The sequence below is a fragment of the Hibiscus syriacus genome, unplaced genomic scaffold, assembly GCF_006381635.1.
Source record: "Hibiscus syriacus cultivar Baekdansim isolate YM2019G1 unplaced genomic scaffold, ASM638163v2 tig00110474_pilon, whole genome shotgun sequence".
NCBI classification, from domain to species: domain Eukaryota; kingdom Viridiplantae; phylum Streptophyta; class Magnoliopsida; order Malvales; family Malvaceae; genus Hibiscus; species Hibiscus syriacus.
In genome coordinates, this window is record NW_024062753.1 from 1,573,705 (window position 1) to 1,644,215 (window position 70,511).

General features: G+C 34.2%; 8 protein-coding genes, 1 long non-coding RNA gene and 2 pseudogenes across 11 annotated transcripts; 5 read left to right on the forward strand and 6 right to left on the reverse strand.

The window, feature by feature from the left end:
- Positions 1 to 3,531: 3,531 nt before the first annotated feature.
- Positions 3,532 to 4,315, reverse strand: LOC120128138 (acid phosphatase 1-like). Its single transcript, XM_039145896.1, has 3 exons — positions 3,948 to 4,315; positions 3,671 to 3,883; positions 3,532 to 3,607 (listed from the first exon to the last, which is right to left on the reverse strand). The coding sequence occupies exons 1-3, from the start codon at positions 4,313 to 4,315 to the stop codon at positions 3,532 to 3,534; spliced, it is 657 nt and encodes a 218-aa protein (XP_039001827.1).
- A 6,591-nt stretch (positions 4,316 to 10,906) lies between these two features.
- On the forward strand, positions 10,907 to 13,565 carry LOC120128140 (annotated as a pseudogene).
- Positions 13,566 to 14,384: 819 nt separating this feature from the next.
- Positions 14,385 to 16,042, forward strand: LOC120128087. 2 transcript variants are annotated; one of them, XR_005516603.1, is made up of 5 exons: positions 14,385 to 14,530; positions 14,629 to 14,767; positions 15,227 to 15,352; positions 15,452 to 15,556; positions 15,642 to 16,042. It is a non-coding gene; the product is annotated as an uncharacterized LOC120128087 (long non-coding RNA). The 2 variants fall into 2 exon arrangements; XR_005516604.1 differs by having other exon boundaries at positions 14,483 to 14,495.
- Positions 16,043 to 17,969: 1,927 nt separating this feature from the next.
- On the reverse strand, positions 17,970 to 20,195 carry LOC120128086 (serine/threonine-protein kinase STN8, chloroplastic-like). Of its 2 annotated transcripts, XR_005516602.1 has the most exons (5): positions 19,610 to 20,195; positions 19,360 to 19,533; positions 18,670 to 19,074; positions 18,206 to 18,551; positions 17,970 to 18,126 (listed from the first exon to the last, which is right to left on the reverse strand). XR_005516602.1 is itself a non-coding variant. In XM_039145872.1 (4 exons), exons 1-4 carry the CDS (start codon positions 20,162 to 20,164, stop codon positions 18,276 to 18,278), a joined length of 1,410 nt encoding a protein of 469 aa, XP_039001803.1. In that variant the 5' UTR covers positions 20,165 to 20,195; the 3' UTR covers positions 17,970 to 18,275. The 2 variants fall into 2 exon arrangements, 1 of the variants encoding a protein (XP_039001803.1); XM_039145872.1 differs by having other exon boundaries at positions 17,970 to 18,551.
- Positions 20,196 to 21,497: 1,302 nt separating this feature from the next.
- Positions 21,498 to 22,068, forward strand: LOC120128141 (high mobility group B protein 6-like). Its single transcript, XM_039145897.1, has 3 exons — positions 21,498 to 21,762; positions 21,836 to 21,907; positions 21,988 to 22,068. The coding sequence occupies exons 1-3, from the start codon at positions 21,544 to 21,546 to the stop codon at positions 22,066 to 22,068; spliced, it is 372 nt and encodes a 123-aa protein (XP_039001828.1). The 5' UTR covers positions 21,498 to 21,543.
- Positions 22,069 to 22,297: 229 nt separating this feature from the next.
- Positions 22,298 to 23,650, reverse strand: LOC120128142 (annotated as a pseudogene).
- A 9,066-nt stretch (positions 23,651 to 32,716) lies between these two features.
- On the forward strand, positions 32,717 to 38,019 carry LOC120128085 (phospholipid-transporting ATPase 1-like). The gene is made up of 7 exons (XM_039145871.1): positions 32,717 to 34,181; positions 34,719 to 35,058; positions 35,220 to 36,012; positions 36,164 to 36,287; positions 36,406 to 36,625; positions 36,995 to 37,453; positions 37,541 to 38,019. The coding sequence occupies exons 1-7, from the start codon at positions 32,750 to 32,752 to the stop codon at positions 37,719 to 37,721; spliced, it is 3,549 nt and encodes a 1,182-aa protein (XP_039001802.1). The 5' UTR covers positions 32,717 to 32,749; the 3' UTR covers positions 37,722 to 38,019.
- Positions 38,020 to 40,592: 2,573 nt separating this feature from the next.
- On the forward strand, positions 40,593 to 43,137 carry LOC120127978 (probable WRKY transcription factor 70). The gene is made up of 3 exons (XM_039145767.1): positions 40,593 to 41,023; positions 41,347 to 41,451; positions 42,548 to 43,137. The coding sequence occupies exons 1-3, from the start codon at positions 40,692 to 40,694 to the stop codon at positions 42,984 to 42,986; spliced, it is 876 nt and encodes a 291-aa protein (XP_039001698.1). The 5' UTR covers positions 40,593 to 40,691; the 3' UTR covers positions 42,987 to 43,137.
- Positions 43,138 to 46,305: 3,168 nt separating this feature from the next.
- On the reverse strand, positions 46,306 to 48,413 carry LOC120127980 (protein FATTY ACID EXPORT 3, chloroplastic-like). The gene is made up of 8 exons (XM_039145769.1): positions 48,359 to 48,413; positions 48,056 to 48,314; positions 47,526 to 47,916; positions 47,269 to 47,436; positions 47,122 to 47,168; positions 46,982 to 47,019; positions 46,658 to 46,750; positions 46,306 to 46,434 (listed from the first exon to the last, which is right to left on the reverse strand). Exons 2-7 carry the CDS (start codon positions 48,293 to 48,295, stop codon positions 46,672 to 46,674), a joined length of 963 nt encoding a protein of 320 aa, XP_039001700.1. The 5' UTR covers positions 48,296 to 48,314; positions 48,359 to 48,413; the 3' UTR covers positions 46,306 to 46,434; positions 46,658 to 46,671.
- Positions 48,414 to 50,418: 2,005 nt separating this feature from the next.
- Positions 50,419 to 54,217, reverse strand: LOC120128143. The gene is made up of 3 exons (XM_039145898.1): positions 54,067 to 54,217; positions 51,234 to 51,358; positions 50,419 to 51,010 (listed from the first exon to the last, which is right to left on the reverse strand). Exons 1-3 carry the CDS (start codon positions 54,215 to 54,217, stop codon positions 50,552 to 50,554), a joined length of 735 nt encoding a protein of 244 aa, XP_039001829.1. The 3' UTR covers positions 50,419 to 50,551.
- On the reverse strand, positions 54,213 to 54,904 carry LOC120127987. Its single transcript, XM_039145774.1, has 2 exons — positions 54,677 to 54,904; positions 54,213 to 54,554 (listed from the first exon to the last, which is right to left on the reverse strand). The coding sequence occupies exons 1-2, from the start codon at positions 54,827 to 54,829 to the stop codon at positions 54,279 to 54,281; spliced, it is 429 nt and encodes a 142-aa protein (XP_039001705.1). The 5' UTR covers positions 54,830 to 54,904; the 3' UTR covers positions 54,213 to 54,278.
- Positions 54,905 to 70,511: the final 15,607 nt, after the last annotated feature.

The window sequence follows — 70,511 nt, forward strand, 5'->3', positions numbered from 1 at the left end:
TGCTTCCTTCCCCTTCCCGAAGCCGAAATTTCCTGCCTTGAATCATTCCAAATTTTGAATGACATTATGAATAAAAATAAATGTGTTTTAATTATTTCTCCCAACAAAATTAGTTTAATCCATTTGTCTTTTTTCACAGTTATCTATTTTATTATTAGTACAAAATAAATATAAGATAGCGTATATTCAAAGAACAATCTCAACCATTTGATATTGAACGTACTCTTGATATTTCTGGTGCCTGAATTTTATGCTTTTAAAGATTTTACTATAAAATTTTAAAATATTTTCATTTAAATATTTAATTTTAGTTTTGAATTCGACTATTAAATCATCAAGGATTAGATAACGTTATAGTTTAGTCTTGATGTGGAAGTAAAAAATTTATTCTTTTATTTCATCTTATCTTTTTTTATTCAACAAAGCTAGGTTTTTTCCATCTATTTTTAGTTGTTGTCAGAAAACGTCATTTATCGATGTCTTTTACGACCATTTTGACATTGATGAACTCGTTTCATTGTACTCTATCAAAATATCGGTTTAATTTGTCTCAAAATCATTTTAAAAACATAAAATTAAGCACATAAATTCACCGTTTTGAGGGGTTTAGAAACTTTCTCAGGTTTGAGGGCAGTGGCGGATCCACATATACGTGTTCACTATGAAATTCTAATTTTCTTCAATCAGTAATCTATTTTATTGATATTGTCGATCCTAAAATTTTATTTGTGTGCCCATTTAAAAGTTTAGTGTTGTTAACATTTATATGTCCACCATAAAAAATATTTCTGAATCCACCACTATTTAAAGGTTTGAGGTATTTCAAATGGTGAGATGCATTTATTTGAGAAGATACCAACACACCTTAAAACTAGCATAATTATAAGATTTTAGAGGAGATCAAAACAATAGAACGTTATACTTTTAGATATATTTTCATCAATTTTAAATGTGTTTTGTAGAAAAATCAATTTGAGGAGAAGATAGAGGAGTGAAATACAAATATTTTTATATTAAGGCCTAATACAAAAATAAGTGCCCTGCCTACGTATCAAAAAACGTTTTAGTGCCTAAAGAATTTTTCGTTAAAAATAGGTGTCTGACATTTTCTTTGTTACTATTTTCGTTAATACAAAAATAACACCGAAAAAAATTTATGTTAAGAGACACGTGTCAAGTTCTACTAATTTTGAAAAATTTTATTTAAAATAAAAAAACCTAATTTTTTCAAATCTTAAAAAACACCCAAAACTTTTAAAACTTTAATTTTAATCTCTTTGCCACAGTCGACCACCACCAACGTTGTCAATCAGTCGAACACCCAACGATGTGTGACCGGCCAACCACCCACAATGAAAACCCCATGCTTTTGTAACCGATAGAACACCAAATCCCCATAAATCTATAAATTCTTAAACATAAACCTTTAAAACCCTAAAACAAAATATTTCATTTATACTGTCTTTGGATGTTCGATCGAATACGAAAGTATGGGGGTTTTGGTCGTGGGTTGTTGGCCGGTCACACGTCGTCTAATGTTCGATCGATTAACGACATTGATGGCGAACAACGATGGCAACGAGATTAAAATTAAAGTTTAAAAAGTTTTGGGTTTTTTTTTAAGATTTGAACATTTTAAGTTTTTTATTTTATTTTTATTTTAAATAAAAAATCTCAAAATTACCAGAACGTGACACATATCACTTAACTGAGATTTTAATGGAGATTAACATCTGGGCACCTAAAATGGTAACGGAGAAAACGTTAGGCATCTATTTTTAGCGAAAAAATCTTTAGGCACTAAAATATTTTTTGAGGCATAGTTTAAGCACTTATTTTTGTATTAAGCCTTATATTAATATTGTGAATGACAATTAGTAACATACAACGATTAATCAACAACAACGACTGAAGGAGTTGACGATTTTCTGCAAGGAACAAATAGATACATAAACTAAAATTTAATGTTTATAATTTAACAACAAAATCAATATACAAACTAAAGATAACAAAAAAAAGATACAAATATATCATCACATCGTTAACGATTTAACCTCTCAGTGCCCTAATTGAATTTAAATCTAAAATTTAGTATTGAAATTGAAACACTTTAAAATTTAATGATAAAAATGATACACAACTTAAAATTTAATAATATTCTATATAATATACTCAAAACTAAATAACTCAATTTGTTTTGTATCAACTTTATAAGTGGTGTTTTATTAAATTTATTTTGATGGATGACGGCATGCACATAATTTGGTTTTAATTAATGTTCCATACTTCCATTAATGGGGATGTCTAAGGAATTGTGGTCAGGATTATGATCCATTAATGTAGCACATTATTGATGTTTAAGTGAAGGTAGAAGAGACAGGGGGCCATGGCCTCCTCAAAAATATTAAAAATAATATATATATATAGGGTAAATTATAAGTTTAGTACCTGACTTAATACTATGTTCTATTTTGGTATTGAAACTTTATTTTTTTTCAAAATCATACTTAATGTTTAGTTTAGATTTTATTTTGATAACGTAATGTTTAGTTTATTTTTTTTCAAAATCATACTTAATACTTAATGTTAGACATGTCATTTTTATTTTGTTTACAATGATTACATGGCACTACCTTATGGTGACACATCAACATCACTGTTAAGTTTTTAACAGCGGAGTAACAAAATAAAACCTAAACTAAACATTGGGTATAATTTTGAAAAAGAAGTTTATGTACCAAAATGAAACAAAAATAATAGTTTAGCTATTAAATATGTTGTTTACCCTATATATTTTATACACATATCATATATAAAAATTTATTAAATTATTAAGTTTAACCTTCTACAAAATTGTGTATAATAATTTATTAAATTTGATTGCTAAAAAACGCATATACTACTTTGAAATTTGAAAATCACTTAAATATCATTTGTTGAAAAGATTTAACATTTATTTTTTGTATTATTATTTTATTTTTAAATGAATGAAAAATCATTTTACTTTGTATTTTTTATTTCAACATATAATTTTTAATATTTTTTCTTGTTTGGTTGTTCGTCTTCTTCTAGCTGTTCATTTTGTTTGAATTGAGGACTTCATTCAATTTATCAAATATTCAACTTTTAATTTCATTTTAGTTGAATTGAATTTTTTAAAAGTATTTTTAATTTAATTTATAATTATAATTTTATTTTAAATATTTATATTTATTATGTGTATTCGTGAATTTTCATCTCTACAAACAAAATTTTAGATAACATTATTATAAATACATTTTGTTTCTTTGAATTTTTATATGAACAAATAAATTTTAGGGATTTATAAAATTTTCTTTTATTAGTATAGTATTTTAATATATTAACTTACACTAAAAAATATTAAAATATTTTAATTAATATAAAAAAATTAAATGACCCCCTCATAAAATAGAGCTGAGTTCCGCCACTGTAGAAATCTATACGAAATAAAACATAATAATATGTTTTAAATTAATATATACATTGAGAAAACAGTATTCCCCTGGTTGATTAAGGAACACAATACATAGGACTAGGGAGTTTGAATGTGCGATTGCCCGAACATTCCCCTTTGAAAGCTTCCGTCCTGGACATAGTCAAATTCAAATAAGCTTCCTGGAAATTCCCCAGAAATGAATCTTTATCTTACCTGAAAATCACCCTTTTATAGCCCATGAATCCTTGGCTATGCAAATTATCAATGGTGGCAGTGGCTAAGGTCTCTTCGTCTCTTCCGGTGATCAAGAACACCTTAAATCCGCTGTCCACCAGCTTCTGAAACAATCCCAGTAGAGCAGGGATTTCTGGACACTCGGCCTTCATTGCCCATGCCTTGAAACCCCAGGGGTCATAGGGCTCACACCTATGTATATACAAATAAGAGAAAGTACGGAATTTGTAAATTAAAATGAAGGTATTATTAGTGCCCATATTTCTTTCTTTTGTAGTAAAGTATATTTGGTACGCAGGTGTCGTCTACGTCAAGGATCCAAGCATCCATGGCATCCTCATCCACGGTAACTTCTGCAACGTAATTCTGTATTTGTTCCACGACATAGTTAACGTCCTGCTCGTATTGCCCGCCGGTCATGTAAGTTTCGATGTGGTGGAGGCAATGAGCCGGCACCGTGCGCCATCCGCGGACTTTGTTAGCCTCCACGGCTAGCTGCCAGGTCAAGCGCTCGTTTAATCTGTCAGTTGCCCTCCTCGTTCTCCAGAAGGGATAAGAGCCGATTGCCTTGGAAAATATTGCTAAGAAGAAAAATATGAATATCTCTCTCATCCACTTCACCATTGATGATACCACACAAAGCTCCTGCTTAAACAAAACGCAAAATCAAAAACTTTAGTTCCATCGAATAGTGATCATATCTTGGCAATAATAAAAAGACATAAAGATCATTATGAGAGTATTGCAAATGTAAGCACATGAACAACTCTCGAAGACAAAGATGGTGATAAGGGATTTGGAGAGGGTGGGTTTCTGGGGTTTTATATATATAGTCAATAAACAATTGTCATAAACAAGTAAACGGACATAATATACAGGTCTTCCTACAGTGCACAAATTAGCAGCAATGGCAGCCTGATCAGTGTGATGTTTGTAACACAAAATGATAAAAGCAAAACAAAATAAAACCATGGATCTGTAGCACAAGATGAATAAGTTGAGGCTTGGAATTTTACCTAATCAAAGTAAAAGAATGAGATGGAGGGTGGAGGGGAATGCAGAAAGCTCAAGAGAGAGGCGTTATAAATAATAAGGCGCTGGTGGAAAGCCAAAAACGTGGGTGGGTTTGTCGTCAGAGAGCATAAAGAAAGGGAGCAGTGAAATGGAATTTGATGATCGACAAGAATGAAGCGCCAGCGCCACCGTCGAGTAAGGTAAAAAAGTGGGGTTGGAGTCAGAGCCCATCCACTTTCACAAAGAACTCGACTCTGGCTCTGGGGAGCTGTGTATCATCATGCATGCCTTATTCTTTACTACTACGCCTCTCTTTAATCACGCATTTATATATATTAATAACATAAAATGTTTATATCTTAAAACAACTACACCGATATTGTGTCCATCTTCATTGAGTGCATTATCTGTGATTATTATACATTAAAAGTCAACAATGTGCGAACCATTCCATGTTCGGTGTACCGATTTCAAGCATTATTTCCAACACTCGTTAATTCTCATTTAATTAGGTGATGGAAATGAAATATTGACTTGTTAGGTCATAATATCAATTCCCCAATGGGATGGAGAGTGGACAAGTGATTGAATCTCCCAGTAATTTGATTGGTTTGTCGGGGAGAAAAGTGGTAGTTAATTAGATACATGAACAATTAACTAAAAAATGGATATGCGTTGGAAACACGTAGTAATTTGATGTAAAATAAATCAAAATAATATAAAACTAAAGTTGACCCTACTGGTAGTTGTAGTAATAAAGCAAAGCAATGGAATAAAGGTGAGAAGGATTAAAGTCAAGCATATTGGATTGGATGAATGAGATAACAATAATGGAAGATGAGATAATAGAAGAAATTTATTTACATATATCCAACAAAATTATACTAATCGCATAGGGAGGATCTGACGTGAAGCGGTTAAAATACGGTGTGACTGGTTAAATAGGTGATTGGTTATATGTTTTCGCCGAAAATGTTATTTATGTTGTTAATAATAATGGTAATAAATGGAAATGTTATCATTGTATGTAAAATGGGTCAAAAAAATAGACTTTAATAATTTAGGTTAATTACTTAAAATATTATCAATCGTAATAACATAATAGGTTGCATCTATTTAACGTAATAGATTGTGTCTGTTTAAAGCTGATGAAGTCTTAGAAATATGAAAATAACTAAATAGTTTAATTACTTATTTTATTATTAATATTATCAACATATTATGTAGCGCCTAAAATGTTACTAAAATTTAAGTTGATAGGGCCTTAGAAATCTCACTATAACAAAATAAGTTAATTACTTATTTTGTTATAAATATTATCAACATATTAGGTTGTGCTTAATATGCTACCAAACTTTAAGCTGATAGGGCATTCGAAATCTCACGACAACAAAATATGTTAAATACGTATTTTGTTATAAATAAATAACATACTAGATTGCACCCAATAATATTATTGTGAATAAAGAAGTAGGTTGCTATCTGAAATATTAAAGTTGCATTTAATAAATCAGTATCGATTTAACATATTACGTATCTTTGGATGGAAATTATTTTTAAAATAAATATTGATACTATTATGATCTGATGGTCGATACTTTAGCAAATATTGATATTGTTTTCTATGAAGTTCAATATTTTAAATATCCAAACTCTTAAACTCCGTATCGATACTTAGTGTAGATGTATGGAAATTATTAATACCGATACTTAGTGTATATGTATCGATACGTATTCATGAAAATTATTAATATCCTGCATCGATACTTTAGAATTTTAGATTTTTGATGATTGTTATCGAGACTTTAAATGAAATTAAGTTGTCCCTTATTCTCATATGTAATGGGATAAGGGGGAGGTAAGATAGTAGGCTGCCCCCAACGTCATGTTGAGAGCAGCTTCCGTGAAAGACCTCCAAATTATGAAATGCCCTCCGTGGGACTCGATCCCACGACCTTAAGGTTAAGAACCTTGTGCTCTACCAACTGAGCTAGATGGTCATTTCTGTTATCGAGACTTTAACATTTGAAAATTTTGATAAATGTTAAAATATCGATAATTGATATATGATGTATCGATATTTTTGAAAAAGTTGATGAACTCCACCCCTCACATCAACCTACAAATATCGATACTTTTGAATTAAAAAAATATTTCAAACAGTTAAGTTGTAAATATTTTACCGTTTACATTATTATTATACCTTTAAACAAACCGGTAAGTAGTTTAGCGTAATAGGTAACAGTTATTTTATTTTAACCGGTTAAATTGTAAATATTTTACTGTTCACATTAATATTATACAATTAAATAAATGATAGGTAGTTTACCGTAATAGGTAGCGCTTATTTTATTTTAACGTGTTACATTATTATTATACCTTTAAACAAACCAGTGGGTAGTTTAACGTAATAGGTAGCGCCTATTTTATTTCACAGTTTACATTATTATTATACCTTTAAACGAACCGGTAGGTAGTTTAACGTAATAGGTATCACCTATTTTATTTTAACCGGTTAAGTAGTAGATATTTTACCGGTTACATTAATATTATACATTTAAACAAACCGATAGGTAGTTTAACATAATATGTAGCGTTTATTTTATTTTAACCGGTTAAGTTGTGAATATTTCACCGGTTACATTAATATTATACATTTCAACAAACCGATAGGTAGTTTAACGTAATATGTAGCGTCTATTTTATTTTAACCGGTTACATTATTATTATTATACATTTAAACAAACAGGTAGCTAGTTTAACTTAATATGTTGCGCTTATTTTATTTCACCGTTTACAATATAATTATAACTTTAAATAAATTAATAGCTAGTTTAACGTAATAAGTTGCGCTTATTTTATTTTAACCGGTTAAATTGTAAATATTTTAACGTTTACATTATTATTATACCTTTAAACAAACCGGTAGCTAGTTTAACGTAATAGGTATCGTCTATTTTATTTTACCGTTTACATTATTATTATACCTTTAAACAAATCGGTAGTTAGTTTAACGTAATAGGTTGAGCCTATTTTATTTCACCGTTTACATTATTATTATACCTTTAAACAAACTAGTAGTTAGTTTAACGTAATAGGTTGCGCTTATTTTATTTTAACAGGTTATGTTGTAATTATTATTACACTATCGATATTTTTATAACAACATTTTAATGAAAATTTTCAAATAAGTAACTTTCGATCTTTAACTTGAACAATTTTTTCAAATAAGCAAGTATCAATATTTTAATTTTCATCAACTTTCTCCAATGTTAAAGCATGAAACATAATAGAAAAAGTATCAATATTTTTTCCATTTAACAAATGTTAAAGTATAGACTATCATATCGTAGTATCGATATTTATTTTAAAAAAGTTTGTTACTTTGCAACATTCTCATTTTCTATCTATTTTTTAAATTCGAAAATATTGATATTTGTGGAGAAATATTGAAACTTTATGGCATTCTCATTTTTCATTTTTTTAAATTTGAAAGTATCGATATTTGTAGAAAAATATTGATATTTTGCGGTCTTATCATTTTTCATATCTTTTTAATTCGAAAGTATTTATACTTGCAAAAAAATATCGATACTTACCGATCAGATAAGCTTACTAGTTACACCATTATAATTAATATATTATGTATAAGTCAATGTTTTCAATTACATTAAACTAATTTTACTAAAGTTCTTTTCAAATTTTGGATTTTACTATTTTTTAATCTTATATATTAATCTACCTCTTCTTAGGGCTGTTTGTTTACTTCAGAATGATTAAGCACTGAATAATTCAAATGCTGAATGATTCAGAGACTCTGTATGAATTAGCTCTGAATGTGACATGTTGTTTGATAATGGTTCTGAATCATTCAGAATATACTTCTGTGCTGAATCATTCAGCACTGTTTTGTTGTATCAGCCAGCACTGAATCATTCAGAGGTGCGAAACAAATACGCTGAATATTAAACAATTTAACATTCAACGCTAAATAATTCTATTAAGAGACAAACAAACATCCCTTAGACAATCCCATTGCATCTCCCACCAAATGATTTCCAAAATTAAAGTCAACCACCGAATCTCTACCAATTGATACACACTATATGTCAGTTCTGCACCAATAAATATAGATGGGCTCTTTTATTCACTTAAAATTAAAAATTAATTCATAACAAACGTATTTGTATTAGAAATATCTTTTTATAAAATTATATTAAAAATTTAAAATTATAAAATTAAATCATTAATCAAAATATAAAACATTATACACATTATATAAAAATTTAAAATTTTTAGAAGTACTACCATCACTTAATATCCACTCGAACTATCCTTGAAATTAATACTTTTCATTTAATGGTCACTGAAAATATAATAATGAAGATCATCCCAGAATTTTTGAAGATTTTTCATCTGGAAGTTTCCATAAGTATGAGTTTGAATATAAGTTTACATATTTTATAGTGAATTATATCAAGGACTTTGATTTTGAATAAGGGGAAGAGTGTCATGATCGTACAATGGTCAATCTGATTTTGATGTCAACTAACGTCTTTTGTCACTTCAGATTTGTTTCAATTGTCATGAGTTTGTGTGACTTGTAAATTTATGGTTATTTTATGTAAACTATACACAATGAAGGATTTAAAATATTTTTTAAGTGTGTGTATATATATATATATATATATTAATAATTTAAATTTTATTTATATAATGAATTTTAAATTTTAAGGATTGTAATTAATAAAATAAATAAATAATAGGTAAAGTACATTAATGGTCCTCTTACTATAGAATGTTGCTTTGTTGAGTCTATGACTATTAAAAGTCATAAAATGGTCCCTCAACTATAAGAAATTGATTTGTTGAGTCATTCGACTATTAAAAGTTACAAAACAGTCACTCGGCTATTCATTATGTTCCAAACTCGTTATTTTTTGTTAAAAAATTAACGAAAATTTGAGTTGGATGTTAACTTGTTGTTTGAGATGTGATAAAATATGTTCTCATAATCTCAAATGACTATCATGTCTCATTCATAATGTTAATGTAAGTTCAAACAACCATTAATTTTTTAATGAATGTGGAGCATAATGAATAGTCATGTGACCATTTTATAACTTTTAATAGTTGAGGATTCAACAAAGCAACTATCTATAGTCGGATGACAATTTTTTAACTTTTAATAGTCGAATGACTTAACAGAACAGTTTTCTATAATCGAGGGACCATTTGTATATATAACCCTAAAAATTTTCAGATTTTAGAGTAAATATATGACCATTGTAATTAAACAACTAGTGGATGACTATTCATGCAGTTCTATCATGCACTTCTTTTTCTTATCCACATCAATATACATATACATACACACATATAGTGTATTAATTTCGACTCAAAGGGTTGATTATTGATTAAAATATAAAGATTCATATGAAATTTAAGAAGATTGGAATAAAAATACTTTAAACTTGAAAAAAAGATAAAAATTTAAATTCTTTTTAAAATGGGTTAAACTTGAACTCCAACATTTAAGACTTAAATGTTATTTAACCTGACTCGTTTTATATTTATAATTTGTTTATTATCTTAATTTAATATATTATATAAATTATATCATGTAAAAATTAAATTTATAATATTAATAATATTATATGGAAGTATTAAAATGAATATTAAATTTCTTTATGTATAAAAATAAAAATAATTTTAGCAAAATAGACATTATTATTATTATTCAAGTTAAAAAAATAAAAAATAAACTATTTTTTGTATCGTGAAATAAGCAACATGATGTAATTTTGTTGTGAGACTGAGATGATTGGTTGTATACCATATGATAATAAAACAATATATCGTTAAAAAATATTTGATTGTTGATTTTCGAAACAAAATGTGATGTGAATAAGGGTAATTTGCCATCTTGTTATTGATTATTTTTTAATTTATTTCATATTTAATAGATTAGTTACTCAATTAGATAAAATAACAGAAAAAAAAAAACGAAAAATGAAACAACTAAACACATATAGTGACCGACGGATGGGGAATTGGGAGTAAACGTCTTTGCTTAGCGTTAGTTGTTTGGCGGTTGATCTGGAGCTGTTTATACCACTCTTCTCTTCCTCTTTCTTTTTAGATGGAAGGAATGTTGCATTTAATTTCATTAATTGAGACAGGCAATTGCTAAGCATAATGATGAATAAGGGTAATCCAAGGGAGTCTCAACCTCTGACCATGGAAAACAACAATAATACTAACATTTCGGCGGCGTCAAATCATCACCGTCGTCGTCTAAGTTTGAACGGTTGCGACAATAATTTAGATCTCCTCTCAAAGAACACCGGCAGCCTCTCCTTAGCCTCCCCCGATGGTACTGACATTTTACTTTTTTTGCTTCTCCGTTTGCTTTCTTACCATCATTAGATCAGTTTGTGGGTTAGAAGCGTGCAGTTGTTAGTAAGTTTGATGTTCGGATTTTGGTTTTGAATTTTCAGTAAAACCGGGAAGACTATCACTTGGATCAGCAAACGTTAAGGATGGGCCTGATGATCTACTTTCATCTGCAGATGGAGGAAAGCATGACTACGACTGGTATGCCATTGCTACAATTACTAGTCATGTGTTTCTTTGTTGAATATTTAGACCCTAAGTTCTAATATGTAAACTTTAGTTGCTTTAGTGATCGAATGAATCATTTGGACACATTTTCTGGGCAATTTCTCACTCAATTGAGAATCAGTATTTGAAAATCTGTGTCTCTAGTTATAATAACTTCTTCTCTCATTAGGCTTCTGACTCCTCCTGGAACTCCATTTGTTCGTTCATCTGAGGGATCTAAATCTCAGTCTGCAAAGGTGTCGCTCGCTCCAAGAAGGAATTTCAAAGTTGGAACAGTTTCAACCACAAAGGCTTCAAGGGTATGCATATCTTTAGAGATAAATGTATATGCCTCAGCCCCACGAAGTTTTCAAAAACTAATTTATGTCTAATCTCTCTCTGTTTCAGTTTTCAGTTTCACAATCTGAGAGCTTAAAACCCACCAGACGCAGTCCAGTAACTCGGCCTTCTGTTTCTTCATGTAGTAACTATTCCTCAAATAGGGGCAATTCAATTCTCAATACAAGCTCGGCTTCTGTATCATCATACGCTAGACCATCCTCTCCTATTACTTGCTCGCCTTCTACAGCAAGACCTTCAACCCCATCTCCGTGCCCATCATCACGTTGCTTAACCCTTCCAAAGTTCGTTCCTCTCCAAATGGCTCTTACATTGACAAGAACAGACCCTCACAAAGTTCAAGGGCGTCAACTCCAACTTCCAGGCCACGAATCCATGCAAACTTGAACTTAACAAATGTTCGTTCAAATTCTCGCCCAACAACTCCGACACGTTGGAATTCTCTATCTTCTGAATCCAGTGCTTCACCTTCTGCTAGGCGCATTGTTTTAAATGGCCACAGTGCAGCTCCAGCATCCCGAACAAGCTCCCCAGGTCCAAAAGTCCGGCCCTTACAACATCCAGTTGGGCTCCCTGACTTTCTACTCGACACACCAGCAAACCTTAGAACAACTTTTCCTGATAGGCCAATCTCTGCTGGAAGGTCTCGGACTGGTAGTTTTTTCACCATGAAGGCAAACCAAGACGCTACAAATATGCAAGAAGACATTCATCACCATTTGTGACAAGGGGAAGACTCGCAGAACCCCATGGAAGAACTCATGTTCATTCCAATGGGCATGCATCTGACATACCTGAGTCACGGAAGAACACACCTGTGTCCGATTTAGCTACGCGGAAACATTTAAAGTTTTCAACAACTACTGCAGATAGCCCGGGATCTGGGAGGACCATCTCAAAAAAATCACCGGATATGGCTATTAGGCAAATGGTATGCCAACCCCCTTACTTTTTTTATTGAATGATTCTGTTAATTCCTATGAAGATCTGCCTGTTCCAAATGTTAGCCATTTGATGTGTTCTAGAACCTTTTCTTTTCTTAAGCATGTGCTAAGCAATTTAAATGTGGCCAAGGGGTAGGAATAGTATCATACAAGTAGATAGTAATTGTTGGTTTTCTCCTCAAATCAAATATTTTTTTTTATAGATAACTTCTATATGATCCAAAAGTTTTATAAGAAGTTGTCACTTGTCAGTGTCTCGAATTTGAATCTGGATTTCTGGTTAATAGCTGGGAGTTACAATCGTATGTTTAACAGTTGGAATTGTTTGTGACCTTTCCGATAGATGATTCTGCCCTAGTGAAAGACTGAATCATGTATGTTAATAAAAAGTGTTCTTACTTCCCTGGGATATATGTACTCTATGATGTATAATAATCTTAACACCATCCATAATCTCCAATGCAGGACGTGAGAAATGGAACAGGGAACACTCGGTCCTTTACAAGCACAACTCTGTTTCCTCAGAGCATTCAATCTGGTTCTGCTAAACCCCAATCTCATCGTTCCTTAAGTGCTCCAGACTCGGAATATTGCAACAGAGGCCCTAGTAGGTTAAAAAACGGAGACTTGTCTGAGAATGGAAATAGTATTACCAGAGCTGCAGAGAATGGAAGTAATTCCCATGACAGGAGATGCTCTACCAAATTAAACGAGTTGGACATAGATGAGATTAGCCGATATGATGTTATATTGCTAAAAGAGGACTTGAAGAATACGAACTGGTTGCATAGTATCGATGATACATCTGAACGATTTTCCATCTCTGATAGTGGATTTGTGCCTCTGCCTGAACCTTTTGGCCTGTTATAATATCTTTTGCTTAATTCCCCATCTATTTTGATGCCTATAATCTTGTCTCTTATAAATAAATATTGGGTTATTCTGCAAGAGTGTAGAAATCTGTAGCAGGTGTTTATACAAAAATAATAATATTGGATATGTAATTAATTGGTCTTGTATTGCTCATTTGATTGCCTGCAAATAGCCAAACATAGTTTTAGCGTGTTTGTTGTTGTCGTCATCGCCATGGAGGGAATCGGAACCTTTGAATAGCTAAATTTGTTTTGATTTTTAAGGATAAGGTGGTTTGAGCAAAACCAAGACATCCACATAGGCTTGAATTGATTAAAAGGCCTGTGGCGACTGACGATGTTGACTGCTCCCCAGATCATGTGGCTGTGGCTGTGGAGGGGCCACACTTCTCGCTGCAGACCATGATTGGGGTGTAGGTGGATCCAGAGATTAGATTCTTATCATCCCGGTTCTCTCTATTCTGTTATGTTTAAAATAAAGAACTCGTTTTCTATTATACCTATTAGTCTTTTTTTAACAGGTTGTTTCTAAATGACGTGTAACTAAGAACCAATCAGAACGTAGCATCTGTGAATGCTGCAAATTGTGGATAATATAATTTTAAAAGAGTATTAAAAAAACCTGATTTGCATGTAGTTTTCACAATATTTTCTTTATTTATTTTGAAATTTTGCTTTCTAAAATCATTTATATATTTTTTAACTTTAAAATATAATACCAAATTGTCACGTCATCATCTATTTAACGTAAAAAAATTAATAAGGTCAACGAAATACAAATTCGGGGGTAGAAAAAAAATCCAAGGATCAATATGAAATAAAAGTGTTAGTTCAGAGGCCAAATATATATTTAAGCCATAATCAAAAAGTAATATAGCTTCGTTGCTGAATTATTGAGTGGGGACATGACCGTCAGATTCTGATATCTGTGGAAGAATAATAAGCTTCGGAAGCCCTAATTGCAAAATTGCTCTCTCTGTGTCTTAGTTTGAAGCTTCAAGGGATTTGCTGGTGGAGAGGAGGATAGGGATCTCTCTGCCTTCAAAGTTTGATCCTTGAATTCAAAGCTTTTTCTTTTCTAACGTGTTCTTCCCTTCTCTCTTTTTAGCTTTGTTTTCGTTTCTTGTTTTATCTCTCTCTCCAGGCTCCTGTCCATTTAGAAAGAATTTTGTCTTGTCCTCTGTTCTGCTGCGTTCTTTGCTGTTCGAGCGTCATGGCTTCAAAGCGGATTTTGAAGGAACTCAAGGATTTGCAGAAAGATCCACCAACTTCTTGCAGTGCTGGTAACATTTCATCTTCTACCGCCTAACGTCAATATATCTTTACCAACAATAACATACTTTGATCTCATTGTTTGTGTTGCTTACCCTACCTTTTTCATTTATTTAACTGCGTACTTAGTTTTAGCTTATGAATAAATCGATTAAAAATTTAAAACCCTAAAGCTCCAAACTTGACTCCATGTATTTGCTTTAGCTCGTTTGCCCTTATATACGTTCCGGCTGCTTATTGCTGAAAATGAAGGTTTTCATCATGAAAAATGAGCAAATCCCTTCCTTAGGCCTTGATCTTCATGTGGTCTTTATGCCTTCCAACTTGATTTTGATTTAATCGGCAAGCTTTTCGGTTCCTATACTAGAATTATGATCTGATTCAGACTGTTCATTATTATTATCTGAACTTAGACTTGTGCATCAATGGATGTCATTTTGGTAAACTTTGGATGTTTTTTTTGGTAATAGGTCCTGTAGCTGAAGACATGTTTCATTGGCAAGCAACAATCATGGGCCCTTCGATAGCCCTTATGCTGGAGGTGTATTTTTAGTTACGATTCATTTTCCTCCGGACTACCTTTCAAGCCTCCTAAGGTAATTTACTTCACCCGCGATGTTTTACTCTAGTGTTGATGATTGTTCGTGTGACACACTATACGCTCTTTTCATGTACAATGCTGTTCTGTTGTATAGGTTGCATTTAGGACCAAGGTCTTCCATCCAAACATCAACAGCAACGGGAGCATTTGTCTTGATATCCTAAAAGAACAATGGAGCCCTGCACTAACCATTTCCAAGGTCTGTCCTTACTCCTGCTAATATCATGGTTAAAATAGTATAATGTATAAACATTGTCAACAAAACTAACACTGGTGCAAAACAGGTTCTGCTCTCAATCTGTTCATTGCTGACTGATCCAAACCCCGACGACCCACTTGTTCCAGAGATTTCTCACATGTACAAGACTGATCGGTCCAAGTATGAAGCGACTGCACGCAGCTGGACCCAGAAGTACGCTATGGGATGACAGTGATCATTGTGTAATACCTATTGGCTTTTGTATGTTGTCAAATGTGTCAAACAAAGTGATGTTTTCTTATGGGAAGGGAGGTGGTGTTTTCCTAAAGGAACTTGTCATTTTGTTCATGCTTTGAGTGGGAGGATATGGACATTCTTTTATACTTTGCACGCATTGTAACTGGTGTGAAACCTTTGTTTTGATCAATGTTGAAGTGGCTGTCAAAACCCTTGTTTCGTTCAATGTTGAAGTGCTTCAGATCTACACTGCTCAATGCTGGAAATTGATATCTTGCAAGGCAAGGTAGGGTTATTGTTATAAGAAAGGTGGCTTTTGTTGCCATTCTATGAAAGCCATATGAAGCATTGTGTATATGCAGTCCGAAACATTTCGTACATTGAAAATGGACAACATGAAGTGCAGGGTAAGGGTAATTATCAAGAAACTGAAGGTGTTTTTTTAGTTGGTATTTTCCATGTTCGTCTTAGATCTATATTTAAGATTTGTGGCTGTCTCTCGTCCTTAAAACAATGTTGTTTCTAAAGTTTGATCTTGTATCACAGAGAAATTGAACTTTCACTCTTGGTTTAATCATAAAAGCTTTGCTTTATGGAATTTTTTTATGGCCATGGCATATGACATAGGGCAAATGGCGATTGAACCGCTAACATAGATGTAACTTCAGATATGGAACATAACCAAGATCACCACCAAATAAGGGGCAAGTTATTTTGACCAAATAAAAAACTTTGATAATGGTTTAGTTGACATTGCTTCAAGAATACAAATTTCAGTAATTATATGTACATTTTGGTCACATGCAATGCAAGTTTTAAGAATTGCATCTTAGGAGAACTCATTGAGTGATCTCATTGGTAAAAGAGAATGTTATTCTCTCCAGAGTACTTGAGCGAGCAATTACATTTGTAAATTGTTGTACATTGCTACTGGTTAAGAAAGATTTTGAACATATATATTCTTTTTTATGTTGATATCATATTATTTGTTTTCCACTTTTAAATTCCTAGCGCTCACTATTTGCAATTCGAAGGGAAGGCAGATAATGGGTGGCAGACCAAAGCAAGAATTTTGTAATCTTAGCATCGAAGCTAGAAACTTATTATGCAATCTTCCATACTCTTGTTTCAAAATTTCAGGCATATCCATTAACAATTACGATTAGTGTTGTATTTGGATAAACATTGTTCCGTACGAGATCATGTATATATACGTATTGCCAAAGTTTAGCTTTTGGGTCAGTTTTTAGTGCCATGGATACTAGCGCGATAAGTTTCATTCTTTCATTCGTCTTTTTCATGACTTTCCTCCAAAATTTGGGTCACTTTTGCCAGTTGGATTTGCAGATCAACTCTGTTTATGTCTGTTAGTTTATTTATTATTTGACAATGTAGGCAGTGCTAAGTTAATACATTCACAAACATAACTTACAAGAATGATCCGACAATTTTCGCTTGGGAACTTACGAACGAACCTCGATGCAGCTCCAGGGATACACTGCAGATTGGTTTGTCATGGTAAAACTAGTTCTGCATATGACCATATTGATTTACATTCTGAAGACACGAAATTTTTACTGTTGGTATCGTGTTTTAGTCATGGATAGCAGAAGTGGCAGAATGCTTGAAGAGCCTCGATGCAAAACAGTTGGTTGAAATCAGAGTAGATGGATTTTACGCCTCTTAGCACCTGCAAGGACTCAGTTCAACCTGAATTCATATGCAACTCAAGTTGGAACTGACTTTATAAGAAACCATCAGGGTCTTGGCATTGATTTTGCATCGGTTCACATTTATGAGGATTCCTGGTAAAGCTTATCACTCGGTTTTGGATTCATGTTTATGTGTACAGCATCTTCTTGATAGATGATCTAATTGATTTGTGAAGGATTTCACAAAATATTTCCTATGTTCATCTCCAATTTACAACATCATGGATGGAAGCACACATGGAAGATGCAGAGAAATACATAGGGATGCCGGTTATCTTCTCCAAGTTCGGTGCATCTGTGAAAGACACTGGCTACAACTCATCATTCCAAGACACCCTTATTAGCGCGGTGTATATATAAGACACTCTTAAACTTGACAAAGAACGGCGGGAGTGGGGCAGGGAGCCTCTTATGGCAGCTGTTCCCCGATGGAATAGACTACATGAACCATGTTCTGACATTGATTGAATAAAACAAATTTCCAATTTAAAAATGAAAATGTACGACTTCGGATATCGAATCAGCTATTAGAAATAATATCAATGGTGTAATTGTAACAGCTGCAGGGTATGTCAAAAGTGTAAGTTCATTTTGAATGCATTGAGCAGCTTGTGGAGAAGGCTGGCAAGGATCAAAAGAAATAATAATGGAAGTATCTCGAAAGCGCAAAGATTTACTCACTCCGCCAGAGGCACATTACGTTAGTTAAAAGCCGAATTTTGAAAGAACAGCGGCCGCCTGGTCACCACCCAACAAAAAGTAAGGATGCCTCAAGCAGCAGCAGCAGATAAACGTCCCCTTCTAAGGAAACCTCTTTGTGAAATCAGTTTTGTCGCTAGGTCCCATCCTCGACCAGACTCAAGATCCAAGATTGTCAAATCCGGCCTTAACCGTGTTCTCTCCCTCCATTTGTTCAAGTCATATTGAACTGCTTTTATTTCTGAATTAAAGTTCTTTAAATATGCTTCTGATCTTAGGGAAGGTATTGCCATTTGTAGGAGCGCGATGCCGGCAGAATACATATCAAATAGATCAGGACTGTTGAGCTGCAACAATGATTACAGATTATAATCTGCACTTTGCAAATATATGTAGCTCCGGGAAGCATTAGATCATCGATACATTCATCGCCATAAAGGAAACGAGAGAGGAAGATTCTTGTACCTGCCACAAGATCGGAGAAAGAAGAGCAGCAATTGGTTCCGGAGGAGGACTTGGAGTTTCCTCTGGTAGGACATATAACTCAGGGGGACAATAGTCGGGATCAAGCAGCGTACGGTTTGGCACATAGTTCTTGCCAATGCGAAGGTCTGTTGCTGCCCCAAAATCTATGAGTTTGATCCGTCCGCGCTTCGTCACCACGATGTTGGCCGGCTTTACATCACGGTGAACAATACCTGTGTCATGAATTTTCTTAAGCGAAGTAATAATCTGTCGCATTATTTGCTTGATGATCAATGCATTCCGTTTAACAGATTCCACTCCTTGCAGTACACGTCCAAACATGACAGACTCTATGTTTAAAGGGAAGCTGCGATCTTTCAAGTAATCAGCAAGGGTGCGATCTCCCTGTCACAATGAAATTCTTAAACAATTAGTGCCGAGCCGAGAAGAAGAATCCTTACATGAACTGATAATTGTTCAATAATCTGCATCCATTTAGATTGATAAAGAAACGTTAACCTAAGGTACAATACAAGTTTCAGGAAGACTTAACCAGTAGATACATCATATAGGCAATACAACTTTACTGCATAAAACCATCCCCAGTATCATTTAATCTAAGTAGAGTTGATTATGACTTGAAACTAGGAAACTAGATGAAATTTTCATGTTTATAACTGGCTATAGTACCTCAAATTTCCAAACAAGCCACTTCCCACCCTTGATGAACTGTGAATTGTTTTGATCAGCAACAAAACTTCCTAGGAACTCAGCACATGTCTCAGGGGCTGCTCTTGAAAGCCTGTAATTAAACCATTCTTCATAATCTCCAAATTCTTCAGCTCCTTGCACACCAACTTTAACCTGCAGATTCCCAAAGCATCAAAGTTATAGATATATTCAAATATGCATGCAGAAATATGATCATCAGAGCAGTTACCTTTTTGAGAATGACCTTTTCTTTAAACCTATCATCATTAACCAGCGCTGTTTTTGCTTTTCCTCTTTTTGGAACTCTTTCTTCAGGTGAAGCATTCTTGGGAACAATCACACCAGAATAAACAATACCAAAAGACCCTTCCCCCAGCTTATCCCCAACCAGAAAATCACTCCTCTTCAAGCTCCTCCTGCCAGTCAAGTTGTCAAATCCTAGTTGAAGAGGAGCAAGAAGGTAAGCATCAATGGCACCTACAAGAACACCGGGCCTTGCAGTCAAATAAATCCATGTGAGACCTGCAAAAACAATGAAACCCCATTTCTGCACATCCGTTAGTTCACCGGTAACCGTGTCCAACTCGGATTTGATGATGGGGAATTGAGACAAAGACTGCTCCAACAAATCATCTGGGAACGCACTGCATCTTCCTGGTGTACTTTTAAGACTCTTTGTGAAGGAAAAATGGTTAACTTGGGAAATAGACTTGAGAGGAGAGAAGCAAAGAATCCTATGATTCTGCTGAAGCGTAGCTGAAGTTGGACACAGCAAGGAAGCCATAGTGGTTAATTCTCGATCTCTGTCTGTGTTTAGAATTAAAGCGTCAGCACAAGGGCCAGAGGCTGGTCTTTTTCCACGAGTGTTGCATAGTTTTATCGGCTTAGAAGGATTTAATTTGTGTGGATGTTAATAAAAATCGCCCCTTCCCAATCAGCACAAAGCTGATATCTTTAACAGCCACCCACACCAGGGCCTTGATCAAATGATTATGCAATTTAACATTAAAAATTTTGGGGTTGAATCCCACTGGCCGGTCTTATCCTTCAAATTTTTTTTTGATCCATGAACTCTTTTAAAAAAATGATTTTATAAGATTGACTCGAATAAAAACATGTATGATTCGAGTTCAAATATCCATCCTTATTTTCAACCCATAAATCTAGAGAGGTTGAAAATATTATACAATGAAAAAAGTGAAGAATCTTCCCAACATATTGAAATAAAACGTTTATAGTTTAAACAATGTGAGATGCATAAGAAATGAATTTTGTATGCATAGTTGTGATAAGAATAAGTCAATGATTTTATTTCTAGCATTGCTCAAAATATACCATTCATCTTATATTTTCGTTTTATTTTAATAAAAAGTAGATTGAAGTCCATAAAAACAGATCAAAATCATTAAGAATGAAGTAAAACTATCATGTTATTAGGATAATATAAAATTACTTGAGAAACAAGTGATATTATAAACAAATAATATCATTAATAATTTTATTTTCCGTTATTTTTAGTGCTATTCTTTATAAGCTTGCAGAACCCAAGAGAACATAGTGAGACATCTCACCATCATGGATTTTGTCTTCACGTCCATTTAAATTTCTAACTCTGAATCTCACCAACTCCTCTGTTCTTTTGCTCACTCCCTTGATTACCATCCACCCAACACATGAATGATAATCATCTAACAATTCCTTTAACATATTTTATTATCCGAATTCAAGTTTTGTTCTTCGATTTCATGTCCTATAATCAAACTATATTCTAAATAAAAGTTATGTTTTTAATAATTTTAATTATTATTTTTCCTGCAAAAAAAGAGGAAAATAGTAGCCGTTAGTTTGTTAATTGTTAGTATTCAAATTCATAGTGTTAATTTTATCAGTGTCTCTAATTTTTTTTTTTTTTTGTAGCTATTGGCTTGCCTGCGTCGGCTATTTGTTGTTTCTCTTGTCAAATCAAAATCCCATATTTCTAGCAATGGCGACGGCTCGTTTTCATCTCACCCGACGCATGCCTCTCCACCCACTCGGCAATACTACTAATAATAATGCTGCTGCCACTGACAGTGTCTGTTGTCGAATCCCAAGCAAGAGTATTGGGTGTTCAATTCCAACGACCGGAACTTGAACCATCAATATCCCACCGCCACTGAGAAGATGGAGACGGAGTCGTTGCCGGAGAAGCTCAGTGCCTTCAGGAAGAAGATGGAGCGGCTTAGATTGGACAAGGAGAATACGGAGAAGTTGTTGAAAGAGAGGGATGCTGTGTTGCTTTTACAAATGAAGGAGATCCAAGAGAGAGACCAGACTCAGAGACACCTGGAGGTCCAAGTTGATAGGCTCTTCAGACTCAAAGAGCTCAAATCCTATTGCATGGTAATTCATTCAAGCATTTTCTCAAACATGTTAAACAACAATTCATTGTTTCTATTTCCATGTTTTGAAACAGAGGATATCTCCATTAAAATCACTTAGGGAAAAACAACGGGGTGGTTGGAACAATAACGAGATTCATTCGCTGGTAAGTGTTGTTTTAAGTGACACCGCAATTCCACGTATTATTTCTTTCTCTTTATCTCTATTTTTTCAAATATTCTTCAGGAAATTAGAGATGATGAAAACCCATGGCAGAGTTCAACCCCATCCAATGCTTCTCAAATTGTTAGAGAAAATAAGGATTAAAGACCTTCTTGCTATCTTTATTGTCATTTTCAAAGCAAATGCTACAATATAATATCTCATTATAGTGGTAAATCATATTCTTGTTAATAGGCATGGCATGTTCATCTTTTACTATAAATCTTATACTTCTTTCAGTCATTTACCCAAGGTGATTACAACAACGAATGGCAAAAAAATTGATGAAAAATTTCATTAAATGGCAAAAAGGACAAAATATAATGAAAATGACCTAATTCTTTGAATAGATATAGTCGTCCGTTGACCACAAGGATTGATACACAGGGGTCATACTAATAAGCGATCCCGGCTTTATTTCTCCCAGAAGAACCTTCCTCCTTAAATCTGGATTATTTGGATCCGTCAAGTTGGACATTATTGCACTGTACTTATGCTGCTGTGTGCCATATGTTTTACCCAACGTCAAAAACATGGCAGTTTCTACACTTAACGTAACCTGGATGGGATCACAAGCATTCACTTGATTCAACATCTCTTCATCGTCAATCTCATCAGCAACGATAGAAAATGCCTCTAAAAGAATCTTCCGGATTTGATTAACTTTTGAGCAATGGATTCAGCTTTGGAGCACTCTTTGCATTTGATCTCTGCTCAATATTAATCTTGTTAATCTCACCAGTCGCAGTCTTGTCAGCCATTGTAGTATTTCCATTTGCTTCATTTTCCCCAAGTTTGACGGGCTTAGTGGGAATGCCTTTAGACTTTCTGATCAATGACATCTGCTTCGGAGCACTCTTTGCATTTGATCTCTCATCGATATAAATCTTGTTAATCTTACCAGTCGCCATTGTAGTTACTGCCTTTTCCACAACATTGATGGGCTTAGTGGGAATGGCTTTAGACGTTTTGTGAATCTGGAAGGTGCCATTTTTCTTTCTCTTGGCAATCTCTTGAAGAAGAAGTTTTTTTCCACGACTCAAGTAAGTTGGAAGCCACTGTATGGATCTTCTCCCTGGGATGCACCGTGAGACGTCGAAGCCTTTTCCCAACCTTTGTAAAATGAAAAGCAAGAAGAAACAGAATGTGATGGTTATGTTCCCATCAATTCAAAACACGAAGAAAGGAGAACAAGTTTGAAAAATATTACTACAATATTTCCCCCAACTTCCCATTCATCCATTTCTCTATCACTCATTGAATATCAGCAGTCAAAATCATACTAAAGCATGGGAGCCTTACTTTGATAAAACCATAATACATTCAAGAATTCTTGTATTTAGTACGAGAAACAGTGGAATTTAACTGTCATTCGATTCTTTATTTTATTTTTGGTTCAACACTATGCTACATGAAATTAATAACGATAAACTCAGAAAGAAAATAAACCCTTACATAAAATTATCCGTTCATCGAAATTTTAATTGCAACATATAAAACATTAATTTAGGGAAGTAACAAACCTTAGTAGAAAGAAGAATGCCTAAGTGACGGGAAAAGCCTTGAGCAGGTTCAAGGCGTCGACGCATCTTGAGACTTCGGGGCCGTTGGAGGAAACAGCATTGGAGATGGCCAAATCAGCGGCTGTACTGGCGGCCTCAAACAAATCCACAAGCTCTCTCTCCATTACCCAAAATCAGAATAACCATAGACTGAAGAATGCAAGGTCAGGACGGATGCGGACGACTCTACTTTTATAGACCAATCTTGGTCTTCGTGGCCGGGCCCAAGTCTAGCTTCATCAACACCGTGCATCCCAAGTTTTAGTTGATTTCCGTGGTTTAGTTTAAGTAGGATCGGGTTAATTTATATTATTTTCAATTTTAATTTAAGTTCATGACATTTTAAATTATTTGTTTAAACTAATTTGAGTGGTTATAATTAAATCTATTGAGAGGAATTTCAAAATTTAGGTTATTTTTAGGTTACTTTTATTATATGAAATAATAATTTTTTTAAGATATAGATATAAATAATGATATATTGTAGTAATTAAAATTAATCAATCATATATATTAATTTAAATTTTTTAATAGCACAAATCAACGATTTTGGTGGTAAAATAATTGTTGTTATTTATTAATGTCACATATGCGAGTAATAGAAATACCAAGTGATTGAGATTCATTTTTTAATAGATACTATGTACTTATCCCATTTTAATAAAAAATAATTAATAATTATAATATATTTTATTATAATTCTAATTGTTAAAAATTATTTGATGGTTAGACTAAGATGATAGTTCTTACAATAATATATATATATATATATATATATATATATATATATATATATATATATATGAGTATTTTCAACATGCGCTCGCGCGCACATATATATATATATATATAAGATTTATGAGATATAATGAATTACATGTATTTATTTACAGATAGACATATGTCACGTTAGATTAGGTTTTCGTTGATCCTACCTTAATCAAGTATATAATCATCCATCTATCGTCCAAATCAATACAAATTTAGAGAGGTTTCACTTGACCCAAAATCATACCTGCTTTTTGAATTAAAATTTACATATGGTCCAACACAAATATGTTGCGGAAGACGGCTATCGGATAGAGCAAAATCGCAATTGATAATTTGAGAAAATAAAAATGAAGATAAAAGAGACACAAAATTTATGTGGAAACCCCCTAAATAATATAGGGTAAAAACCACGGACAACGGTAGAAGAATTTCACTATGAGAAAATAGGAATTACAACTTCTCTCGATCTACCAAGGAGAAAACAATGATAATTCTCTCTTGATAAAAAAGAGAAAACAACTCTCAAGAAACTCTCTAAATTCTCTCTAGTATTGGAAGAAAGCTATAATGTTTTAGGATGATTTTGAAGCTAAATGAGCTAGGGTATTTATAGTAGAAGCTTTAAGAACTAATCTTGAAAATACCCTAAAAGTACAATGACTAAATGTGTAGTTTTACCATCCATGAATTTCAACCAAAATTGCAGCCATCTTTGAATCAATAGCCGCCGGCTGCTAGCCATTGTTTTAGGCTTTTATTTTTAACAATCTCCTACTTGAAGATTTGATTGAAACAATCATATCTTCACATCATTCTTTCTACCTTATACCATCATGTTGCTTATGTTTCTGACAGGCCACAAGAGGATCGACACCAAGTAAATTTATCAGCATTGATCACCTTCGTCATGAAATCTGATATGTTGTCTTTGGTATGGATCTTCTGCATATCTATCGTTCCTTCTTCCACCTTTTCACGAATGAAATGGTATTGAAATCGTATGTGCTTTGTTCTTGAATGAAATGCTAGATTCCTTGCTAGATGCAAGGCGCTTTGACTGTCACAAAACAGAGAGACGTACTCTTGATTGTGCCCAATATCCTCCAATAGCATCTTCAACTAAATTGCTTCTTTACTGGCTTGTGTAGCTGCTACATATTCTGCCTCTGTTGTGGATGTAGCCACAACTGACTGTAATTTTGAAACCCAGCTTACAGCTCCACCAATAACTTTGAACACATATACTGTAGTAGATTTGCTTTTATCCAAATCCCCTGCATAGTCAGAATCTACATATCCATTGATTAGTAAGTTTGATCCTCCGTAACATAATGCAACATTTGAGGTCCCTTTGATGTATCTCAGGATCCACTTTACTGTATTCCAATGCTCTTTGCCTGGATTCGCCATGTACCGACTAACCACTCCCACTGCTTGTGCAATGTCTAGTCTTGTGCATATCATAGCGAACATCAAACTTCCCACTACTGATGCATACGGTACTCGAGACATCTTCATCCTCTCTTCTTCACTGCTAGGACTCATACTGGAGGATAATTTGAAGTTAATAGGAAGAGGGGTATAAATTGGCTTACAATCTTGCATGATGAATCGTGACAAAATTTTCTTCAAGTAATTCTTTTGTGAAAGCCAAATCTTCCTATTACTTCTGTCTCGGTGAATTTGCATCCCTAGAATCTTGTTTGCTGATCCCAAGTCCTTCATTTCAAATTCCCTAGCCAGTTGTGCCTTCAATTCTTCAATATGATCTTTGTTGGGTCCTGCAACCAACATATCATCCACGTACAACAGCAAAATAACAAAATCGTTAACACCAAACCTCTTGAAATAAGCACAAGGGTCTGCATTAAGTCTGTTGTATCCAAGGCACATAATGAAAGAATCAAATCTCTTATACCAACACCTCAGCGCCTGCTTTAGACCGTAAAGAGATTTGTTCAACCTGCAAACCAAGTTCTTCTTTTCTTTTTCTTCAAAACCTTCAGGCTGAAGCATATAAATTTATTCTTCAAGATTTCCATGAAGAAAAGCTGTTTTAACATCTAGCTGCTCTAGATGTAAGTCCAATGTAGCACACATTGCCAAAACTACTCGAATTATTGTTAGTCGAATCACATGAGAAAATATTTCATTGAAATCAATACCTTCTTTTTAACCATATCCTTTGACCACCAGTCTTGCACGATACCTCTCAACTTGATCGTCACCATTTCGCTTGATTTTGAAGACCCATTTGTTACCAATTGGCTTCCTTCCTTATGGTAGTGGCACAAGGTCCCATGTATTATTTTTATGAAGGGCTTCAATTTCTTCTTGCATCACCATCATCCAGAGTGAAGCATATGAGTTGTTTATTGCCTCCTCGTATGTTGATGGCTCACCGTCCTCTGTTAAAATGCAGTATGCAATATTACCTTCTATAACATAATCTGAGTGCCAATTGGGACGTCTTCTCACACGATCTGATTGACGAGTTGTTGGTGCTTCAGAACTCTCTGGTTTTTGTTCATCATGTGCTGGTTTTGCTTCAGAAGAATCTCCTTGTTCAAACTCTTTTTCCACATGTATCTGAGTAGTCTCTGAATTTTCAGCGCTATCATCGTCTTCTTTTCTTTGTAGTTTATCTTCTACAAAGATAACATCTCTACTGATGATCACTTTGCGGGCAGTGGGATCCCACAAGCGATACCCCTTTACTCCATCAGCATACCCCAAGAATTTGCATTTCCTGGATTTTGGATCCAACTTTAAAATTTCTTGGGAGTTGTACATCACGTACACTATACTTCCAAATACATGGAGGTTTGAATAATTAGCTGGTTTTCCAGTCCACATCTCCATTGGTGTCTTCAGCTCTATTGCAGTTGATAGAGCTCGATTCACCAAATAACAGGTGGTATTGACTGCTTCTGCCCAAAATGATTTTTCTAGGACTGCATCTCTCAACATTGCTCTTGTTCTTTCTAACAAGGTTCTGTTCATCCGCTCTGCTACTCCATTTTGTTGAGGAGTGTTCACCACTGTGAACTGTTTTTTGATGTCTTCTTTCCTGCAAAAGTCATCAAATTCTTCGCTTGTGTATTCTCCTCCATTATCTGTTCTGAAACACTTGATCTTATTTCCAGAATCAAGTTCCACCTGCGCTTTAAAGTTTTTGAAAGTTGAAAACACATCTGACTTCTTTTTAATAGGGTACGCCCAACATCTCCTGGAGTAGTCATCAATAAATGAGACAAAGTATTTTGCTCCGCCAAGGGATGTAACCAGTGCTTGCCATACATCAGAGTGAACCAATTCTATAACACTTTTGCCTTTAGAATTTGATGTGTTAAATTTCAACCGGTGTTGCTTACTTGTTATGCAATGCTCACACAAAGTAAGTGATACCTTTGTTAAGTCTGGAAGTAGCTTTTACTCCACAAGGACTTTCATTCCTTGTTCTGACATGTGTCCAAGTTTCTGATGTCATAGCATTGCAGAATCTAAACTACATGAGGCAACAGAGGCTTCTGCTTCTAGCAAAGCCTCTCCCTTTAGCATGTACAAGTTTGATGCTATCTTTTCGCCTTTCAGCACCACAAGCGCTCTACGGAACACCTTCATGATTCCTTTACGTGTTTCAATCTTGCTTGCATTATTATCCAACAATCCGTAGGATAATAAATTTTTCTTCAGGCCTTTCACGTGCCGCACATCTCGAACAACTTTAATTGTTCCATCATACATCTTCAATTTGATGGTTTCCACACCAACGATCTCTAAGGCATGATCATTGCAACTATACACAGATCCTCCTGAGATAGGTTCATAATGATGAAACCATTCTCTTCTTGAGGTCATGTGATATGTTACTTCCGAATCAATGAGCCATATATCTTCATATCTTTTTCTACCTTCCACGGTGGTTGACGCTTCACAACATAGAGCATCTCCATCATCTGAAGTGTTTGCGGTATTGCCTTGTGGATTGGAGTTTTTATTTAGACTCCAACAATCATTCTTCAAATGACCTTTCTTTCCACAATTGTAACACTTTAAATTCTTCTTGCTCCTCGACTTCGATCTACTATATTTGTGACTGTTGCTTTGGCCAAGTTCTGTTGATCTCCCTCTTATCGTTGTCATCGTTGTCAATGCTTCTGCTTGTTGCAGATTTACTTATCTGTTTTCCTTGTTCTTGCGCCGATTTTCTTCTTGTAGAACAGCAGCTGCAACGTCATCGAAGACTAGACTGGTGACATTACTATTTGTCAAGTTGATGATGAGTTGATCATACGAATCCGGTAGACTTTGAAGTAGAAGTTCAACACGTTCTTGTTCTCCTATTTTACAGATTAAGGATGTAAGTTGAGAAAATAAAGTGTTCAGTGTATTTAAGTGCTCCGTCACTGAAGTAGATTCTGGCATACGGAGAATGTACAATTTTCTCTTAAGGAAAATTTTATTGTGCAGCGATGTGGCCTCGTACAGTTTGGTGAGATGATCCCATATCTCCTTAGCTGTCTTTTTCTCCTCGATGCTTGACAATACTTCATCTGCTAATGCTAGATGAAAGTTTGCCATATCATTCCCGTCTATTTCGATCCATTTGTTGTCATCTGTGAAATCTACCGGCCTTTCACTGATAGCTGCTGGACAACCGTATTTCCTCAGGATGGCCTTCATCTTTAATTTCCACAATGAGAAATTTCTCCCATTGAATTTTTCAATATCAAATTTTGTTGCCATAGCTTCTATTACAGATAATTCACACCATTTCACTATCGTGAATAGTTCTTTGGAACGTTCAAAGAATGAGTAATACCTTCTTACTTTCTTATGTTGGAGGATCCACCTTTTGGTGGCAACCACAAAGACAATAACCAGATATTACACACTTAAATCTGGCTCTGATACCAATTGTTGCGGAAGACGGCTATCGGATAGAGCAAAATCGCAACTGATAATTTGATAAAATAAAAATGAAGATAAAAGAGACACAAAATTTACGTGGAAACCCCCTAAATAATATAGGGTAAAAACTACGGACAACGGTAGAAGAATTTCACTATGAGAAAATAGGAATTACAACTTCTCTCGATCTACCAAGGAGAAAACAATGATAATTCTCTCTTGATAAAAAAGAGAAAACAACTCTCAATAAACTCTCTAAATTCTCTCTAGTATTGGAAGAAAGCTAGAATGCTTTAGGATGATTTTGAAACTAAATGAGCTAGGGTATTTATAGTAGAAGCTTTAAGAACTAATCTTAAAAATACCCTAAAAGTACAATGACTAAATGTGTAGTTTTACCATCCATGAATTTCAACCAAAATTGCAGCCATCTTTGAATCAATAGCCGCCGGCTGCTAGCCATTGTTTTAGACTTTTATTTTCAACAAAATATATATAATTCTCAAGTTTATTCGATAAAATAGAAACATAATTGAAAACTATTGATATAGGAGTATTATTACAAGTATCTCTAAATATATAAAGGATAATCATACTATTATCGTGAGTCAATCACTGATTTTTCATCCTAAACTTGAATTTGACATGACCTTGACCTTCAAAAAAAACGTGACATAAACTTTTTTTTTTATTTTAAAAAACTTGAATGTTAGGTTGGTTTTCGTCGGGTTTGAATCTCATGCACACTACTATTTATACCGCTTGTAATCATATATTTATAGTGATTTATTATTTCTTTTATTTGTAGAAATAAAAAGTCAAACTATAATAAATCTCTTTTTTTTAGAACTATGATAACTGAATTTCATTAATAAAAGTAATAGAATTAATCACAATTGCAACGCATCTAAGCATAATAAGAAAAATGAGAAAAATAGTCACAAAAAAACTCGTACAAAAATAAAAATAAAAAATCTAAATATATGAAAAAAAATAAAATATTTCGTTGAGAATGATACTAACGTCAAAAAAACTCAATAACCTCTCATAAAAACACATTTATTGAATGTGAATAACTTTATATTAATTTCACTATGATTATTTTTTATTTATAGAATTCTATCAATATAATGTTGAATTAATTCATTTAAATTCTATCAATATATATATATATATATATATATATATATATATATATATATATATATATTAATTTAAATAAACATTTAGGTTCTAACTGATTTAAAATTATTTATATTACATAAAATATAACAAACATATTATACCTACATTCATCGTTCAAAGTTATAATACCTAAATTCAAGGAAGATTTGGTAAGAAAAAAAAGGATAAAATTAAAAAAAAATATAAGTTGTGATTTTTGAAATTTTGGAGTTTCAAGAAACTAATTAGTTTCAACATAATTTTAGACTTAAAAGGTAAGAAAATAAAATATCCGCATTAGTTTCTTAAGGGGGTGTTTGGTTCAAGGAATGTGGGATTCTCATGGGATGAGAATCCCACATTCCAATGTTTGGTTGGCCGGGAATCTCATTTCCGGTAATGTTTTATTACCAATAGTAGATTTTTTGGGATATATTACCGGGAATGTCATTACCTCCATTCCCTTAGGTATTGTAACATTACCGGCGTTTTGGACTAAAATGCCCTTAAATTATTATTTTTTTTCAAAAATATCATTCTTCTGTCATTGAATAATAAAAATTCTACGAATGTTAAATTACAAATTTATCCTTAAATTATTTTAGATTTACAAAAAAAGTCTATAATTAAAATTTTATATGAAGTTTAGGGGTTAAATTTTTTTTACCCTTTCATTAAACATTTTTTATATTTTTAATTTTGTAAAAAAATTATATAAATATTATGAATTTAATTTTTTAAAGAAAATATATAAATATTTTACAATTTGTAATATTATACAAATATATAATAAGGACAATTTGGTCAAATATACATTCCAATAATCTTTTATTCCTTTGACCAAACACGGTAATCTTACATTCCTGCTAAACCAACCAAACACAAAATACAACATTCCCAGTAATCCTATTCCCTGGTAATCTTTTATTCCCACTGGTAATCTTACATTCCGTGAACCAAACGCACCCTAAGTGGTAAGTTAGTTGTTAATTGATTATTTATAATAACTAATAGAAAATAAATATAATAAAAGTAAATTTAACAAATTTTGTAAATAAAAAAAAGGCAAACAGAAAGGGGATCTGTCATTGCTACGAATGGCTAATGAATTATGAAATTGATTGTTGTTTGGTAGTGGGAAGAAAAGGAGCAAGCAAGATCCATGATTCCGTTCCGCCATGTTCATTTGTAACCAGAAAAGAGAGATAAAAAGGGTTGCCAATTAGCTAAGATTGGTGCTAAACCATCCGTGTCTCTTCCGATTTCCTCGCGTTTCGTGCACTTTCTAGCCAAACTGAACTTTCACCATCGCTCTGCTTCTCTCCATCGATCCGATCTCTTATTCTCTCAGGTTTTTACACCACTTTTTTTTCTCTCCTTTTTTTATATTTTCCCTGCCATTTCAGTATTTCACTATGATTTCGTTTTCAGTGCATTGATTCGTGCTTCGCGCTTTTCCCGATACGATAAATCCCTTTTTTCTTATTAATTGTGAACTAGGGTTTTCGGGGCTGTGAATTGATAATTAGATGCGACAAGGGTTATCATAGCCATAGTCATCATTTGGAGTTTTCAGGGTTTTCTTTTTCTTCTTTATATGTGTTTTGTCAGTGTGCGTTTCTAGTTTTGACATTATATGGAATAGAGGAGGTCCGTGGAACTGAGTTGAGTTTTTTCTAGCAGAGATCTGTCATTGTTTCATTTAATTTTCCTTTTTCCAGTAGGACACGGTTTGTATCTGCTGTCTTCGATTGGATCGGCAATTTGCCAGGGTTCGTTGCTTTCTTTGTCTTCTCTTCATTTGTTCCTTCTTTTGAGATATTGTGTTTATGCCTGACTTGAAGAATAAACGAGATTGTACTTAGCAAAACGAGATATCATCTTGTTACAAATTAACCTGCATGTTGTTTGATTTCGCCGGTGACCGGAATCTAAGAACAAGACGAGGTAGTTGCTTTTTTAGTAGTAGTACTTATAGCATTCTTCTATAGAAACAGTGACATTGAAGGATTTATACTATTTACGATTTCAGGGCACCCTTTACTGCCTTCATCCGATTCTTCCTCTGTGGTGGAGCATCACCGAGGTACTTCTGCTCACTGTTTGCCTTTTTTTAGTTGCCTCGGCCTCAATATGTTTATTCTCTTCTTCCTTGTAAGAGGAGTCTCAGGCCAATTTTCTTTATTTAGAAGACCACCAGGAAGTGGATCAGGAAGAAACTGGTGTCTGAAGGGGGCTACTCCACGTTATCCTTTGAGACCTCCTACCTCTCCTGCACGTCCTCTTGCAGTTTCCCCAAAATAGTAGTACTCTGCTGACTGTCGTTCCTGTCAGCAGTTCTCATTGGAATATCCCGCCAAGGATCGTGGGGTTCCATGGAGCTGCATAACAACAGTAACTCTTGTACAAGCTTTGACATTTCCAGGAGTTCATCTCTGGCACCAGAAAATTTGAGTAAGTCCCAGAGGATCCGCAACAAAAGTGTGAGTTTTGATGATAATCTACCATATGCAGAAAATCCAAGGTTGATCTACATTAATGATCCTAGGAAAACTAATGACAAATATGAGTTTACTGGGAATGAGATTCGGACTAGCAAGTATACACTTATCACCTTCTTGCCCAAGAATCTTTTCATTCAGTTTCATCGAGTGGCTTATTTGTATTTCCTGGCTATTGCTGCTCTCAATCAACTTCCACCTCTAGCAGTCTTTGGAAGAACTGTCTCTCTTTTCCCACTCTTGTTTGTGCTTTGTGTCACGGCAATTAAAGATGGTTATGAGGATTGGCGAAGACACCGGTCTGACCGGAATGAAAACCGAGAGGCATTAGTTCTCCAGGCAGGGGAATTTCAAATGAAGAAATGGAAAAAGATAAGAGCTGGAGAGGTTGTCAAGATCCATGCTGACGAGACAATTCCTTGTGACATGGTTTTGTTAGGGACAAGTGATCCTAGTGGACTTGCCTACATCCAGACCATGAATTTGGATGGTGAATCAAATCTGAAGACAAGATACGCCAGGCAGGAAACAGCTTCTTCAATATTTGAAGGTTGTAATGTATCGGGGTTGATCGGATGCGAGCAGCCTAATAGGAATATTTACGAGTTCACAGCCAATATGGACTTCAACGGATATATATTTCCCCTCAGCCAATCAAACATTGTTTTGCGTGGTTGTCAGCTGAAAAACACTGATTGGATAATAGGTGTGGTGGTTTATGCTGGGCAGGAAACAAAAGCAATGCTAAATAGTGCAGTTTCCCCTTCAAAGCGAAGCAAATTGGAAAGCTACATGAACAGGGAAACACTCTGGTTGTCCATTTTCCTTCTTGTTATGTGTTCTGTTGTTGCTGTTGGTATGGGCCTTTGGCTCCATCGTCACAAGGATGAACTTGATACCTTGCCTTATTACAGAAAAACATTCATAAGAAACGGAAGGGAGAATGGTAAAACATACAGATATTATGGGATCCCTATGGAAACATTTTTCTCCTTTTTAAGTTCCATTATTGTCTTTCAGATAATGATACCGATCTCTCTTTATATTACTATGGAGTTGGTTCGCTTGGGACAGTCTTATTTCATGATTGAAGATAAACACATGTATTGCAGCAACTCTGGCTCAAGGTTTCAATGTCGATCGCTGAACATAAATGAGGACTTGGGTCAAATACGATATGTGTTTTCTGACAAAACAGGGACACTTACTGAGAACAAAATGGAATTTCGAAAAGCAAGTGTCTATGGGAAAGATTATAGAAGCTCCAATTTTACAGATGACTCACTGCAGGACGACAAGATCAGAGGTATAACGTTATAATCCATATGCCATTTGTCGTCCTTACTACATACTGCAATTTATAATTTAGTGTTGGTCAGGACTTGTTAGCTCTTTTTATGTTTTCCTTTTCATTTATTGATTTTGTATTGTTGCGATTTCAGTTCTTTATTATCCATATAGATGCAGGACTGAATCTGTTATTTTTTGGATTAATTTAAAATTTATTTACTTATTTCTGCTTGCTAGGTTATTGCCTTGATAAATTGAGTACATTTATCAACAAAATCTTTTCACAACTTTTTGCTGAACTCTTGATTTGATAGACTACCTAAATTCCTTTTTGCTTGCTTTTCTTAATTGCTTAGTTAGGTTGCTTGAAAGGTTTGTCTGTGCCTTTGGTTGGATTGACTGGCTTTTCTATGCTGTTGCACCAGTCTCCTATTCACAAATAATGAAGCTCAGTATCTATGAAATATTCCATTTTAATTGATTATCCTCTGATACTGTACGTTTTGTTGTTAAGAAGCAGTATTAATTCCAATTTTTAATATGATCCTTGCAGATGCAGCTGTTTCAAGCAGATGGAAGCTTAAGTCTGAAATTTCTGTTGATTCGGAACTTATGGATTTGTTGCATAAAGACTTGACTGGAGATGAAAGAATTGCTGCACATCTGTTCTTCCTCACTCTGGCTGCATGTAATACTGTGATCCCAATTGTTTCCCAGGATGCTTCTTCCAATCATGGAAGAAGTGAATCATGGGGAGAGGTGAAAGCTATTGATTATCAGGGTGAATCTCCAGATGAGCAAGCACTAGTTTCTGCAGCCTCCGCTTATGGGTATACTCTCCATGAACGAACATCAGGTCATATTGCGATCGATGTCAATGGTGATAAACTAAGGTATGTGTTTTTTTATGGTTTGTTCTTCTGTCTGCATGCATATTTTATTATGTTCTAGTGATCCAGTCCTAGTAACAACCCCAAAGGCCAAGTGTCAAGTAGTGCACGTTTAGTTTTCTCTATGCAATTTGTTGTGTTAAAATAGAACTTTAATGTTTCAGGTTGGATGTTTTGGGGTTGCATGAGTTCGATAGTGTACGCAAGAGAATGTCAGTTGTTATAAGATTTCCAGACAACACAATCAAGGTGTTGGTGAAAGGTGCTGATACCACAATGTTCAGCATTTTAGCAAGAGACATTGAGAAGGGTGATCAGATAAGACAATTAACTCAAAGTCATTTGACTGAGTATTCTTCAGAAGGTCTTCGCACTCTTGTAGTTGCTGCAAGGGATCTTACAGATGCAGAACTTGAGCAGTGGCAATACCAATATGAAGATGCAAGCACTTCTTTAATTGACAGAGCTGCAAAACTACGTCAAACAGCAGCTTTAGTAGAATGCAACTTAAATTTACTTGGTGCTACTGCAATTGAGGATAAGCTACAAGATGGTGTACCTGAAGCCATTGAGGCTCTTCGGCAAGCAGGAATAAAAGTTTGGGTTCTGACTGGAGATAAACAGGAAACAGCAATTTCTATTGGACTCTCATGTAAACTTCTGACTGCAGATATGCAACAAATAATCATAAATGGTAATTCAGAGGAAGAATGCAGAAGTCTTTTGACTGATGCAAAGACCAGATATGGAGTGCAACCTGCAAATAGAAAAAACAAAAACTCGAAAAGGAGCAATAACCCTGAAATTGGTTATTTTGAGATACCGGATGATGCAAAATCTTCCAATGTGCTACAGCAATGTTCTGGAAAGGAAGAACCTGATGTTTGTGCACCCCTTGCACTTATAATTGATGGAAACAGTTTGGTCTATATTTTGGAGAAGGATTTACAATCAGAGGTAAGGCTAATTTTATTTGTAAAATAGATTAGATCTTATAGTATCTGTAGTGTGTTGTTTCGAGATGGTTCAGTCTTGCTTTTATATGTGGATTTACTCATTGTTTCTTCATTCCTGAATATTTCTAGTTTTTTTTAACACCTTTCAACAGCTTTTCGATATTGCAACTTCCTGCAAGGTAGTGCTCTGTTGTCGTGTTGCACCCCTGCAGAAAGCCGGGATTGTGGATCTTATCAAAAGCCGCACTGATGACATGACACTTGCTATTGGTGATGGCAAGTCTTTTTGACTATTTGCTGTGTTCAGATTTTGCTCTAGTAGCTTCATTAGCTTCTATAGTTTACATGTTTCAAGCTAGCGTTGATATTTCTCTGATAATTACATTTTTGACAGGAGCTAATGATGTTTCAATGATCCAAATGGCGGATGTTGGTGTCGGAATATGTGGGCAGGAAGGACGACAGGCTGTGATGGCATCAGATTTTGCCATGGGCCAGTTCCAGTTTCTGAAAAGATTACTGTTGGTGCACGGTCATTGGAATTACCAGCGCGTTGGTTACTTAGTTCTTTACAACTTCTATCGCAATGCTGTTTTTGTGTTGATGCTATTCTGGTATGTACAATTTTTTGTTGTGAATCTGAGTTTTTTGAACTTGATGCGCACATTGCTTAAAAGAAAGGGAAAATTTTCTAGGTAATTTCCCCACAGTTAAAAAGAAATTTCCCCTTAGGTTTGCAATTTTTTATATCTACATATTAGTTGGCAAACTAAATGTCGAATCAAATTTGACCGTTTTATCAGAGATCATTAAAGTGGTCATTCAAATTGTGGGACTTTTCATGGGCAATTAGAAAGCAATGCATTATATTGACAAGTGACACCTGTCTATCAAGAAATATTAAGCTGTATACTCTTTTTTTTCCCGTAACATGTGCAATGAATGAATGTGGGTTTCATGGTACATTGTTTTGTATGTTGTAGGTACATATTATGCACAGCCTTTTCAACCACTTCTGCATTAACAGATTGGAGTAGTGTATTTTATTCTGTTATATATACATCTGTCCCTACTATTGTTGTTGGCGTTCTTGACAAGGATTTAAGTCATAAGACACTCCTAAAGTATCCTAAACTTTATGGTGCGGGGCATAGACATGAGGCATATAATCTTCAACTCTTCTGGATCACAATGATTGACACACTATGGCAGAGCCTTGTTCTGTTCTATATACCTCTCTTCACATATAAGGAGAGCTCAATTGATATATGGAGCATGGGCAGTTTGTGGACTATAACCGTTGTTATTCTTGTTAATATACACTTGGCAATGGACATTCGTCGTTGGGTATTCATAACTCATGCTGCAGTGTGGGGATCAATAATGATCACATATGCCTGTATGGTGGTCTTGGATTCTATACCCATCTTCCCAAATTACTGGTTAGTTTCACCTCAGAGTATGATTTCTTGATCTTTAGTTCCAAAGTTCTAGTGGATTGATTTTATGTTATTCTTACAAATTGGCAGGACAATCTACCATCTGGCAAAGTCACCCACCTATTGGCTCACCATTTCGCTTATAATAATTATGGCTTTACTTCCCCGCTTTCTTTTAAAAGTTATACATCAGATTTTTTGGCCTTCAGATATCCAAATAGCAAGAGAAGCAGAGATACTAAGAAAAGTTACTCCTAATTTGAGGTCATAGTCTAATGAAGACTCCAGTTAACATGTACATTACACCCTGTTTTGAAATAGTTACTCAAGCCTATCCGTCATACGGCTGTCCCGTGGCATGCAATTGTAAGTTATGGTAAGTGCATATTCCAATCTTTGTGTTACAAGTTTCATACACCTGTTACTAATGGAATTAGTCAGCATTAGTAAAGGATTCTTTATGCTTCCTCTGTGAATGTTTCCCCACAATTCCGGACTTTAACAATGAAATGGACAGAATGTGACGATCCACTTACTGATATCATAAAGAAAAATTATCTGTTGTGATATGTACATTATGTTAAGATCTTGAAGAGTTAATACTGAAAAGAAAGTTCAAGGGAATATTTCTTGGCTAATTTGGATTTTTCGAATAATCTTTATATTATCCAAGTTTGATTATTATGTTTGGGAATATTAAACTAAAGATACATCTCAATGCCATTCCAATAAAGATTTGGGAAGTGGTAATGATGTATTCTTTCAATGAATTGCATAGATTAAATGAAAAAAAATGCTGATATTGTACTTTTGCAGCCTTCCAAATATTTGACCAACTGTCCTTTGCTTGCCATATTGGGACCATTGTTTGCATCAAGTATAACTTAATGTGTTGCAGTCATTGTGGCACTTTTAGTTTTTGGGCAAATAAATTGCAATTAGTGCTTGGTAGAGTTATTGTTCCATACTCGAGAGTGAAGGGTATCAACTTTGGACAGAGTGGGCTACCGTTGGTAGAGTCTGGAATGTGGTAGTTTGTGTACTAATAATACAATGCATAATGTCTTGGGTTTCCTTCCAGTAGAACGATTACAAGCTGTGTGAAATTACATTGATGCAACATACTATACTGATACAATATGTAATTTCGTTGATGTTATGTAATTCTATGGTTCCTCAGATGATGGGTTGCAACGCTTGTGAAACATGAATGAAAAACCGCAGCAGAATCAGTTTGAGTATCTTAATGAAAAAGCACGCTTGTGATATTTCATATTTTTCAGTCGGGTGATTCTGAAGAAGGAAAAACAAAGGGTGGAAAGTTGCCTTCTCCGAAATTCGGGTGAAGTGAAGGCGTAATTTTCAAGTGAAGAGAAGTCGATCCAGAGTGTTGGCTAGGGTGTTAGCAATCAGCAGTAAAATGGATCGGGGATAAAGAATATTAATTTTGAACAAAAGGAGGTTGATAGATGGTATGGGATGTGGAGAAGGAAAACTTGCATGGTGGTACTGGATCCCAATGGGACTTGTTCTAATGTGCAAATACTGATGGTAATAGTAATGCTGTTATTATTTTAACAAGAAAACTGTCTACCAAACAAGATGGCCTGGCCTGTGAGACAAAGTCAAGGTCAGGGGGTGCAAAGTGGTGTATGGTAGGATGTAGTTTCTAGTGCCTTTCTCACTCAAGGAAGAGGACAAGGAGGAAGTTTTTGGAATGGTGGATACGAGAACCAGAACAAAAAGGGAAATTGGTCCTAGATTTGGTTTCCGTTCGAGTAGGTCAAATTTTATCACGTCTGTCCTCGTAAATAAATAAAATAGATCTGTGTTCTAGACTGGGACATATGAACATGGCAGATTCTTCAAGACTAAAGTCAAATCTCTGATTGTACTTGATTCATACTATTCTATTGGATTTTAGGAGAGATGGTTGAGTCTGCTCTCTCTTAATTGTAGATGGAGCTTTGTGAATAGTGTGGGTATTCAATTTGTCTTTTAACTATTCGAATAATATTTGAATTCGATTATTCTAATAATTGTGTGTTAATAACAATCTTAGTAGTTGCACTCTCATGTTATTACTATCACAGTAATTATATTTTTACACGATTAATTACAATATTATATTCAAATACAAATAATTTTTAATATTGAAAAATGAAAGAGAAAATCACACATGGATATCTTCGGTTCATTCGGTATTTTTGAAAGGGTTCATTCGATTTAAACCATGCATGATGATGATAATGAAGCCTCATCGCACTCTTATCATTCCCGTCCGCAGGTTTATCCACTCTTTTGTGGGTGTTCATCCACTCTCAAGCTGTGGTTTATATATAATTTTATATTTTATTTGGTTACTCTTCAACAACCCAGCTTTTGTCGCATTTTCAGATTCCATAAGAGAGAATAGCACGAATGATCCCTTAACTATAGCAAAAATTTCTATACGATACTTACCTCTTAAAATAGTACCTATTTTTCCCATGAAATTTTACTTGTCTTATTCTAAAAAAAATTATTCTTAAATCTCATTACTTGAATCTTTCTATTAATCCGAGATGTCATTGGCACCAACAATTATATGTAAACAATAATTAAAAATAAAAATAAACTAGTGGTATAGGGCCTAGGGGCAGTGAAGTCTTGTGGATCTAAAATTCTGACAGTTGCAATATTAAAATGGAAGCAGTGTTAGTGACGAGTTGAGTATGACGTAATCTTGATTACATCACTATAAACCATCTTACGAGTTCCCTGTCTATGTTCTACGTCGTAACCTCTCCCCCACGCCCATAACCCCTTTCCATCCTACAAACTTAACGTCCGTCACGTTATTCCCAGAGCCTTCATCCTTAACCAATGTCTTCAAACTATATTGGTGGTCCTCTACTCACCTGGTTTGTCGGATCTACCCTTCTTGCTAACATCTCATGACACAAATATATATATATATATTTTTTACTTAGGCAAATCCATTAACTACAAGGTGACAAATTTCCACCCGATAATTAGGGCGAGTATGCGGGAGGGCGCGTGGGGAAGGAAAGTGAATGGGAGGTTAACCATTAGTGGAATTTTCTACCCTGGGTTCTCTCTCTTCCATGAATTTGCTATTTAGCTGTGCCCTTGCCCCTTTACATACTATAAGGCCTCTTCTCTCTCGCACCCCCCCCCCCTTTTGCTCAACAACATTATTATCCCGAAAGAACCGAAGCGGGGGCTTTGGTCGGGGAACATGTCTTGGGACACACAGAAAGCAAAGGAGGAGCTTGTCCGAGGCAGGGAGTTGACAAATCAGCTACGAGATCTGCTCTCCAAATCCCTAGCCGATGATTCGGGTTTAGCGGGTAGTGAAGATCTAGTAATCAAAATCCGCAACACTTTTGCTAAAACCCTTTCCATTTTAAGCAACTTTAACAGTGGCGGCGATGATTACAATGTTGATGTCAACGTGAAGCCTAGGAACAACACCAGCTGCTGCGATGGTCGGAAATCCGAGGATTCGGGTGAGAGCATTAAGAGTACTCCCTCTACTCTCAAAGATCGAAGAGGATCTCCCAAGACAAGGTATTCTTTCTATTTTTTTCTTCTTCCAAAATAGTATTTAATTTGGATTTATTTGCTTAAAAGAAAGAAAACTCGAGTACTATTCTCATTCCCTTTGAAATATGGTGGATTCTAGGTTTCCTTGGATACAATTTATTCTTCTTTTAATTTTCTAAAGAATATACAAATATATGCATACCTTAACGGTTTTTAAAGTCACCGTGACACTGCATCACGACCGCAATTGCAATTTATGCTACGAATAGATGTGGTTTTCAGCTACAAGTAGACAGGTTTGATGAATGTGGAGGAGGGTGGATAACAGTGAATTTATTAATTTGTAGGAAGAGAGTGCCATCAAGAAAAAACATCAGCTCAGCACTGGTTGATGATGGGTATGCATGGAGGAAATATGGGCAGAAACAAATCTTCAATTCTAATCACCCAAGGTGTGCATGTGCATTTCCCTTTGTGTATTTTCTCACATCACTACATATATGTCATCGACATTCTTGCTATTCCATTGTTTTTTCTCATAATAATTGAAAACAAACAAAAAGCAAAACACCAGTTTTAATAATAATAAAGTATAAAAAGTAGCTAGGGGGAAGTAGAGAAATCAAGTGTAAGCAACACCGCAATAAAGTTATTGTTACACTATTTGGATAGATCAACGATTACACCTATGTGAAATTTTGTTCAAAAAGAAATCTACTATAATATTCTCAGTACAATAGACATGTTAATCTCAACTTGACTCCATGTTAATTAATCACTTTCCCCTTTAATAAATCTTCACTAATTACTTAATCATTTCCTATAAACATAGCCTATAAAACTCACAATTATACACTCGCAACCTTTTTCAATAATCTAAAATGTGCGTCAACAATAAAACTCAAACAATACAATAGAAGCCTTAAAAGCACACACACACACACAATTCAATCCCTAAGTTGAATATATATAATCATGTATCAGATTAAGTATCAAGTAGTTGGTTACATATATCTTTTCGAAAAAGGAAACTTTCATAGAATTTTAACTGCATAAAACAATCTTATTTTTTGTCGAACAAGGTCTCCCATCATCAATATTAACTCCAAAATGAACCTCCATTAAAAATGTATCAAAACTCTTCTTCTTTGGCTGAATTAAGGAGTCTGTTCAATTGAGAAAACTTACGTATGCAACAAGTTTCTTAGTTTGCGAGTTCTTAAGGATTCTTAAAGTTTCTTAGCTCGTTGATAAAATGTAATCGTATAAAGAAATCATATATTAATTTGAACTAAAAGTTTCAAGAAAATAGACTCAATAAACTACGTCGCACTGTGTAGATTAATGTTTGAATTGAATGGACACTATATCAATCACTGGTGAAGAAAAATCAGTATACATCTTTAGCACCAACAAATTAGCTTCCAACATCTCCTTTGCTAAACATTGGCTTTTACTACAATTCCAATAAACCAGGCAATGTTGCATCATTAGAAATAGAATTAAATGAATTTAATTTTGAAATATTATGATAACATATGTTTGCAGAAGCTACTACAGATGCACCCACAGGAAAGAGCAAGGCTGCCAAGCACTAAAGCAAGTCCAGATGATCGAAGATGATCCCCCAAAGTATCAAACAATTTATTTAGGTCACCACACTTGCAAAAACAAGCCCCACCCATCTCATTTCATCGTCGATCATCCCTTTTCCAACGACTCCATAATCCTCAGCTTTGCAAACAACAGTCTCACAACCAAACAAGACAACACTTTTTTCTCATGGGTAAAACAAGAAAGCAAAGAGGGTTATAAGCCCATCAGTGATATCACCTACAATGGATCCGATTATCTTTTGTCGCCTCATCATCAGTATCCAAGTACGCTTGATACGTCGGCCGAAATGAGCGTGTTGTCAGCTGATCACGATGTTTTCCCCGGGGTGGAGGATTCTGTACAAGATTTAGATGACTTGCTTGAGTTTTGAATGGGGTAGCTTACTTTGCGGTAATGCTGCTGCCGCTGCTGCTGTTTTTTCTTAATTCTATTTGTAATCTTAATGTATAAATGTTGTGTTTTCGTTTCTTTTTCTTGCAATAAGAATAGAGCTGCATGGTGCTAGCAGCTCTTTCCTGTTACACCTTTTCCATATCATATGTATATGGTTAAAGATGATGACTTGAATTTCATTTTGACTCAAATTGAAAAGATTATCAGGTTGGTGAAAGTTTTTATTCAGAAAAAAAAAGGATTTGTGATAGATATAAAAGTCTCTCGAATTTATCATCTAGGGTTTTGTGTCAATACAACTATAAATATACGTATAACAGTTTTAAGTTTAGTAGAAAAAAGGATTTTGACATGTTTAGGTCTTTGTTGTATTTTTCTTATATTTAACCTTTATACAGTAAACTTTCTCTCTTCTATTCACTGTTTTTAACGTAAAAGTTTATGTATTTACTTTTTTATTCTTATTATTTAATGATCAATTATTCATCTTTATCTACAATATATATACACACATGTCATGCTATAATATATATATGCTAGCTGGGTCGAAGCTATATAGTGACTTAGAGAGGGGTTGTTCTTTTCAAAAATAATTAGTATAATGATATTTTAGATCGTTTTTAGTTTAAATATTAATCAACTAAGACTTTTGTCTCTCTCGAATTTTAATTTAAATACTTAATAAAATTTTATTTTTTTGATATAAAAGAATTTTACCCTTAATATTTGATCTTAACTCTGTCCTTGTAAACTAGTCTTTTTATTATAAAAAAAAGGATATGGTAAGTAGGGATTTTCTGATCTCTATGTCAAAACCGAAGCTAGTGTTGCTTGAAGAAGAGAGGAGATTTCCAAAAGTAACTGTTATTATGTATTTTTTTTTATCTTCGTTCTCGATTTAATCGAACATGTTTGAATTCAAGGTAATTTCTTCTAATAATAATATTTGAAATTTAAATATAAATTATCTTTAGTATAACATAATTTATCTTTCATACAATATTTATTGAAAATTACTATTATATATTAACTACTCCGTTTTACAAGATAAGATCATATCTAAAATGATAAAATTATATTTTTTTATATCTTAAACCAAGATTTGAATCTTGTATTATTATGCGAGCCTTTTTCAAATTTATAATGAAAAAAAAAGTTAATTTAAAACATGACCATGACCATGAACTTTGAATTTTTGTCCCCAAACTTTTGGGTGAATCGGTTTAAGAAAAGTGAATGTGAGAAGATGTGATAATGTGAATGGAAGATGGAAAATATATAATATATTGTGGGAAAACAAGGGGGGGTGAACCATACATGAACATGGTCTCCATACAACATGATGAGAGTAATCTACTAGTGTCTCTTTCTAGTGAAAAACAAAATCTTTGAGGATGACAATTAAATATTCTCGGGAAAGTGACACCATTTAGATTTCAGCTTTCTTGTATGCTAAAGACTAGAAACAGTACTCTCACATGCAGTTTTCACAATAATTTCTCCGGTAAATCTTATTAAGAAAGACGGTGTGAATTTTAAAATAAAAAGTAAAAGAAAGGTTGGATCATTATAATTCCAAAGATTTTCCCCACTAAATACAGAATAGCATGAGAGTGATATATGGCATATAGGCTGGAAGCAGCAGATGCTTTTTTATTCATTGGATAAAGAACTCTTATATTCTTTAAAAAACCAATATGTTCGATATCGTAATTCAACTTATATAATTTTTCATAACCGTTGTATAGCATCAAAGCCTTTCATAACTCCATCGTATGATGTTTTCTTTTGACAAAGCCTTCGACTAAAATATATTTTCTTACATATTATTCTTTTGCATCATATTATTTATGGTCTCTATAAATAAATATATAAAATTTTATATAAAATTTTCTCTATATTATTATTATTTTTGGAAAGATAATTTTGATTTTTTTTTCTTTGTTAAAGTTGGTTGGTTCCTCCCTTTGTGGCTACACCCTTGTTGGTGAGTGCAAGGGCTGCCAATGTCATGATCTCGAAAAGAAACCATGAGTCTCATGTATACTATACATGTAACTGTTTGTACCATTTTCTACTTGTGATATATTAGACCCAATGGGCTTACTTGAGTAAATACTTCGTAAATTGGTATGGACCGTGGCAAATGTTATTATTAAGAGTATATTTATGTGTAAACTATGCGAATAGTCCTCTATGTTTTTTATCTGACCAATTTTGATCACAATTTAAAATTAAGAGCAAATAATCTCTAACGTTATCAATCTATTTGATTTTAGTTTAGTCCCTAATGTTATAGATCCATTCAATTTTAATCCCTTAACTACTAACTCCCATTGAATTTTAGTCCCTCAACTATATTAGAGACTTAAACAAAAGGGGTTAACAAAAAATTAATAACATAGAGACTTAAACCAGATGGACCAATAATGTAAAAGATCATTTACCTTTAATTTCTAAATTGGTGACCAAAATCGATCAGATCCTAAACAAAAGGGACTAATCGCATAATTTAACCTATATTTATTATTTCATGTAATTTATTTCACAAAAAGTAATTTCTGCAACATTTTTATATTTGATTGATGTAAAATAAATTGATCAATCTGATTCATTTTTTATATATTCGTAAAATATTTTATAGTTTAATTTTTCATAAAACTCTGTTCTATTTTCACTTCAAAGTATATACTCAAAATATAACACTAGAAATGTTGGATTTTTTCTTCTGATCTTCCCTAACTCAAAATATATCACATCTTATAATGCATTATTTGTGCCAGTACACAATCTTCTATTGCAATACATTAAGCTGGACCTCCCTTTGCTTCAACTCTTGGATTTGCTGTTAGCACCAACCAATAACGTTGTTAAACCAAGATTTTATTCACCTTTTCCTACCATATTAAAAAAGGAAATTACTATTATTCAAAGCTGCGCATATGGTAAGAAGAAAATAACTTCATCATCATCATCATCATGAAGTGCTCGAAACACACCGTTCTTTAAACTACTTCTAATATTCATCATTGGATTATCCTAATGGATTCACAACTCAAAACAAACAAACTTGAGTCACACGAAAACTTAAGATGCCGCAAGCCAACATCCTTCAACAGCATCAAGAGCTTGTACTTTGATTCCCTCGGCTATCGATTCTAATTCCTTCAGAGCGAAGGATCATGCAATATTTATATGTTGTTTTCTTCCCTGGACCAGTTGAAGATTAAAAACTTCTCAGAAAATGTAAAATAAAACTCCAATTTTTCAACACTGGTATCAGAAATGGAAGTACACTTCCTGAGAGAGATTTGACATCTATTCACAGAAACAGAGGTTGGGTGGGTGCATGGAGAGGAAGGATGCCTCACACAGAGTAGTTCTCCCGAAACATATCAAGTGTACTTAGAGAATGAGAACCTACGATGTTATGTAAAAACACCCATGAATAGGCGCATATTGGTTGCCCCAATACTCAAATCCAACTCTATATGCAGCATATTCGAACTTTTATGATAGAAGAAATGAGGCAAACCACTAACATTTCCCACAATGAACAGGGCAGTGTCCATAGATGCAATAGTACACATACGCATTTCAAAAGAAAAAAAAAGAGAGAGCAGAACATGCTCATCAAAATAAACTAACCTCAAAATAGCAAATCAATTTTCAGTCCCAGGTTCCATGCGTGGTTTGTCCTTTGATATAAGCTTAAAAATATAAAATGCCACCACCGCACCGCTGCTTAAGAAATCAAGTTGTCAGACAACTTCTATTTACTGCAATTAAAGTGTCTTCAAATATATCTCACATGACTGTGCTAATGAACATTAAGACATGCAGCAAATGTTCTATAAAATCCAAGGGTTGGAAACTTATCATCATCAATTAGCCATAGAGAAGTTATAGTCACCCTTCAATTTCCAAGTATGAACAACAAAAATTTCAAAACATGAAAAGAATTATACGGACCTGATTAAGGTTGTGAGAAAGGTACACAGATTTGATCTCTGCAGAAAATAATAAGAACAAAGGTAAACACAAACGATAAATAATTATCAGTCGACAATAAGGTAAAAACAAGGCTATATACAAAGAGACAGAAGCCCCACCCGAACCAGCAAGATCAACTCCCTCAAGAATAATATAGATGATATCACTGCAGAAAACAAAATCCCATTAATACAACATTAGTAATAGTAGTCTTGTCTTATTTAAGGATGTAATAAAGTCCTGTAAATTAAAAAAAACGTAGCAACCTGCTTGTCCTTTGGTGGCAAGAGGAGAAGACTCTCCTCTTTGATATGATTTTAAGCTTAATACACTTGATGCCAAAAGAGCTCCACCTAGAATGATACCAAACCTAATGGCAGGTATGCTTCCCGTTACCATGAAAGAAAGGAATCCCCCAACTGAAAGAAAAAAACCTGCCAAACGCTAACACACAAGATATTTCAATGGTTGAATTAATGGAACATAAATCATATAAAAATAAATTTGAATGCAAATAACATACCGTAAGGTATTCCAACGTGAAAGTCGAGAACTTTGGAAACGTCGTTGAAGTCGTCGGTGGAGGAAGAGAATGTTTCGACCATTTCTTTGACCTCGGGAGGGGAATTCTCGGCTGCCGTTGAGAGGTACTCTTTGCTTTCTTCACCCATTTCTTTGACTATTTCAGTCAAATCGTTTCTGGCATTTTCGGCTTGAATCTTGAGCTGCTCCGAAGTTTCTTTCAGAGTGATCAAAGCTTTCTTGGAGTGAATTTCGTAAGCTTCCATGGATACGTGTTGCATCTTCAAAGCTTGTTCTTTGAATGCCTCTAAAGCCTGCTTCCATGCTTCATTTGATTCTTCTTCGCTCCTCACTCCATCCTTTTCTGTCTCTACTTCTAGTTCTGAATGCTTCTAAACCCAGAAAATTAAATAAAATTAGAAAGAAAGGCAAATTTTCTTAATACCATTCTCAATAATCACAAAGTAAAAAGGAAATGAAAAATTGTAAGTTCAAATGAAGTAGAAGTCGTTTATTAGAATTAGAACTCACTGATTCCTCGTGGGAAGCTGCAAAAGCGACGACGGATTGTTTTAAGGGAAGTCGTAAATGGAATGAGCGAAAACCGACTGCGAATTGATTGGGAGCGGCGAGAGAGACTCTGTTAGAAGGCGGTCTGAGTCGTAAGGAAGGCGGCAAACAGAGTGCCATTGGAGAAGCAAAAGCACAAGTGCTCAGTCTCTTCAATGGCCCCAAGGCGGAGCTAGGGTTAGGGCTTTTGATTGATAACATTTCCCAGTATCACCAAAATTTTTCTTTACCTTTTCACAGTAAGCCAAAACATTTTGATTAAACTTTATTGGCGACAAAAGGAGAAGAGTAACCAAGGATTGGGCGAAATGTACGAGAAATAATCTTGGGTAAACTATCCCGTTAGTCACTTAATTATTTGTATATATATTTGACACTAAACTTGATATTAACACTTGATTGTTTAATCATTGATGTGATAATTTGATACTGACACAAGAGTTTAAAAATTATTTTTTTATTTCACCTCGTCATTTTCATTATAAGTGATATCTTTTTTTTTTATATATATTTGTAATTTTCATCAACATCTTTTATTGTCATCCTATTTATCATTAAATTCTATGAATTCTCCTTCATCATTTTATTAGTTTAGATTTTATTAAAATCTCCTTAAGACTTAAGAAATTAGACAAGAAATCTAATATTTTTTTAGATTTAAAATTTTATCAAATTTGAGTAATTTAATATTTTATTTAGAAGTTTAAAGGATGAAAAATATTTTTCTTGAAACAATGAATGATATACTTTATAATTAATCCCATTAAACAATTGTCAAAGAAGATTAAAATATCAAAATGTCAAATAAAATCTTCAAATAATTAACATTGTTGATTAAAATATTGACAATATAATTAACAAATGCTAGTTTAAGTGATAATCAGTTTGATATCGTTTAAGCAATGTTATGAACTAAGTCATTGTATATACAAAAAATCTTTGTTGGGAGACTCATCTACCAAAATTAGATATGCGATGTGAATCAGTCCAAATTAATTAAAACCAGACCTTAAAATAAAAAAGATAATATATATCGACAATATGTTACCCATAACTAATGACACTAAAATTCTATCATCCATTTTGGGGAGTGAAAAAAATAATATATTGTAAAGACAAAATTAGTCCTAAAATATTATTGAATAATTTATATAATATTTATATTTATATAAATTATTAATGTAGTTGATATCTAATTATATGCAATATAAAATAAAAAATTAAAAGAACTAAATTATTTAAAATTAATATACAAAAATTAATTCTCAAATTTCAACATCAAAAGACAAAAACCGACCTAGCGACCTATAAAATAAGATTAGAAAAAAATGATAAAACGCGTCTTCATTCTTCAAGTTAAGAACAAATGAAATAATATATATATTTTCTCATTTTCAAAGTTTAAAAGGTTTTTCTCGTAAATTTCATAGTTTCTCTCATTGGATATCCGTTTATTATTTTTTTGTTTTTGTTTTTGATGATCGGCGGTATCACCAATTTTAATGTTTGTTGTCGACCGTCAGTATTTTTTATTGTCTTGTTTCTTATTTTCAATAAATCTACCTGTATGACATGTTTTCTTCTGCTTTTATAACAAGTTTTTCAGTCGATTGACAGTTGTTTTCATTTTTTTTCTTCTAAGTATTGATTAGACATCACCACGACTGATCAGGATAGCACTTATCTAATATATTATTGATATTCTCTGCTTTAGACCCTCAAATTGAATTTAAATACTCTTTATGCGTTCGTGAATAACTTTTCACATCGCTCAAATTTGATTTGTGATTTATTGGTGATCTTTTAGTAGTTTGATCTCCTTTTGTGGTTCGTTTATCGATGTAATTAGATCTATTTGTATATATCTTTATTCGAGTTTTCTTGGTTAAATTTTCATATTTCCTTATATGGTCTTTATGTGATCTTAAATTATTAATTTTATTTCAATGATCATAAGAAATGTGTTTAATTTTAGATTATGTAAATCTTTATTGTAGTTTAGGAAGAGCACAAAGCTTTTAGCCTTGGGGTCATGGGATCGAGTCCCACGGAGAGCATTTCATAATTCGGAGGTTTCTTACGAAAGCTGCTCTCAACATGGCGTTGGGAGCAGCCTACTATCCTACCTCCCTTTACTCCATTACATATAGGAATAAAGGTCAGCTATTTTTTTTATTGTAGTTTAGGATATTTACTATTTTAAATAAAATTAGTGATTTCTTTAAAAAAAATAATATATATATATATATATATATTATCGCCTATGGTAAAAAAGGCAGAAAACAGACTTCATAGGATCGATCCTTTGGAGGATTTTCCTATCACCATGGTGACCGTTAATTTTAACATGGTAACTGCTTGAACCAAATGTTGCCAGTTCCTCGTATCATCTCCAGTCCCTTTTCTTCTATCTTTTGATTTCAAGCTATTCACTTTCTCCAATAAAAGGAAATAAAGCTAATCATCCCAGTCATCCTCCCAGCCATCTCTGCTTGAAGACCTAGCAGTGAGGCCACTGGCTGATATACTAGTGATTACATTTCGCCCCAACGGTGACCTCACGGCATTGTCTTCATCCCAATCATCATCCCAAACCTGGTCCCAACCTTCAGTTGTTTCTACGTCGGTAGCTGCTATGGATTCAGGCATTCCCATTTCTAGCTCTTGGTAAGGCATACCGTCCTCATGCTGTCTCCTCTTCCTAAATATGCAACAAGCCCATGACCCTCCCAGTATTACCACTGCTACAATCAAGAAGTATGCACCATTTACTGGAGTCAACAACTTGTCGTACGATGGGAGCTTTGAGAAAAAGTATGTGTTGGATACATTAGGGTCCAGAGGAAGTATACAATCTCCATTTCCAGCAGTTAACACTATCGAACCGGGTTCGTCTACAGTCATAGGGATATTAATCTGAAACAAACAAGCAAATACACATGTTACTTCTGGACACAGATCTGTACATGGCAAGGGATACAAGTATTAAGCATCAAAACTTTTTGGAACATTTTTCAGAGTCAAAGTGTGTATCTTCATGCCTAATGAACACAACACAATAGAGTTTTAACATTCAACCCCAAAAAAGTCCTGATAAGTGCTCTCATCTAGCCTATTTTGTACAAAAGGGGGGGGATACCTTTTGAGTGCCATGTTTTGGTACTCTAAGCCTCTTGGGAAAAGATCCCCCATAAGGGCCATCAAGATTGACATTCAAAATTTCCTCTCCACTATTATGGACCACAACAGTCAGCTCTTTGGACCCTGGAAAGGAAAAATAAGTTAAATTAATTAATCAGGAAATGTAAGAATCACTATGCTACTATATGGGTTCTCTATTGACATCAATCAACATGTAAATATAAACATGTTTATCATATTCCTGATTTCTTACCATTAGGAAAGAAAAAGGAACAGGTACAAAGCTGATTAACCACACAAGACTATTTTTTTTTTGATAAGATTTGAAGGCCTCATTAAAAACCTTCTTCTTGATTAATAGAGCTTGTATAGAAGCTTCTTAATCATCGGAAGGAGGAAAAGAGTGCCTTATAATTTCATTATAGAAAATAAGAATTACAACCTTGGAAAAACTATTCCAAAAACCCTTACAACAATACTGGAACCAGAACCAAACTAAAGAAGACGTTATATACTAAATTAAGCTTTACACATAAATTAACATCTTTAGTCTCTACTGAGATCCGTCACTAAGCACTGGAGTGAAAACAAAGTAGTTGTGAACTTAAAAATAACCCAACAATTAGGAAATTACTTCAATGACATTTACAATTTGTTCAAGTTTTCTTTCAGCCTTACCCCACATAAAGAGCAGCCTTTATTCTCTTCATCAGTAGTGGTGAAAAGGATAGCACGAGAATCTCTCTCACTACTCGGACACGGGTATGTATCCGACATGGTTATGGCTAGATTTTTCTAAGTTTTTCTACATATTTAGAGGATCCTTGGAGGTCATATCCCTTATCCAAGTGTTGGACACAAGTATCAGACACGGGTACTTCATGAAAAATGAAGAGTCCGAGTAACAAAGACGAGAGATGTCGTTCCAAATTTGTCAACTAAGCACCTAACACTTTATTGCCTTCAATGTGGTAAAAATGATACCGCAAAGTATGCTACTCCAAATTTGTCAGCCAAGCTCATACCACTTTATTGCTTTCATGGATTATTACTATCCGGATGGAACAAGGTTAAGTAACACGAATGAACCAAAGTTTCACTATTAGCATGAATTTGCCTTATTGTGGCAACAATATAAAAATAAAAATAATGAACACCACAGGATGTGTCAAAATTTTAAAAAAGAAAAACATTGATGGAGGTAGACCTAACAATTTTGGACATGACACGGAACACAATGCGTTTCATAAACACAAAATTAGAGTAACAAATATGACATGTTTACTGATTCTGTAATGTTCATACTTACACAGTTAACACGAGAAAAAGAAAAGAAACAAAATACATACATGGATTGTCCGTTTAGAGGGAGGATGGAAATATACTTTAACATATGTACTATAGGTTTTAAAAAAAGAACAGGAAATTGTATGGTGCTAAAACTACAGACCAGATGGTGAATCAAGACGAGGACACTAAGGGAACTAGGAGCAGACTGAGAGAAAAAAGGTGACAAAGGGAAGTGATTGAGAGAGATGAAGGGAGACAAAACAGTCGGGAGAACAGCAGCAAAGGGAGATAGAGAAAATAGAAACAAACACTTAAATAAACTTACATATTGTATCTTTCAAAATATATTTTCAATATAATAAAAGTTGATGGAAGTTAACCCTAGAAGCACATTATTTAAATGCATTTCTAGGAACTTATTGGACGTATTCACATGAAAAGGAAAACCATAACCTTACATTCCAAAGAATTTAATCTGCATAAACAATAATATTCCAATTATTTTTATTTCCTCGTGAAGCAATAACTCCTTAAAGGAAGTTGCAATCCATAAAGCTGTTCCTGGTATTGATCTTCCTCATCATACCTTAATCTTGCACCATTGAAAGAAATTAATTTTCTCACCAATTTTTATCTTATTGAGTGTAAGTTTTAGCCTCCAAAATTTCCTCCTATATATTGCTATGCTTTTACAAATGAATGAAAATATCTTTTATCCATGCTTTGCAAAAGACATTATCATCTTTGATGCTAGCTACTTCTATTTTAAATCCAATACAAAAGGTAGAAACTAAAAGAACATATAGAAATATTTCAATCCTAAGCTACTATCACTTAGCTAGAACTACAAGGCCTACTCAGACTTTGTTACTTAGGGAAAACTACAGTTGGCCTTAGTAACAGAAGTTACAGAACAAGGGGATCTTCTCAGTCGGTTGTTGTTTAACATCAGAATTAGTAATTGATTTTTAACACTTCAAATAATTACTATAGACTTGGGCCAAAAATTATAATTACTTCAGTTGTGATTCTATGTATATTCTGACTTAAGACTAAGCATTCACTCAATTGACTACAAGTTCAAACTTGATCAATCCTAACTTAAGAGACATGGGATAGCAGCACTTCAGGATCAGATTCAACAATTTGTGCATGCATGGCCTAGCCATATACAGATTTAATAATATTTCCCTGGATAACAGATTTACCAAACAGTTTTCTTTTTCCAGTTGTTACTTAAAGTTCATAACTCTACTTTTTAAACCATTTAAAACAATGCAACAAGCCTGGAAATATTATAGCTCCAATTGAAAGAAAAAAGGATAAAAGATTGAGAATTCACTTCACGTGATTACTCAACTAGGCATTCAATGCATTCTCATTCCCACTTCTATAACCATGTCATTATGGCAAAACAACACCAACCATTAGTTCATTTAAAGCTCTATCGAAGTAGTGAATCGCTTTTTATTCATTCAAATTCCACACAAGCATCCTAACAACCAATCCAAAGAAAAATAACAAAGAGCAATATTAATTACCAGTTCCAAAACCCTTAATGCATGCAGTCATTGAGCTTTGGTCTTCACATCTAGTAACAATGCCGTCACACGGTTTAGGAATCACTGACTTTGAATCATTTTCATCTGCATTTGTCATCGTCGGCTTCTTCTTCTTCTTCTTCTTCTTCATTTCCTTATCCTCCTTTGTATAACCTCCCTTCTCAGTGTTCGTACTATTTGGATTCTTTCCACTATCTACATTCTTTTTTCTTCTCCTCATTTCCCTCTATTGTTTTATCATCCTTCGGAGTTAAAGTTGAATTGTTTCCACTAGCTATTTCCTTTTGAGTAGATGGATTCACCTTCTCCGGTTTACCCAATGGTTTCAGATCTTTCTTGTCAACTGGATGTTGCGTCATGGAATCCGTTCTTTTGGACGAATTCGGATCCAATTTCGTCGAATTATCCCTTTTTAGATTCAATTTCTGGTCGCCCGGACCCTTTAAAAGAATCGGCAACGGAGAGCTCTGAAATCCCAACAATAAATATGTTTTTTGTTAATCTTCTGACGAATTAAAAAAGAACAAAAACAGTTAATAAAATAACAAATGATAGAGATAGGTTGGTAGAATGAAAGAGAAATTTTTACAGGCTGCGCCGCAGCAGCAGCAATGGTGTCGTTCTCTGATGGAGATTCATCAGTTAAGTATCGACGCTTCGAGAACGACGAAGAAGCTGCATTGGAAGAATCGGAGACCATTAAAAACAATAAAATCGATGCCGTAATTGCATTTATATCCATCACCCTACAAAACAGCAGCAATGATAATAACTTTTCCTTTTGTTTGTTTCGAAGATTAAGATCTGGAAATTGGCCAAAAAAGAAAGTTTGTTTAGCGGGCGGAGATGAGATTCCCGCGAGGAGCTTCCTTGAATAAACACATCCCCATAAAAAATTAACAGCCCACAAATTATTATTTTTAACGATAATATAATTTTTGAAAATTCGATCGAGATTAATTTATTAAAACATAATTTTCTTATTTTTATAATATAATTTTTGTTATGTATAAACTTATGTGTTTTTTTATTAATTTTTATGGTAAGTCAAATTTTTTGTTATAATTTTGACGGTGAATTACCTTATATTATATCGAATTAAATTAAATTATGCTGAAATTGAGGTTAAGTTAGGGTTGAGTGAATACTCTTTAAGTTTCATGTTCAGATTGGACAGTCAAAACTTAAAACTCTATCCATATTGTTTCATTTTCATTTTTTATAGATCGTTTAAATAAAATTAGATACGTAAATTCTGTTGCGGATGACGGCTATCGGATAGAGCAAAATCGCAATTGATAATTTGAGAAAATAAAAATGAAGATAGAAGAGACACAAAATTTACGTGAAAAACCCTTAAATAATATAGGGTAAAACCCACGGGCAACAGTAGAATGATTTCACTATGAGAAAATAGGAATTACAATCTCTCTCTATCTACCAATGAGAAAACAATAACAATTCTCTCTTGATAAAAATAAGAAAACAACTCTCAAGAAACTCTCTAAATTATCTAGTATTGGAAGAAAGCTAGAATGATTTAGGATGATTATAAATCTAAATGAGTTAGGGTATTTATAGTTGAAGCTTAAGGACTAATCTTATAAATACCCTAAATTGCAATTACTAAATTTGCCATTTACCCTTTACATAAATTCAACAAAATCAAGCTCACTTTTTGACAATTTCCATTAATTTGGTGGGATTTTTTTTTCCAACTTTTCGGTGCATGCACAGAAAGCAACTTTGGTTTTCAACAATCTCCCACTTGAAGATTTGATTGGAACAATCATATCTTCACACCATTCTTTCTACCTTATACCATCATGTTGCTTACGTTTCTGACAGGCCACAAAAGGATCGACACCAAGTAAATTTATCAGTATTGATCGCCTTCGTCATGAAATATGTTATGTTGTCTTTTGTATGGATCTTTTGCATATATACCGTTCCTTCTTCTACCTTTTCACGAATGAAATGGTACTGAACTCGTATGTGCTTTATCCTTGAATGAAATGTTTGATTCCTTGCTAGATGCAAGGCGCTTTGATTGTCACAAAACAGAGAGACATACTCTTGATTGTGCCCAAGCTCCTCTAATAGCATATTCAATCAAATTGCTTCTTTACTGGCTTGTGTAGCTGCTACATATTCTGCCTCTGTTGTGGATGTAGCCACAACTTACTGTAATTTTGAAACCCAACTTACAGCTCCACCAGCAACTTTGAACACATATACTGTAGTAGATTTGCTTTTATCCAAATCCCCTGCATAGTCAGAATCTACATATCCATTGATTAGTAAGTTTGATCCTCCGTAACATAATGCAACATTTGAGGTCCCTTTGATGTATCTCAGGATCATCTTTACTGTATTACAATGCTCTTTGTCTGGATTCGCCATGTACCGACTAACCACTCCCACTGCTTGTGCAATGTCCGGTCTTGTGCATATCATAGCGAACATCAAACTTCCCACTACTGATGCATACGGTACTCGAGACATCTTCATCCTCTCTTCTTCACTGCTAGGACTCATACTGGAGGATAATTTGAAGTTAATAGGAAGAGGGGTAGAAATTGGCTTATAATCTTGCATGTTGAGTATTGACAAGATATTCTTCAAGTAATTCTTTTGTGAAAGCCAAATCTTCCTATTACTTCTGTCTTGGTGAATTTGCATCCATAGAATCTTGTTTGCTGATCCCAAGTCATTCATTTCAAATTCTCTAGCTAGTTGTGCCTTCAATTCTTCAATATGATCTTTGTTGGGTCCTGCAACCAACATGTCATCCACATACAACAGCAATATAACAAAATCGTTATCACCAAACCTCTTGAAATAAGCACAAGGGTCTACATTAAGTCTGTTGTATCCAAGGCACATAATGAAGGAATCAAATCTTTTATACCAACACCTTGGCGCATGCTTTAGATCGTACAGAGATTTGTTCAACCTGCAAACCAAGTTCTTTTTTTCGTCTTCTTCAAAACCTTCAGATTGGAGCATATAAATCTCTTCTTCAAGATTTACATGAAGAAAAGTTGTTTTAACATCTAGCTTCTCTAGATGTAAGTTCAATGTAGCACATATTGTCAAAACTACTCAAACTGTTGTTAGTCGAACCACAGGAGAAAAGATTTCATTGAAATCAATACATTCTTTTTGAACATATCCTTTGACCACCAGTCTTGCACGATACCTCTCCACTTGATCGTCACCATTTCGCTTGATTTTGAAGACCCATTTGTTACCAATTGGCTTCCTTCCTTGTGGTAGTGGCACAAGGTCCCATATATTATTTTTATGAAGTGCTTTAATTTCTTCTTGCATCACCGTCATCCACAGTGAAGCATCTGAGTTGTTTATTGCCTCCTGGTATGTTGATGGCTCACCGTCCCCTGTTAAAAGGCAGTATGCAATATTTTCTTCTATAACATAATCTGAGTGCCAATTGAGACGTCTTCTCACACGATCTGATTGAAGAGTTGTTGGAGCTTCAGAACTCTCTGGTTCTTGTTCATCATGTGTTGGTTCTGCTTCAAAAGAATTTCCTTGTTCAACCTCCTTTTCCAAATATATTTGTGCAGTCTCTGAATTTTCAGCACTATCATCGTATTCTTTTCTTTGTAGTTTATCTTCTACAAAGATAACATCCCTGCTGATGATCACTTTACGGACAGTGAGATCCCACAAGCGATGCCCCTTTACACCATCAACATACCCTAATAATTTGTATTTCCTGGATTTTAGATCAAGCTTTCAAATTTCTTGGGAGTTGTATATCACGTACACAATACTTCCAAATACATGGAGGTTTGAATAATCAGGTGGTTTACCAGTCCACATCTCCATTGGTGTCTTCAGTTCTATTGCAGTTGATGGAGCTCGATTCACCAAATAACAGGCGGTATTGACTGCTTCTGCCCAGAATGAATTTTCTAGACGTACATCCCTCAACATTGCTCTTGTTCTTTCTAACAAGGTTCTGTTCATCCACTTTGCCACTCCATTTTGTTGAGGAGTGTTCGCCAATGTGAACTGTCTTTTGATGCCTTCTTTCTTGCAAAAATCTTCAAATTCTTCACTTGTGTATTCTCCTTCATTATCTGTTGAGTTAATCGATTGACGGAATCGGCCAAGAGGGGGGTGAATTGGCAATTAAAATTTTTGTGGAAGCTTTTGCAGAAAATTGAAAGTAATTGCACAGCGATTTACAGTGGTTCGACTTTCTCAAACAAAGTCTATGTCCACTACCTTAGCTATCCACACTAAGGATTTTCCAACAAATTCACTAATTTGTTCTTTCTTTTGAGGCCAAAGAGATAACCTTACAATTCCCTCAAGAGTATACCCCAACTCTTGAGAACACTATTTTTCCCAAAGAGAAGATTACAAATTTGCAAACTTGCAAGAAAACCTCACAAGGTAAGATGTTTGCACAATTCTAGAACAAGAAAAGAACACTCAAAGAAAATTACAAATGAGCACAATAAGTGTTCTTTGAAAGCAAAATGAATATTGAATGAAAATTGGCTTGAATTGCACAAACTTTGTGTTTGATGCTTTCTCTCTTGTTTCTCTATATTTTCTTTTTGATCAAGGGCTTCAGAACTTGTTTAAATACACCTTGAATCTCTTCTGAACGTTGGGGATAATTAATGAAGATAATATAGCCGTTTTAGTGTGAAAACAATTAATAAAACAGCTTGGAGCGTGGGGGGAATCGGTTCCCCCTCGTAGGGAATCGGTTCCCTAAGTGTAAAATTCAAATATTTCGACCGTTGAACAGGGGGAATCGGTACCCCCTATGGGGGAATCGGTTCCCTCCGAGCATTCTGGAAATCTCGGAGCCAAACCATTAAGGGGGGAATCGGTACCCCCTATGGGGGGGAATCGGTTCCCTCTGAGCAATCTGGAAATTTTGGCTTTGAAATGGTTCAAAATACTTTGAAAGATTATTTTGAAATTGTTTTAAGATTAAAACTTAATTTTACACTTAAGTAAGGATTAAAAATGATTTTTGAAATATTTTGAGTAATGTTTTGATATTCGAATAATTATATCGAATATACTTAGAAAATCATATTGGAAAATCTTAAAATTCATTTAACTTAATTTGTTATATCGAAATATCAAAATGTTTTCAACAATCTCCCCCTTTTTGATATAACAAAACATTTTAGTAATTTTAAGATTTTGAAATCAAGTTTTGAAATTACTCCCCCTTACTTTAACACTTCTCCCATATTTATCATTTTAAAAACACACACTTAAAACACACTTCTCCCCCTTTTTGTTAAATCAAAAAGATTCAAATAAACGTGAAAAATATTAAGCCATTTGATTAGGTATATGTATGCATAAGCTGCTAAGATCACAATTAAGAGAAACGTTAGCCATTAGTTCCGTAATCAATATTCATAAATAATGTGATATGGCAAAATTGGTCATATTGCTAATAATGATGTAAATGATGCAATAACGAATAAAACACACCAAACATATAAGTTCACACCATCCATAAATCCAAAATCCAACAATCCACAAAATCAAACAATTCAAAATGTTGAAACAATATTCATTTTGTTCAAAGTTTTAAAGCTAAACACAAAATCAAGCATCCGGATCGGTAGGAGGAAAACGGGCTCGCATAGCAGCCATTTCATGAGTTAGTTCATTAATATGAGCATTGGTTGCTTCATTTTTTGCACGCATCTCCTGAAGAATCTGTAATTGTTGAGCTCACATTGTGGATAAATGAGACTCTATAGAGGAAAAGCGCGAATCCATTGTCGCATAACGGAAATCAAATGTCTCCATAAAGGATTGAAAATATGGAGGCATTTGAGTCGATTGTTGTGCGTGCTCCTCGGGTTGTTCAGGTTCTTCTTCAGCTTCATCAATATCCCTCATTAATTGTTCAAACTCGGGATCTTCGTCAGCTTCGGTTGGAGCTTGTGAAGAACTTGCTCTCGGAGTATTTGCAGAAGATTGAACCCATGCACCGGTTTCCTTATTTGGCTTTAGAAAAGAGGAAAAGCGACATCTAGACCAACTCGAAGCTCGGCTTTAGAAAAGAGATTACTAAGGATACAACCGTAAACTAGTGAAGAACAGAGTTTCTTATTTGGCACTAAGTTAACGGTTTCAACGATCTCAGCAAAGATAATCTCGGAAAGGTTTATTTTTATATTGTTTTCAAAACAATGCAACCACCAAAGGTCTAAAGCTCTAAGAGTAGAATAACGACCCCCTGATGGTCGAAACCACCAAGTGATCATAAGATGAAGAAAACGCTCATGGAGATCTAAAACACTTGCACTATCATTCCGTTTATATATCGTGAGCCTAAAACTTGTTTTTCGTTTGATAAACCTTCATTATCCAAGCCTAAGGCATTGGCTATGTAATCCGGATCAAGATGGAAATATTGACCTAGGAGGTAGGAACGCACTCCTATGGTTTTGGTTTTGTCACGATTTTTGATACAAACGGCATTACAGTAGAAGATACGAACAAGTTGATGATAGACAATGGGTTCAAGTTCTAAAAGTTTATCAAATTTCCATTCGTGCAAGATAGGGAGATATTTAAAGTTAATATCAACCATAGTTTGAAGAGATGGGATACGTTCTTCCCTAATCTTATACGAGTCAAAATATTAGTAAAACCAATAACGATAATCTTTAGGACCCGGTTGATTGAAACAAGAATTTTGGATTGTCAAGTTAGGATCAAGATTTGGAATAGGATTTTGAGGAATAGGAGGAGGATTTGGTTGACGACTAGAACGACTAGATGAAGACCTAGCACGTTTAGGATTGGACATGGTTTAGGAAATCAGAATAGAATTGATGACCTGCAATTTTAAAAACAAATGTATGCAATTCAATTAATCCCAAAACTCAATTGAGTCATCAATATTTCAAGGTTCTCTAAATCAATCCTAATGGGCAAAGTTTTTGAAAAACTTTTGAAAAATATGGTTTTGAGAAACAATATATGTATAGTTTTCATAACAACAACATAATTTAATCAAAACACAATAATTTGAAAATTAACACATTTTTTTTATTTCGAAAATTTAAAAAAAATTGAAAAATTCTTGTATTTTTGATGAAATTAGTTGTAACATCTAGTTTCTAATCACTAAATAATCAATGCCCGATCACTATTTCAACCTAGAACTAATTAAAACTAATCCTATGTTCAAAAAAATGAAATAGAGAGTTTAGAAAAATTTACCTTGAAAGATGAAGATTGAGGAGATTTAGATGTTGTTTGCACGTTTTTTAATGATTCCAACAGGTTTAGAAGATGAATTCCGATTAATATCGTTGATTTGAGGCAAAAATGGAGATTTGAGAGATTTAGAGGTGAAGAACGGCGGAAGAATAAGAAAAATGAGGGTTTTGGGGTTTTTGGGGGTGTTCTGCCCGATTTAACAGAACCCCAGGGGGGTATCGATTCCCATGTGGGGGGAATCGGTTCCCCTTCAAAGGGGGAATCGGTTCCCTCATGGGGGGATCGATTCCCTCTGCACAAAAATGCTAAAATTCGATTTTAAACATCCAAAATGCTAAATTAATCTTCTTTAGTGGTATTGGCAACCCATATATTGAAAAATAATTATGTTCAAACAATTAAATTAATCTTTAATCGATTTTTGAACATAAAATTAATTTTCACTAAGAATTATAAACTCCCCCTAACTAATAGCAAGAATGCAATCAAAAATTATTATTATAAGCATTTTTTCAAGATTTATTAAAAATGCTAAAATTATTTTAAACACTAAGTGAAGATAGGTCAGTTAAACCTAATTCTCTCCTAAGTGTCCAAAATCTTTCCTTATCTAAGGGTTTTGTAAAGATATCCGCTAATTGGTGCAAAGTATCAACAAATTCTAGAACTACATCTTCCTTAGTGACATGGTCTATAATGAAGTGATGTCTTATTTCAATGTGTTTAGTTCTAGAGTGTTGGATGGGATTTTTAGTGAGACAAATAGCACTAGTATTGTCACACTTGATAGGAATAGTACCTACTTCAATTCCATAATCAAAAAGTTGTTGTTTCATCCATAAAACTTGTGCACAACAACTACCAGCTGAAATGTATTCGGCTTCAGTGGTAGATAATGCAACACAATTTTGTTTCTTTGAAAACCAAGAAATCAACATATTTCCAAGGAATTGGCAAGTACCAGAGGTGCTTTTCCTATCTAATTTGCATCCTCCATAATCCGCATCAGAAAAAGCATGCAAGCTAAAGCTAGAGTCTCTAGGATACCAAAGTCCTAAACTAGGAGTGTCCTTAAGGTATCTAAAGATTCTCTTAACAGCTAGTAAATGTGATTCTTTAGGACATGATTGAAACCTAGCACACAAGCAAACACTAAACATAATATCCGGTCTACTTGCGGTTAGATAAAGCAAAGAGCCAATCATTGACCTATATAATTTAACATCTACACATTTACCTCCTTCATCTAAGTCAAGCTTTGTTGAAGAACTCATTGGAGTGTTATGAGGTTTCCCATTTTCCAGTCCAAACTTCTTGAGCATATGTTTGACGTACTTAGCTTGATTAATGAAGATGCCATCTTTTATTTGCTTGATTTGGAGTCCCAAGAAAAATGAGAGCTCCCCCATCATGCTCATCTCAAACTCACTTTGCATTAGCTTAGAAAATTCTTGGCAAAGAACATCATTAGTAGAACCAAATATTATATCATCAACATAAATTTGAACTACTAATAAATCTTTACCTTTTCTCTTTAAAAACAATGTAGTGTCAACCTTTCCTTTTAAAAAACCTTTTTCAATTAAAAAATTTGACAATCTTTCATACCAAGCTCTAGGAGCTTGTTTTAAACCATAAAAGAGCTTTTGTCAATTTTAAAACATGATCCGGGAAAATTTAAATCTTCAAAACCTGGAGGTTATCCACGTACACTTCTTCTTTTATAAAACCATTTAAAAATGCACTTTTAACATCCATTTGATATAATTTAAATTCATTGAAACATGCAAATGCTAATAACATTCTAATTGCTTCCATCCTAGCTACGGGAGCGTATGTTTCATCATAGTCTATGCCTTCTTCTTGAGTATAGCCTTGAGCAATAAGTCTAGCCTTGTTCCTCACTATATTACCACTTTCATCAAGTTTATTTCTAAAAACCCATCTAGTACCTACAGTAGATTTATTACTAGGCCTTTCAACTAATGTCCATACTTTACTTCTCTCAAATTGATTTAATTCTTCTTGCATAGCCATAATCCAATGTTCATCTTTTAATGCTTCTTTGATGTTCTTAGGCTCTATGCATGAAATAAATGCAACATAATTACAGATATTTCTAAGAGAAGATCGAGTAGTTACCCCTTTTGATGGATCACCTATAATTTCACCATCCTTGACATAGTTGTACTCTCTTGGAAAAGATACTTCCCTTTCTTCAATGGTTGGATTCTCGAGGGGATCATGAGTTTCCTCATCTTTTGTTTCTTCCTTTGATGATGATTCTCCAACGTCATGTCTAACGTCATTTGCTTGTACAATACCTACATCATCATTAACAGAAGAATCCTTCCTCGGAAGGGGATTATCATCGAAAACAACATGTATAGACTCTTCTACAACTAAAGTTCTTTTATTAAATACGCAATAAGCTTTAGAATTTAAGGAATAACCCAGAAAAATTCCTTCATCACTTTTAGCATCAAATTTGCCAAGATTTTCTTTACCGTTGTTTAAAACAAAATATTTACATCCAAAAGGATGAAAATAGCTAATGTTAGGCTTTTTATTTTTGAGAATTTCATATGGAGTTTTCTTTAAAATTGGCCTAATCATTACTCAATTTACAACATAACAAGCGGTATTTGTGGCTTCCGCCCAAAAATATTTTGGCAAATTATTTTCACAAAGCATGGTTCTAGCCATTTCTTCTAAAGTTCGATTTTTCCTCTCAACAACTCCATTTTGTTGAGGGGTTCTAGGTGCTGAAAAATTATGGCTAATACCATTAGAATTACAAAACTCAATAAATACAAGATTTTCAAATTCAGTTCCATGATCACTTCTAACACTAGTGACAGAGTAACCTTTTTCATTTTGGATTATTTTTGAAAATGTGATGAAATTTTCTAATGCTTCATCTTTAGTACTTAAGAATAGAACCCAAGTGTATCTAGAATAGTCATCTACCAAGACAAATGCATATTGTTTTCCTCCCAAGCTAGTAGTTCTAGTTGGCCCAAAAGATCTAAATGGATCAATTGTAATACTCTACTAGTTGATACATCATTAATAGATTTAAAAGAAACTCGTTTTTGTTTTCCTTTAGCACAAGCATCACAGATTTTATCATTATCAAATTTAAGCTTAGGCAACCCTCTTACTAAGTCTCCTTGAATTAACCGTTGCAAAACTCATACTAGCATGACCTAGTCTCCTATGTCATAACCAACTATCATGCTCATCCTTAGCAACTAGGCATAAATTAGTCATATCAATAGAATCTAAATGCACCATGTAAATGTTTCCTATTCTATGACCAACAAGCATAATCCGATTAGATGCAATGTCAATGACTTTACAACCATTAATTTCAAATAAGACATTGAATCCTTTATCGCATAATTGACTAATACTCAATAGATTATGCTTTAATCCATTCACATATAAAACATTCTTAATTTGTATGGAAGAGGTATTATCTATTGTACCAATACCTTCAATGTGACCTTTTGAATTGTCTCCAAAAGTCACTTCTCCTCCATTTTTGGCGTTAAGCTCAATGAACCGGCTTTTGTCTCCGGTCATATGTCTTGAGCATCCACTATCAAGGTACCATGAATTTGAATTTGAATTTGTTTCCCGTGCCTTGTAGCAATGCTCCTTTCCCTACAAACATAGATTAATTTTTGATTTTTGGTACCCAAATTCTTTTGGGTCCATATTCATTAGTTTCCAAAATCCTAGTCCCCTTAGGTATCCATTTGTGTAGGATATTTTTATCTTTAGTAGTAATGAGTTCTTTAGGAACCCACATACTTCTAATGATTTTTCCATTAGAGGTTCTTTGGGGACCTCTATGATTGTAGTTTCTAAAACTTTTCTAACAAAGTTGGATTTGAATTTCCACCTCTTTCAAAATGTTTTGTTCCAACTTTATCAAAAGAAGTTTTAAGATCATCAATTTTCTTTTGATGATCATCATTGATCTTTGAAAGTAAATTTTGCAAATCTAAATTTTTCTTTTCAAACTCTTCTAGTTTGATTTGCAAATCTTTGATTTTACTTTCAAGATCGTTGTTGGTTTTGGATATGAGTTTGTTTTCATTTTTCAATTTTGAAACATCATTTTTATATTTTAAAAACAATTTCTCATAATCCGAAGCCAACCCATTGTACTCCTCAAATAACTCATCATAAGATAAATCATCAAAATCGGATGAGTTAGAGGTTACCTTAGAATCTTCCCCGAAAGTCATCAAACACAAGTTTGCTACTTCTTGTTCCTCTTCATCGCTCCATGTAGCCACATGAGCCTTGTGCTTATTCTTTGATTGACCCTTTTTCTTCAATTGTGGACAATCATATTTGACATGCCCCGGCTTTTTGCATTCATAGCAAATGATTGGGTCCTTCTCTTTTGGTTCATTTTTTAGGCATTCGTTTCGTTTGAATTTTCTTCCTTGGTAAGGTCTCATCATTTTTCTGAACCGTTTGGCAAATAATGCCATTTCCTCATCATCATCATCATTATTAGAATCACTCTCATCTTTTGTGGATTTGAGAGCAACTCCAATATTTTTCTTCTTCTCCTTTTCCTTTGGTGTCTCTTCAACTTTATCAAGGTCCACCTCATCTTCAAGCATTATCTCATGAGTGAGGAGTGAACCGATAAGTTCTTCAAGAGTTAAGGACGATAGGTCCTTAGACTCGATGATTGCCGTCTTCTTTGATTGCCATGATTTTGGGAGGAGTAGACTAACTTCCTCACAAGCTTTTCATTTGAGATGATCTCTCCATATGATTTGAGACCATTGACAATCGTTGAAAATCTATTCGTCATAGCTTTGATGTATTCATTTGGTTTCATCCTGAAATTTTCATAGCAATGCGTTAGAATACTAATTTTTGATTTCTTTACCTCATCTGTACCTTCATGTGTGACTTGAAGTTTGTCCCATATTCTTTGGAGGTTGTACACGATGAAACTCTTCCGTATTCATCTGGTCCAAGAGCACAAAAAATAATATGGATGGCTTTGGAGTTGAGCTGGAACATTCTTGTCTCTCCTTCACTCCACAACCTTGGATGAGTGAGAGGTTTGATGTATCATTCTTCTACAGCATTCCATGCTCCCATGTCACTTGCTTGAATGAAGTACATCATTCTATTCTTCCAATAGGCATAGTTAGCTCCATTGAAGAAAGGAGGCTTGTTGACGGGCATCGAATCGAGACCGGAGTCGAAGTTTGAAGCGGAGGTCATTGATGACTTTAATAATCGATATAACTCTTCCTGAATCGACTCAAGAGGTGATTAAACATTCAAATGAGTTAGGCTCTGATACCAATTGTTGAGTTAATCGATTGACGGAATCGGCCAAGAGGGGGGTGAATTGGCAATTAAAATTTTTGTGGAAGCTTTTGTAGAAAATTGAAAGTAATTGCACAGCGATTTACAGTGGTTCGACTTTCTCAAACAAAGTCTACGTCCACTACCTTAGCTATCCACACTAAGGATTTTCCAACAAATTCACTAATTTGTTCTTTCTTTTGAGGCCAAAGAGATAACCTTACAATTCCCTCAAGAGTATACCCCAACTCTTGAGAACACTATTTTTCCCAAAGAGAAGATTACAAATTTGCAAACTTACAAGAAAACCTCACAAGGTAAGATGTTTGCACAATTCTAGAACAAGAAAAGAACACTCAAAGAAAATTACAAATGAGCACAATAAGTGTTCTTTGAAAGCAAAATGAATATTGAATGAAAATTGGCTTGAATTGCACAAACTTTGTGTTTGATGCTTTCTCTCTTGTTTCTCTATATTTTCTTTTTGATCAAGGGCTTCAAAACTTGTTTAAATACACCTTGAATCTCTTCTGAACGTTGGGGATAATTAATGAAGATAATATAGCCGTTTTAGTGTGAAAACAATTAATAAAACAGCTTGGAGTGTGGGGGGAATCGGTTCTCCCTCGTAGGGAATCGGTTCCATAAGTGTAAAATTCAAATATTTCGACCGTTGAACAGGGGGAATTGGTACCCCCTATGGGGGAATCGGTTCCCTCCGAGCATTCTGGAAATCTCGGAGCCAAACCATTAAGGGGGGAATCGGTACCCCCTATGGGGGGAATCGGTTCCCTTTGAGCAATCTGGAAATTTTGGCTTTGAAATGGTTCGAAATACTTTGAAAGATTATTTTGAAATTGTTTTAAGATTAAAACTTAATTTTACACTTAAGTAAGGATTAAAAATGATTTTTGAAATATTTTGAGTAATGTTTTGATATTCGAATAATTATATCGAATATACTTAGAAAATAATATTGGAAAATCTTAAAATTCATTTAACTTAATTTGTTATATCGAAATATCAAAATGTTTTCAACATTATCTGTTCTGAAACAATTGATCTTATTTCAAAAATCAAGTTCCACCCGCGCTTTGAAGTTTTTGAAAGTGGAAAACACGTCTGACTTCTTCTTAATAGGGTACACAACATCTCCTGGAGTAGTCATCAATAAATGAGACAAAGTATTTTGCTCCACCTAGGGATGTAACTGGTGCTTGCCATTCGTTAGAGTGAACCAATTCTATAACACTTTTGTCTCTAGAATTTGATGTGTTGAATTTCAACCGGTGCTGCTTACTTGTTATGCAATGCTTACACAAAGTAGGTGATACCTTTGTTAAGCCTGGAAGTAATTTTTCTCCACAAGGACTTTCATTCCTTGTTCTGACATGTGTCCAAGTTTATGATGGCATAACATTGTAGAACATGAACTACATGAGGCAACATAGGCTTCTGCTTCTTGCAAAGTCTCTCCCTTCAGTATGTACAAGTTTACAGCTATCTTTTCGCCTTTCATCACCACAAGCGCTCCACGAAACACCTTCATGATTCCTTTCCGTGTTTCAATCTTGCTCGCATTATTATCCAACAATCCGTAGGATAATAAATTTTTCTTCAGGCTTTTCACGTGACGCACATCTCGAATAACTTTAATTGTTCCATGATACATCTTCAATTTGTTGGTTTCCACATTAACGATCTATAAGGCATGATCATTGCAACTATACACAGATCCTTCTGAGACAGGTTCATAATGATGAAATCATTTTCTTCTTGAGGTCATGTGATATGTTGCTCCCGAATCAATGAGCCATATATCTGTAAAAAAAATTATGCCTTCCACGGTGGTTGACGCTTCACATCATAAATCATCTCAACGGTGGTTGACGCTTCACATCATAAATCATCTCAATCATCTGAAGTGTTTGCGGTATTGCCTTGTGGATTGGAGTTTTTATTTAGACTCCAACAATTCTTCTTCAAGTGACCCTTCTTTCCACAGTTGTAGCACTTTAAATTCTTCTTGCTTCTCGTCTTCGATCTACCATGTTTGTGACTGCTGCTTTGGTCACGTTCTGTTGATCTTCATCTCATCTTTTCAATGCTTCTGCTTGTTACAGATTTACTTGTTTGTCATCCTTGTTTTTGCGCCGATTTTCTTCTTGTAGAACAACAGCTGCAACATCATCGAAGGCTAGACTGGTGACATTACTGTTTGTCAAGTTGATGATGAGTTGATCATACGAATCCGATAGACTTTGAAGTAGAAGTTCATCATGTTCTTGTTCTCCTATTTTACAGCTTAAGGATGTAAGCTGAGAAATAAAGTGTTTAGTGTGTTTAAGTGCTCCGTCACTGAAGTAGATTCTGGCATCCAGAGAGTGTATAATTTCCTCTTAAGGAAAATTTTATTGTGCAACGATGTGGCCTCGTACAATTTGGTGAGATGATCCCATATCTCTTTGTCTTCTCCTCCTCGATGCTTGACAATACTTCATCTGCTAATGCTAGATAAAAGTTTTCCATAGCATTCCGTCCATTTTGATCCATTTGTTGTCATCTGTGAAATCCACCGGCCTTCCACTAATAGCTGCTAGACAACCGTCTTTCCTCATGATAGCATTCATCTTCAATTTCCATTATGAGAAATTTCTCCCATTGAATTTTTCAATATCAAAATTTGTTGCTATAGCTTCTATTACAGATAGCTCCCACTATTCACTATCGTGAATAGTTCTCTGTAACCTTCAAAGAATGAGTAATGCCTTCTTACTTTCTTATGTTGGATGATCCACCTTTTGGTGCCAACCACAAAGACAATAAGCAGATATTACACACTCAAATCTGGCTCGGATACCAATTGTTGCGGAAGACGGCTATCGGATAGAGCAAAATCGCAACTGATAATTTGAGAAAATAAAAATGAAGATAAAAGAGACACAAATTTACGTGAAAAACTCCTAAATAATATAAGGTAAAAACACGAGCAACGGTAGAAGAATTTCACTATGAGAAAATAGGAATTACAACATCTCTCTATCTACCAATGAGAAAACATAACAATTCTCTCTTGATAAAAAGGAGAAAACAACTCTAAAGAAACTCTCTAAATTCTCTAGTATTAAGAGAAAGCTAAAATGATTTGGGATGGTTTTGAAGCTAAATGAGCTAGGGTATTTATAGTTGAAGCTTAAGACTAATCTTAATACCCTAAATTGTAATGACTAAATTTGACATTTACCCATTACATAAATTCAACAAAATCAAGCTCACTTTTTTGACAATTTCCATCCATTTGGTGGGATTTTTTCCAACTTTAACCGAAAACAACTTTGGTTTTCAACAAATTCAGACATTGTGAATAAATTAAATTGAATTGAAAATATCACTTTCATAGTAAGTGTTTGCAATATTCAATCTAAGATTAATCAACTAATATTAATATTAAGGATTGTTTGATATATTAAAAAGATTTTAGAATACGTCATCTTAAATGATAATTAAGCTGAAAAGATTGTGAATATAATTTAATTAAAATAAATTAAAAATATAAAAAATTAGAATTCATCAAACAAGGCAATTAAAAAGACGATGAAAAGGTTTTCGGGACTAAAACTTGATTTGAGTGCATCATTATTAGCAAAAGTGATATATAAAAGCATTTGGGAAGCCATTGCAACCCCTTTTGACATTTACGCCAATAACATTCACTTCCTCATTGCTTCATACGTGAGTCCTTATGTTGAACTCACACTACATGTACTGGTGCAAACATTAAACTTTGGAGTGCGATTTCAAAGAGGTAGATTGTATGTCTTTTA

Coding starts and splice junctions, on each gene's coding strand:
- LOC120128138 (XM_039145896.1), bottom strand. CDS start 4,315: ATGGTGAAGTGGATGAGAGAGATATTCATATTTTTCTTCTTAGCAATA. Junction 3,884..3,947: donor TACAAAAGAAAGAAATATGG/GCACTAATAATA, acceptor GTATATACATAG/GTGTGAGCCCTATGACCCCT. Junction 3,608..3,670: donor TATAAAAGGGTGATTTTCAG/GTAAGATAAAGA, acceptor GACTATGTCCAG/GACGGAAGCTTTCAAAGGGG.
- LOC120127987 (XM_039145774.1), bottom strand. CDS start 54,829: ATGGATATAAATGCAATTACGGCATCGATTTTATTGTTTTTAATGGTC. Junction 54,555..54,676: donor CTGCTGCTGCGGCGCAGCCT/GTAAAAATTTCT, acceptor TTGGGATTTCAG/AGCTCTCCGTTGCCGATTCT.
- LOC120128085 (XM_039145871.1), top strand. CDS start 32,750: ATGGAGCTGCATAACAACAGTAACTCTTGTACAAGCTTTGACATTTCC. Junction 36,626..36,994: donor TTTGTGTTGATGCTATTCTG/GTATGTACAATT, acceptor TGTATGTTGTAG/GTACATATTATGCACAGCCT. Junction 37,454..37,540: donor CCCATCTTCCCAAATTACTG/GTTAGTTTCACC, acceptor ACAAATTGGCAG/GACAATCTACCATCTGGCAA.
- LOC120128143 (XM_039145898.1), bottom strand. CDS start 54,217: ATGAAGAAGAAGAAGAAGAAGAAGAAGCCGACGATGACAAATGCAGAT. Junction 51,359..54,066: donor CATTAAGGGTTTTGGAACTG/GTAATTAATATT, acceptor TTTCCTTTCCAG/GGTCCAAAGAGCTGACTGTT. Junction 51,011..51,233: donor CAAAACATGGCACTCAAAAG/GTATCCCCCCCC, acceptor TGTTTGTTTCAG/ATTAATATCCCTATGACTGT.
- LOC120128141 (XM_039145897.1), top strand. CDS start 21,544: ATGGAGACGGAGTCGTTGCCGGAGAAGCTCAGTGCCTTCAGGAAGAAG. Junction 21,763..21,835: donor AGCTCAAATCCTATTGCATG/GTAATTCATTCA, acceptor GTTTTGAAACAG/AGGATATCTCCATTAAAATC. Junction 21,908..21,987: donor ATAACGAGATTCATTCGCTG/GTAAGTGTTGTT, acceptor AATATTCTTCAG/GAAATTAGAGATGATGAAAA.
- LOC120127978 (XM_039145767.1), top strand. CDS start 40,692: ATGTCTTGGGACACACAGAAAGCAAAGGAGGAGCTTGTCCGAGGCAGG. Junction 41,024..41,346: donor AGAGGATCTCCCAAGACAAG/GTATTCTTTCTA, acceptor ATTAATTTGTAG/GAAGAGAGTGCCATCAAGAA. Junction 41,452..42,547: donor TTCAATTCTAATCACCCAAG/GTGTGCATGTGC, acceptor ATATGTTTGCAG/AAGCTACTACAGATGCACCC.
- LOC120128086 (XM_039145872.1), bottom strand. CDS start 20,164: ATGGCTTCCTTGCTGTGTCCAACTTCAGCTACGCTTCAGCAGAATCAT. Junction 19,534..19,609: donor AAAAGGTCATTCTCAAAAAG/GTAACTGCTCTG, acceptor GGGAATCTGCAG/GTTAAAGTTGGTGTGCAAGG. Junction 19,075..19,359: donor GGCTTGTTTGGAAATTTGAG/GTACTATAGCCA, acceptor TCATTGTGACAG/GGAGATCGCACCCTTGCTGA.
- LOC120127980 (XM_039145769.1), bottom strand. CDS start 48,295: ATGTTATCAATCAAAAGCCCTAACCCTAGCTCCGCCTTGGGGCCATTG. Junction 47,917..48,055: donor CAGCTTCCCACGAGGAATCA/GTGAGTTCTAAT, acceptor TTCTGGGTTTAG/AAGCATTCAGAACTAGAAGT. Junction 47,437..47,525: donor TCACGTTGGAATACCTTACG/GTATGTTATTTG, acceptor AGCGTTTGGCAG/GTTTTTTTCTTTCAGTTGGG.